At 38.7% G+C, this 71,331-nt stretch overlaps 3 protein-coding genes and 1 long non-coding RNA gene across 13 annotated transcripts; 2 read left to right on the forward strand and 2 right to left on the reverse strand.

Moving 5' to 3' along the window:
- Positions 1-1,233: 1,233 nt before the first annotated feature.
- Positions 1,234-11,879, reverse strand: CUNH17orf75 (chromosome unknown C17orf75 homolog). 3 transcript variants are annotated; one of them, XM_045889412.3, is made up of 10 exons: positions 11,683-11,878; positions 10,893-10,973; positions 9,704-9,829; positions 8,634-8,777; positions 8,330-8,387; positions 5,568-5,687; positions 4,614-4,678; positions 4,342-4,496; positions 2,969-3,072; positions 1,234-2,418 (listed from the first exon to the last, which is right to left on the reverse strand). In XM_045889412.3, exons 1-10 carry the CDS (start codon positions 11,820-11,822, stop codon positions 2,203-2,205), a joined length of 1,209 nt encoding a protein of 402 aa, XP_045745368.1. In that variant the 5' UTR covers positions 11,823-11,878; the 3' UTR covers positions 1,234-2,202. The 3 variants fall into 3 exon arrangements, with proteins under 3 accessions (XP_045745368.1, XP_045745369.1, XP_045745370.1); XM_045889413.3 differs by having other exon boundaries at positions 4,342-4,478; positions 11,683-11,876; XM_045889414.3 differs by having other exon boundaries at positions 2,236-2,418; positions 3,016-3,072; positions 11,683-11,879.
- Positions 11,872-14,132, forward strand: LOC135362916 (uncharacterized). The gene is made up of 3 exons (XR_010408367.1): positions 11,872-11,996; positions 12,882-13,094; positions 13,922-14,132. It is a non-coding gene; the product is annotated as an uncharacterized LOC135362916 (long non-coding RNA).
- Positions 14,133-15,862: 1,730 nt separating this feature from the next.
- ZNF207 (zinc finger protein 207) lies at positions 15,863-42,536 on the forward strand. 8 transcript variants are annotated; one of them, XR_010408364.1, is made up of 15 exons: positions 15,863-16,071; positions 17,542-17,669; positions 21,927-22,065; positions 23,928-24,098; positions 24,217-24,292; positions 24,803-24,850; positions 25,932-26,002; positions 29,604-29,761; positions 30,843-30,935; positions 31,945-32,187; positions 32,781-32,940; positions 33,092-33,575; positions 36,288-36,342; positions 40,213-40,278; positions 41,470-42,536. XR_010408364.1 is itself a non-coding variant. In XM_064582158.1 (12 exons), the coding sequence occupies exons 1-12, from the start codon at positions 15,879-15,881 to the stop codon at positions 33,250-33,252; spliced, it is 1,641 nt and encodes a 546-aa protein (XP_064438228.1). In that variant the 5' UTR covers positions 15,863-15,878; the 3' UTR covers positions 33,253-35,487. The 8 variants fall into 8 exon arrangements, 6 of the variants coding, with proteins under 6 accessions (XP_064438228.1, XP_064438229.1, XP_064438230.1 ...); XR_010408365.1 differs by having other exon boundaries at positions 40,216-40,278; XM_064582158.1 differs by lacking the exons at positions 36,288-36,342; positions 40,213-40,278; positions 41,470-42,536 and having other exon boundaries at positions 33,092-35,487.
- Positions 26,932-27,603, reverse strand: LOC123854275 (transcription factor BTF3 homolog 4-like). Its single transcript, XM_045889411.2, has one exon. The coding sequence runs from the start codon at positions 27,536-27,538 to the stop codon at positions 26,951-26,953; it is 588 nt and encodes a 195-aa protein (XP_045745367.1). The 5' UTR covers positions 27,539-27,603; the 3' UTR covers positions 26,932-26,950.
- Positions 42,537-71,331: the final 28,795 nt, after the last annotated feature.

Genomic DNA, 71,331 nt, shown 5'->3' on the forward strand with positions numbered 1-71,331 from the left:
GAGAGTGAAGGGAAGGGACTTGGGTTATTGAGTTCTATGGGTGTAACTTCCCTGGACAATGAATAAAACATTGTGATGGAAATTGCCCTCACACCCTGCCTGATGCCTCCTGCAAGGTGCAGAAAGGTGTATTCCAGCAGGTGATGTGACTCTCTTCAACAAATTCCTTAGTGCAAGTATAATCTCCCCCTAAACTTGTTGCGCCTTAATAAAAATGTCAGACTTGAGAATGGAGCTAGTTAAATAAAAATGACTCTGCTGATGAGAAGCTAAGTTGGGTTATTATTATTACAAATATAATTACAATTAAACAGGCCATTTTTGATACATGACAAACATATATTTCCTCTGTAGAGCACACAAGCAATACATAAATGTATTCCACACGTGAACAAATCCTTTTTAAAACTTTAAAAACGAATACATTAGCTTATTAAAATTTGAGTACAGTACATGTTTCTGGTCATGAGCTCTTTGGGTTTCTTCTCATGGCCAACAAGATACTTGATTCCATGTCACCATTTTCCTTGCCTAGAATAGTGATAGTTTGTCATAGGCTTGTAATAAGACAGTATGGCACACAACTATGTACTGTAGTGACCCTGCATCACACAATATATATGTAGAAGTACACATAAGGAATAGCTAACTATACCTTGACTATATCCATAAATGGCTTGAAGCAGGTAATACATTTACTTTAAAATGCCATTTACATCATGGACTGTTGAACGATACGTGAATCTGAAAACGAAAAATATGTTTTTTAGACTCCAAGTGTTGGTGTCCTAATGTTGTCTATTAAAAAAATTGATTTCTAAATGAGTAACCAAGTACATTAGAAAAAGCCAGGTTCAAGGGCAGGTTCAATAAGCCTTTGAATTGCTTATTTCCCATGGTCATCCTGAATTTAATGCTATAAAAAATGCTATTTGGATTTTGTTTTCTACATTGCCTACAATCCAAGTTATTAAAATTTAAAACCATATGAGAGCCTTTATGAAGATCTTGAGAGTACAGCTGAATTGTATTTCTCATTAAAGGAAAAGAAATGGCTTGGTGAGTCATGTCCCCAGACTTCTGTAGAAGAGAAAGCATCAGGCCATTGTCAGTCATTTTCAAAGTTAAAACTCAGAACTTATGTATGAGTTTAGGAGAGGATTTTTATGGGCTTGTGTTCCTCTGAGCATCCTGAAGGCAGTGAGAATAAGACTCTGATCTTCTAACCAAAAATCATTATTAAATGGATTTATTAAAGAGCGTTGCAGAACAAACTGCCGTCATGTGTGTAGCTACAATTGGCTTCCATGGGAATTATAAATGGCTCCATTTTCAACTGATTCGGAGTAAAACAATATGAGGCTTATAACAAATATACAAAAAACTAAAATCAATAAGTAACTCTGATATGAAGAATCTGTTTGCATTCTTTATGTTACAGTTTGCTTGTAGAATTTGTGTACTTTGCTTCTTTTTTAACACTGTTGGAAAACTCCAGCATTTTCAACAGAAAAACAGAAAAGAAAATACAGGCTCTTGGCAGGTACCTGTGAACAAATGAATGAAGAAAGGGGCTGGCGGCCACTTCTGCAGTAGCTTTCTGTCAGAGATGATGTTTTGTCTTGAAGCTAGTGTATCTATTTTTAAAGCTCATTTAATTTCTTAAACAGTCATGATTTGTGTACTGACTTAACTTTGTCATCCATGCCATAATCAGACAAAAAAAAATCTATCCAAGCACCCACAGGATGCACAGATCTGTCTCTGAAATGGTGTCGCAGCGCTAATCTGTCCTGAGACTAGGAGGACTTTTTTTTTTTTAAAGAAGCTATAGTATATTGAGAAAGGAGTATCACAATTTTTCTGGGAGGAAAAATTGCTAAATACTGCAGCCAACTCCTCAGAGAAGCCACAAAATGACCTTTCAAGATTTTTGAGCATCAACCCCCCGAGGCCTAGAATTTATGGGGCCAGCAGCGTCCTAAAATTCCACGACTCTAACACACATCTAAGACTCAGTGAAAATGGTCCTCGGATTTTTAGGTCTAAGTAAGTTAAATTTTAAAAGTACGAAATGAAGAAATCTAGAATGTGTCTGAAATAATCTTCAGTAGCAATCCTATGACAATTACAACAACCGCAGTTTCAAACACCAAGGCTGATATGTACAACTTCACAACACAATGATCTCAAAACATGTGATCAAAAACTTTGGACAAGAGCTTCTTTCATAAATTCTTCAAGGACAGCCACCACGTTTTTGGCTTCAGGCATTTCTTCGTGTTCCACTTTAACAATCTTCAAAAGGATATCTCCACTACCACAGTTCTTCAGGAACATGTAACATTTAAACAAAGCGTAATGATTCATTTCTGCCTGTCGGATAAATCTCTTCAAATTATTTGTGTCTTGTATGGCCTAGAAAAAGATTACCCAGTTAAGTATGTGTTTAGTGAGATAATAACGAAGCCTGAGAAATATCTCCTATCCAGCTGAGAGCTTGACATACGTTGCCGAGATGTTTGCTTTTTATTTTAAACATTTCCATCGTTCTTATTGCTAATATGCTTTGCCCTTGGGAGAACACAATTTCTTACATAAAGTAAAAATATTTTTAAAATCTGCAAAATAAAGTAACAATGCTCCTCCCCATCAGAATTTTGAAACCTTAGGCACCGAACCATTGTTTTTGGTGCTTTCCAACTAAAATACATCACAAATTAGAAGACTAATGTCCCTGAGATACAAGCAAGCACTCAACCCAATTAATTGGAACTGCAATGATATATATGCAGAAGCTCCTGGAAAATATAAATAAAGTAAATGCCTTCTGGGGATTCTAGTTTTGAGAACGTCCTATTTAATAGACATCACAGCTGTAAAGCAGATTTGTTACTCTGTCACTGGTACTAACTAAAATTCAGACAAAAATGATATGATGATATTTGGCACATAGCCAATTAATTACCTTTAATTTAAAGTTCTCCAGTACTTGTCGAAAAAGAAAAGGGTTACCTCCTTCAGTGCCGTTCAAAAAAGCCTGCATCCAGTCCTCACAAAACCGGTTGCTTCCTATGAAGTATTTTAGAAAAAAATAAAATAAAACCGAAATCCTACAAAGCATAAGACATTCTTTCTAATCCTACAAAGCATAAGATTTATTCTTTCTATTCATTATTTATTTATTTTTAACTGAAGTGTAATTGACACTTCATAGTTTGTTAGTTTCAGGTATACATCACCTGTATCCATTGTGATTTTCCTTCTTGGTCAAAACACTTATAGTGAATTATTTTCAAGATTTATTTATTTAGGGGCGCCTGGGTGGCTCAGTCGTTAAGCGTCTGCCTTCAGTTCAGGTCATGATCCCAGCCAGGGTCCTGGGATTGAGCCCTGCATCGGGCTCCCTGCTCGGTGGGAAGCCTGCTTCTCCCTCTCCTACTCCCCCTGCTTGTGTTCCCTCTCTCGCTGTCTCTCTCTCTCTGTCAAATAAATAATAAATAATAAGAAAAAAAAAAGATTTACTTGAGAGAGAGACAGAGAAAGAGCAAGCATGCACAAGTGGGGGGAGGGGCAGAGCGAGAGGAAGAGAATCTCAAGCGGACTCCCCACTGAGCGAGGAGCCAGACACGGGGCTTGATCTCACGACCCTGAGATCATGCCCTGAGCCAAAATCAAGCGTCGGATGCTCAGCCGACTGAGCCACCCAAGCGCCCCACGTGTAGTGAATTATTTAAGACTTTCTATAATGGTCTAAAAAAATAGTCGGCTCACCACCTGGCTAAGAAATACCAAATGGCTGAAGCCCTGAGTATGTCTTCCCCATCACATCCCCCTCCTTTCCCATCAGAAAGGATTATTGTTCCCACGTATTTCTTTCAACTTTTGTCACATACTTTTCTTTTTTAATCTCTAAGGCCTATATAGTATTACTTTACATATGTTAAAACTTTTTCTTTAATGGCTCTTCCACTAAATAGTATGGTTCTGAGCTAGTTCGTGCATTTTCACTGCTATGTAGGGCTCCACTGTATGAATATAGCAGTTTTTCAGTTTTCCTGATAGACATTTGCTTCCATTCTTTGCTATTTCAAACAATGCCTTTATGAATATTTCTGTACTTGTCTCCTTATGTACACATACAAGAATTTCTCTATATACATAGGAGTGGAATTGCTAGGCATGATGGGATTTCCATGGTTCTAGAATTTATACTATTTTTGGTGAGTGTGAGATAAACAGAGACAAGTGTACAAGGCTGGAAGGCTAACTTTGTCTCATGTGTTCTTGGTGCAAAAATAGAGACTCCCACCAGGAAGGCTGCCTCGGGCTGTGGCTCACCTGCATTGTAGAACTGAGGCTGGGAGCCGCTGCAATCGATGACCACGGATTTATGTGGCTCCTCAGTCATGGCCATGCACAAGGACGTCATGGTGCCTTCGTGAATAAGGCCTTGAAGACTGGCCACACTCAGAAACCTGCCACACACACAGGTTCTTTTCCACAAACAGTATTGCAGGGTAGGAGGGAGAAAGCAAATTCATTCTGCACTGGGTGGGGGGTTTGAAAACGTAGTATCAGGCTTGCTGTGAAAAAGAAAAACTCTTCTTTACCTGTTAATGTCTCTCTTTGTTTTTTCATCTGATTCTTTAACTTCAACAGGAGTATAACTCAGAGCCTATGAGAGAAAAATAAAGCCTAATTGATACAGGGATTCTAGTTTTCCTTATTGAGCAGATACTCAACAGTAAACGTCAGCTTCCCCAATAAACACCACACTGGACCATTCTAGATGGGCACTACCCAGAGCCTTGTTCATCAGGTGCCCACTGACAGCCTAAAACCTGGCTTTACCACCCTGGTCTCATGGGACCATCCAGTTACAGCTGAATTTACCCACCACATATTTAAATAAAAGCCTGGCCATATACTCTAGGTTTCCCCCATTGTCTGGGTATTTTCGTGAATTTTTCATTTTTTATCTGGACTTTTTTTTTAAAGTAGTCTCTACCCACAATGTGGGGCTTGAATTTACGACCCCAAGATCAAGAGTTGCATGCTTTACAGACTGGGCCAGCCAGGCGCCCCTATCTGGACTTTTTATATAGTGAAAATCACTTTGGGATTTTTGTTTTCCTTCTCAAATTGTTTTGGAAATTGTGCCTCTCCCAGATCACTTCAAAAATATTATTTTAAAATGTTTTATCCTGGGGTGCCTGGCTGGCTCAGTCAGTTAAGGGTCAGACTCTTGATCTTAGCTCAGGTCTTGATCTCAGGGTTATGAGTTTAAGCCCCACTCAAGCTGGGCATAGAGGCTACTTAAAAAAAATAATAATGTTTTATCCTATTAGGAAGATTTAGTATTTGCAATTCTACCTGAGTAGTGGAACTTTCTAGATCTCAGTAAACAGAGTGTGGTCTACTCTGATTGCAAGCATAGTTTGAATGAATATTCAGCAGGGGAGGGGGGAGTAGTGTTCAGAGAAAGTGAGTATGTCTTCAAATAATCCAAACTCTGCCAAAGTGACTCTCAATTAAAGAAATGCTTTTGTTTGGGCAATACTTACAGCATGTAGCAGAAAGGTAAGCTTCTCCTGAAAGAGAAGAACCACCCTTTGGATTGGGCATACAACATCCTCAAACCAGCTGCTCAGGTAGGATTTTATGTGGTTCTCCAGGCCCCTTTCCTAGATCAAGAAAGAATGTCACCTGCTTTAATGTAAGCCTTCTCTTTAGTGGACTTAACATTTTCTTCATGATATTCTTGACAGTGCAAAGAACTCAAGATGGGGTGCCGGGGTGGCTCAGTTGGTTGAGGGTCTGCCTTCGGCTCAGGTCATGATCCCAGGGTCCTGGGATCTCGCCCCTCGTTGGGCTCCCTGCTCAGTGGGGAGTTTGCTTCTCCCTCTGCCTCTGCCTCTGCTCATGCTCTCTCTCTCTCTCAAATAAATAAATACTTTTTTTTTTAAGATTTTATTTATTTATTTGACAGAGAGAGACACAGCGAGAGAGGGAACACAAGCAGGGGGAGTGGGAGAGGGAGAAGCAGGCTCCCCGCAGAGCAGGGAGCCCGATGCGGGACTCGATCCCAGGACCCCGGGACCATGACCTGAGCCGAAGGCAGTCGCTCAGCCAACTGAGCCACCCAGGCGCCCAATAAATAAAATCTTAAAAAAAAAACCAAAAAACTGAGGATAGATACCTCCTTTTTTTAAGCTAACACCACCAACTCAGATAAGGAATTGTGATACAACTTTCCTGAGCACAGTGGGGAATAATTCTGTACTGAATTTCTTTTTTTTTTTTTTTTAAGATTTTATTTATTTATTTGACAGAGAGAGACAGCAAGAGAGGCAACACAAGCAGGGGGAGTGGGAGAGGGAGAAGCAGACTTCCCGCTGAGCAGGGAGCCTAACGCGGGGCTTGATTCCAGGACCCTGGGATCATGACCTGAGCCGAAGGCAGACGCTTAACTGTCTGAGCCACCCAGGTGCCCCTGTATGGAATTTCTTAAAAAAACACTTAGAAATGTATTACATAAAATAAAGAGACCGAATTAGTAGGGTTCCATGCTATTTCTTTGCTGGGAGAAGTTGGGCATTTACATGTCCATCTTCTCCTACCATACTGTGTATACTCAGAGATTTTTTCTTTAAGTTTTTTTTTTTTTTTTTTAAGATTTTATTTGACAGAGACAGTGAGAGAGGGAACACAAGCAGGGGGAGGGGGAGTGGGAGAGGGAGAAGCAGGCTTCCTGCCGAGCAGGGAGCCCAATGCGGGGCTCGATCCCAGGACCCTGAGATCATGACCCGAGCCGAAGGCAGACGCTTAACGACTGAGCCACCCAGGCACCGCAAGATTTTCTTTTTAAGTGATCTTTACCCTTAAAGTGGGGATCAAACTCACAACCCCGAGATCAAGAGTTGTGTGCTCTACCAACTGAGCCAGCCAGGTGCCCCAGGAGATAGTCTCTTAATAATCCTTGTCACCCCAGCACTTGGCAGTGCCTGAAACATCCATGCATGAGCTTATAGAGCGCCTGCTGAATGGCTGAAGAGTGAGACAGCTCACTCACATTCAGATAGGATCAGAGAAGGACACACACTAATTCATCAAAGCCCTCAAGCCCACTCCAGCTGTCAGACTGCTGCCATGAGCGCTGGCCATGAGCACATCTGGCTTTTTAGACTGTGCTGCTCACTGGGGACTACTGCAAGAGCTCCGCTCTGGGAGAGCAGCTCCCCCTAGACCCATTTCCTTGGCTTACTCCTATGCTAGCCTTTCCTCTCCTGCAGGATCTTGTAAGCACATGACAAGTAAAAGGAATTGGTACCACATGTAATGGGTAGTAAAGTTAGAAGAGTTATAACTTTTAACAACTACTATACAGTGAAGTGTAGTTTTTTAAAGATATAGATAATTTAATCAATATGGATAAATCTAGTTCGTAAAAGATCGACTAATAAAAAATGGAATTTTTCGGGGCGCCTGGGTGGCTCAGTCATTAAGTGTCTGCCTTCAGTTCAGGTCATGATCCCAGGGTCCTGGGATCGAGCCCCATGTCAGGTTCCCTGCTCAGCGGGGAGTCTGCTTCTCCCTCTCCCACTCCCCCTGCTTGTGTTCCCTCTCTGGCTGTGTCCCTCTGTCAAATAAATAAGTAAAATCTTTAAAAAATAAAAAAAAGGGGGGCGCCTGGGTGGCTCAGTTGTTGAGCATCTGCCTTTGGCTCAGGTCATGATCTCAGGGTCCTGGGATCGAGCCCTGCATCGGGCTCCCTGCTTGGCGGGAGGCCTGCTTCTCCCTTTCCCACTCCCCCTGCTTGTGTTCCTTCTCTCTCTGTGTCTCTCTCTGTCAAATAAATAAATAAAATTTTTAAAAAATAAATAAAAAATTAAAAAAGACTAAAAAAATAAAAAATGTGAATTTTTCTACAAATCTTTGATGTTGAGTTCAAGGACAGTCATACCATTGTATAGCATGTCTTTGGTGCCAGAGGCTTCACGGACATTAGTTCTGACCAGCACATAAGTCTTATGTGCCTAGAAATCTGGAAAAGAGTATCTTCTTCTTCACTTGGCATATTACCATGTACCCTGAATTCAGTGGATTCAATTTTTCATGGATACAAAACATCAGAAGCAGTCTTGTGAAACTTAGAGCACTTATAGGACTATGTTCCCTGCTTCCCTGAACAGGCACCTTCCTATTAGCCCACAAAGCAGTATTTTTAGCATTTGGGTGTCTTTGTGTCTACCTGTGTGATTTCATAAGCATAGCAATTACAGTGTGTTTATCATCTCAGTCTTACCAATTAAATCGATCATCTTACCTCACAGCTCATGTTATTTTTCAGCCCTTGAATATACTTGTCCAATTCAAGCCTGAAAGTACGTTCTTAAGGAAGCAATAAAGGATGCATCAAGACAGTGTTTTATCTCTCAATAGGAAACATAAAATCTCTCAGATGCAAACTTTAAATTAAGACATGCCAGGACAAACTGGTTGTATGAAGGTATGAAATGAAGTAAATATAGAAGGGGTAGAAAAGCTCTTTGGAGGTCGGTAGTAATACTCCTCCACTTAGCATCCCATGGTTTCCTTCCTGATATCCTCGAAGATCAAAGAAAGGATATAGCTCAAGTCCTTTTTCAGACCCTCCTAAAAAACAGACCACATACTCCGAAGCGTTATGTTCAGAGTCCACTGTTGCTGCTTCAGGAAGCAGTTTTTCTTGTTGGAAAAGACAGTAATAACAACCGACCCGGGATTCTGGAATCCTAGAAAAGACAAGACAGTAAAATGTATTATTTTGCTAAGTCATGTGTCTAGTTTTATGGACTGCTGCAAACCTTGGTCATCTTCATCTGACAATACTGTTAAGATTGCAAACTAGGTCAGAACTTCCTAGACTTCTCCTTGGTTTACTTGTAATAGCAGAGGAAAATTACCATGTACCGTTATGGGCTTTTGCAAAAGCAGCACCTAGAATTTCAAACGTGGCATTTCTTTGAGTTCTCTTCTCTTAGTGAAAAACTCATGCAAATTTTATTCTTGTTCATAGTATATCCACGTTTACATAAATATAAACATGTTCTCTTTCTCCCCCCCAAACTTCACGAATCACTGAAGCTCCAGGCAGATGTGACATGTTAATCCTGGGGCTTTATCTTTGGGCTGTGGCTTCATACTCCTGAGGGGACTTGATGGCAAAATCATAGTCTAAAGTGAACTACAATCAAGGGGTGTAATGGAAAGATGGCTGGAAGTCAACAGAGGACACCTATGATTAAGCCTGCACTCCATCAATATGACCAGCTGTGTGACCTCAATGTCTTTGAGTTTATTTGCTCATCTGAAAATGGAAGTAAGAGTATCTGCTCTATTGCCTCTTTGTAGCGAGCAGTTTGGGAAAGCACTTTACAAACTGTATACACTTTTAGTTTTGGTAATTAACTCTTTTCTTCCAAGTACAAGACCAAATAAGTACTCTTAGGTGGTAGCGTCTGCCATTCACTTAATTCCATCCCACGTGTGTGTGTGTGTGTGTGTGTGTGTGTGTGTGTGTGTGACCCAGGGCTCAGGCTGCCAGAGAACAAAGACCAACTTTGCAAGTCCGGTAGGAGCTGATCTTTTGCAATTTCTCCACACTTCTCATATTCAGCTCAGAAATAAAAACCCAGGACACAGCACATTTTACACTTACCTCAGCTCCACAGATGCAACATTACCCAGCCCTTCAAATACTGCTCCCTTAGCAAGACGCTTAGCAATGAAACCACGCAGGTCTGGCTCCACTTCCGATGGCAGATTAGTACCCACCAAGGAGAGGCTGGACAAATAAAAGACACACATCTCTTACCAGTGGACTACGACATTCACACCTCATAAATCAGAATATTACTAAAAGCCAGAATCTCTTTAAGGATTTGACAAAGCTTTTTTTTTTTTTTTTTTTTTAAGATTTTATTTATTCATTTGAGACACAGAGATACAGAGAGAGAGAGCATGAGCAGGGAGAGAGGCAGAGGGAGAAGGAGAAGCAGGCTCCCTGCTGAGCCAGGAGCCCGATGTGGGCCTCGATCCCAGGACCCTGGAATCATGACCTGAGCCGAAGGCAGATGCTTAACCATCTGAGCCACCCAGGCGCCCGACAACGCTTTTTATAGGACTCCTGCTGGGGAGGCTTCTAGGTGTGTATGTCACCAAGTATGATCTACCTCATCAAATGGTTTAAAATAGTCCTATCTTTCCAGCTCATTCTCTCTAGTATACTCCACCGGGACCCCTAATCCACTGACCTTACCTCCTTTTCACAATACCATAATGCTATTACAACACCTAAAAAATTCCTTAAATCATCTATCATCCTGTCAGTGAACATATTGTTGTATTATCCCCTACTTCGCATCAAGTGCTAAGATTCAGTCATTCATTCATTTACGAAATATGTCTTAAATGTTTACCCTGGTACCACTCAGGGTGCCAGGTAGGGAGACATCAATGAACCAAAGAGACAACAATCCATTCTGTCCTAGAGTTTACATTCCAGTGTGTAGCAATGGAGCTCTGAAAGCGTATTGAAGGTGGGGAAAAGGAGCATTTTAGATTTCTTTATACTCATATGACCTTGAATATTTAGTGCAGTTCCAATCAAGGAACTAAGATGGATTGCCTCTGGCTTAATCACCAGGGGCACTCCAGTATTTGGATCTGCCCAGCCTTGAATGAATGGACTAATGAGGAAATCCAGATGAGGTTCCTAGGGGATAGGTGGGCTTGGTGGTTTGACTCGGGGAAAGCTGAAGTGAAACAGGGTACCCACTGATATCTACAGGACAGAGATGCAGAGAAGATGAAAGCACACCCGTGGGTTAGGGTCGAGCTGCTTTTACCTGAAATCATCACCAGAGGGCGTTTCTGCATTTGTGCCGCTTGGGCTTCCATCATCACTGTCCCCTCGCTGTTGTGCCAATCTGCACACCACAAAAGCAATACAGCTATCAGTTATGGGCTCTAACTCAAACGCAGTATGGCCCCCTCCCCGCCGGCAAGCAGGGTGGGGGTGAACAGTCAACTGAAAATGCTGCAAGTTAGGAGTGCGTGGATCCTCCACTGCCTACGTAGCCTCATGACAGGGAAAACCCATGAAACGGTGCGGACAAGAGCCCCTTCTCCAGGCCGTCTAAGAGGTGGAGGAAAAGCTAAATTAAACATCCACAAGAGTCGAGGAAATTTCGTCTAAAAACCAGACTTTCCAGGGCCAAGAGAGCCCCAGGAATGTCTGCCCCGACCGAGGAAAAGGAGGCAGCGAGAACAGAGGATAATCGGAGGGTGGGGTGGAGGTGTGAATGCGTGGGGCTAATGGGAGAAAGTGGGGCGGTAATTACAGGAAGGACGGGGTGGAAATTGACATTAATGAGTGTACGAGGCGCTGCGCCAAAGGGCAGGGGCGACAGGAAGGGGCTGAAAAGTCGAGAGGGACAGTTGGAGCGCAGAGGATTAGGAGGGGCGCCAAAGTCCAGGACGGTGGCCCGGAAGAACGGCGTGAGGCGAGGAGGGTCCTTAGGACCAGAGACTATATAGCTGGGAGAGGGGAAGAAGGGCTTTGCGAGAGGCCAGGGGTGGGATGCGGGGCCGGGACGCGGGGCCGGGGCGGGGCCACAGGGACGGTGGGCGCTGCACCTGCTTCCGCGGTAGCTGTAGAGACAGTAGTGGCTGCTGGGCGGCGGCTCGAGTCTCCGCTCCTCCGCGGAGCCTCCCTCCTCGCTGCTCTCTAGCTCCTTTTCATCCCCATCCAGAGATTCCTGCAAGGAGGGGAGCATCGCGGCGCCGGCCTCCGAGCGGCCCTGTGTTCCCGCCAAACCGCTCCCCCGCTGCCGTACAGTCCTCCGAGGCCGGGCTCGTGCGGCTCCCAAGCCTCGCGCACCTGCGTTCCGCCTGTTTCCCGGAGTCGCAGGCCAGGAAGCCGCTGTCGGGGGCGGGGGTCTTTACTCCCGGTAGGTGCTGGTGGGTGCGCCGAATTACCTCCTGCAGAATCTTTTACCATTTCTCTCTTGACTCCCTTTTCTCCTCTGGCTATCGTCTAAGACGTCTAGGAGACGTAATAAACATGGTACTATTAGCTAGCCACCTGGAAAAGGATGAATGGGCCCTCCTACCACCCTTCAAGAGCGTGGACACGCACTCACGTGCACCAGTTTGATAAAAGATATAAAAATTTATTTATTTGAAAGAGAGAGAGCACGCACAGGCGGGGGAGGAACAGAAGGAGAGGGAGACAAGCAGACTCCCTGCCCAGTGGGGAGCCTGACCCCAGGCTTGACTCCAGGACCCCGAGATCATGACTTGAGCCAAAATCAAGAGTAGGAGGCCCAACTGACTGAGCCACCTAGGAACCCCAAAATATATAAGAATTTAAAATGCTCCCTCCCAGGTGAAAACATGGAAGAATTTTGAAGATTCTTGAAGAAGGCCTTTCTAAATATTTAAAACACTTAGAAACCACATGGGAAAAGATTAATAAATCTGACCAGGTAAAGACTAAACTTCTGTGTTGCCCAAAGTCAAAACACAAATGACCAACTAGGAAAAATATTTGCAACATATATAATAGATGAAGGGCTGTCATTCATCAATAAAAAAGAAAGACAATAGGCAGTTCGCAGAAGAAATAAAAATGAAGAATATGTAAGTAAATAAACTGTTCAATTTCAAATGAAATTGGTAGTATATAGTACTGCTTTTCACCTGGCAGATTAGCAAACATTTGAAAGTTTGGTAATACCTTGCGTTGGGGTGTGTAAAGAAGCAGTCACTCTCCTAAACAGTTGATAGGAATAAAATTAATGCACGTGGTTAATTTTATTTTATTTGTTTTTCAGATTTTATTTTTTAAAGTAATCTCTACATCCAATGTGGGGATTGAACTCATAACCCTGAGATCAGGAGTTGCATGCTCTACCAATTGAGCCAGCTGGGTGCCCTCAATGCACATGGTTTCGAAAGGAATTTGAAAACGTCTATCAATATTTTAAATTCACATACCCTTTGACTATCAATGCAACACCAGGACATCATCAAATGGATACATTTATGTAAGTGTGAAAATACAAGTCCAAAAATATTCCTTGCAACATGGTTTATAATGATAAAAAACTAGATACAATCTGAATGTTGGTCAATAGAGTACTGATTATGTAAGTTTTTGGTACATGCAGTGGCCGGCAGAATAATCACCCCCCACACTCCCCAACGAAGATGTCCACGTCCTAATCTCTGGAACCTGAGAATACTTTACCTCACATAGCAAAAGGGACTCTGCAGTTGTGATTATATTAAGGAACTTGAAATGGGACGATTATCTTGGATTATCCAAGTAGGCCCAGTGTAACCCTAAGAGTCTCTGTAAGAAGGAGACGGGAAATCAGAGAGAAGGCAATTGTGATATATAGAGATGGAAGTGATTTGGGACCACAAATTGCACATTCTCTAGAGGCTAGAAAAGGCAATACGTGATTCTCCCCTAGAGACTGCAGAAGGAATGCAGGCCTGCCATTTCAGACTTCTGATCTCCAGGACTGTAATATAATAAATTTGTGTTGTTTTAAGCCACTAGATTTGTGGTTAATTTTGTTACAGCAGCAATAGGAAACTAATACACATGTGTACCTGAAGACTATGCAGCTATGAAAAAGAATGAACTAGAATATGTGCACATATAGAAAAACAATCCAGTATTTAAGTTTTTATCCTGGCAACACAATTGAAGGAGACAAGGTATACACATGGGGAAGGGCAGAAGGTAATTACTGCCAAGAAAGTAATGCAGACAGGGTGATCTTATGGAATCTCATTACTGGCTTTTTTTTTCTCCCATATTTTTTTGTTTGTGTTTTAAAGATTTTATTTATTTACTTGACAGAGAGAGAGCGCGCACACGAGCACACAAGCAGGATGAGTGGCAGAGGGAGAGGGAGAAGCACACTCCCTGCTGAGCATAAAGCCCAACTCCGGCTCCATCCAGGACCCTGGGATCATGACCTGAGGCAAAGGCAGATACTTAACCTACTGAGCCACCCAGGCACCCTGATCAATCTATAATCTTAACTGTTATTTTATATTGTATTCTCCTGCTTGGGTCTTAGAATTCTTTTTTTTTTTTTAATAAAGGTTTTATTTATTTATTTGAGAGAGAGAATGAGATAGAGAGAGCATGAGAGGGGGGAGGGTCAGAGGGAGAAGCAGACTCCCTGCCGAGCAGGGAGCCCGATGCGGGACTCGATCCCGGGACTCCAGGATCATGACCTGAGCCGAAGGCAGTTGCTTAACCAACTGAGCCACCCAGGTGCCCTGGTCTTAGAATTCTAAGAAAAAGTCTCTGTGTGATGCACAGAGGCCTTCTTAATTTAGCCTCTACCACCCCCTCTGACTTCATTTCCTATCATTCTCTCCCTTGCTCAGTCTGTTCTGGTCACATTTCCTGGTGTTTTTCAAACCCTTCAATTTTTTTTTCCCCCAATCTTTTTTTTTTTTTTTTTAAGATTTTATTTATTTATTTGAGAGAGAGAGAATGAGAGAGAGCACATGAGAGGGGGGAGGGTCAGAGGGAGAAGCAGGCTCCCTGCTGAGCAGGGAGCCCGACGTGGGACTCGATCCCGGGACTCCAGGATCATGACCTGAGCCGAAGGCAGTCGCTTAACCAACTGAGCCACCCAGGCGCCCCTTTTCCCCCAATCTAACAGTCTTTTAACTTGTGCTTCTGTCTGGAATGCCCCTAAATATCTGCATGGCCTTTTTCTTTCATATCATTCAATTTTCTGCACAAATGTCACCTCCTCAGATATTCAGAAAATGCCCTATACAAAACACATCCCACACAAACCTCTGCTGTCATCCCAGCAAGTCTCTATCCTGTCCTCTTATATTGTTTAGTTATTTTTCAGTGCACTTATCACTCCTGACATTATACATTTGTTTATTGTCTGTTTCCTCTACTAGAGTGTCAGCTTGCTCACCGCTAAAAGTCTCATTCTGAGGTACTGGGGGTTAGGGCTTAATTTTTCTTTGTGGGTGATTGCGTGGTGTGGGGGACACACACACAATGACACAGTCCAACCCATAAGATTATGCTATCTGTGAACACGGTTTTACTTCTCCCTCTCCAGCTTGCATTCCCTCCCCCCGCTTTTTTTTCCTCCCTAAGATTATCTCTTGCCACCAGCCCCATCACTGTAAGCTCCAGCCCTAACACCATTAGTGTTTTTCAGGTGCTCAGCCTCAAAGACTTGCATTTTTTGCTCCTTCAATGAGATTCTCTCTCTTCCACTTCCCTTGCTCCCACGGACCCTTCAGAAAACCTTTCTTGACACCCCAATGACCGCCAAGACCCTTGTTGGTGCTCCCCTCCAGAGGTCTGCAGCGCCTTGTATTTCCCCCATCACCGCGCTGACCACACTGCCTTGATTACTCATCTGCCACCAATCTGTGTCTTACAAGGCAGAGACTGCCACCTCTTTAACTTAACATGTAATAAGCAAATGCCCAGCACTTACTACAGAAAGGATTAATCCGGGCAACGAAAAATTAAAAGTTGGGCGCTGTCTCATTATTATTTGTAGTCTGTCCTTAATTACAATGATACTCTTTCCAGGTTTTTTTTTTTCCTTCAATTAGCGAGCGTCTCGGGGTACCTCGGTAGCCAGCTTCCTTAAAAAGGGAAACCGGAGGGATCAGCAAGCACGACCAACGAGGGCCGCGACAGCTTAAGAGGACAAGATGGCGGCCACACCTCAGCGGCCACGAGTCTCCCCCCACTCAGGGAGGAGGCCTGCGTCATGTGACCCTTCCCTGCCTGGCACCGCCTCCGGCCGCAGTGCCTGATGGTAGCAGAGCGGGGAACGAGGGCGTCAGCCATTTTGTGTCTGTTTCCTGTGAGACGCGGTGGTGGCCGTTGGGTCGGAAGAGTGAGCGATTTTTGCCTCGTTTTTTCTGTTTGGTTCCCCCCCCTTTTACTTTGTCGGTACAGCGCAGTTATGGGTCGCAAGAAGAAGAAGCAGCTGAAGCCGTGGTGCTGATATCCTTTATCGGTTTGAAGTCGAGGCCGAGCGGGGGCGCCGGTTGGTGGTGACTGGGACTGGGAGGCCTTGCTCTGGCCTGTGGCAGAGAGCGTCTGGGATCTAGGCCTCGAGGTGGGCGGCTTGGTGGCCGGAGCCTGACTTGGGAATGCTTTGCAGAGAATGAAGTCCCCAGGGCGGGAGGCTCTGGCAGTTGGGGGTCGTGGGACTCCGTGACTCAGGAGGTTCTTGCTTTGGTGTGAGCGTTGACTCAGCCGCTGGGAGGCGGCTTGGACCCCTCCACCAAGGACAGTGTCCCCTAAGGATATTCTGCCACACTCCGTTCTTTTGGTGACGATTCAACAAAGGGACTTTCTTCGAGTATAATACGCTGATTGAGTCTTTGGAGGATTAGGGGAGAGCTTCCGGAGTCTGTCACCCACTTTTTTCAGTTTTATTGTAGATTCGGTGGTTTAGTAAAGGCTTGTGTTAGTCGACCCTGGTTTCGGACCCCCCCCCCCCGCCTTTTTTTTTGGCCGGGGTGGAGGAGAACTAGCTTCCGCGTCTCACCCGCTGGCGCCTTAATCTTCAAGAAGCGTTCTCTTAGAGGGTGGAGTTTCTTGTGTCTATTACCTGGCTTTGTAAGACTAAAAATGCTTCTTGTTGCTTACTAAAACGTGGCGTCTTTTTAACACTTTTTCCGGAAGCGCTAATACACTTTACGTTAAAATTGGTTTTACTTAATTGTCTTGTACTCAAAAACGGTTTGTTACAGAATTACATTTATTTACATGCTAAGTTGAAAAAGTCACTAATTTTTTTTAATGTGCTTTTAGAAAAATCTGACGAGATAAAAATTCTCAGTTTTATTAATGTAACTTATCTGTGAGTTTCGATACATTCCATGGCAACATACATTTGTAAGGAGTTGCAGACAACTATGGATTGTTCATATGGATATGTTCTTATTCATTATGAGCTTATTTTTGGATCTAAATAATATATTTTAAAATTGAAGATATTAGGTAGATTTTTAACATTTCGATTTTTTTTTGTTTTCTATTTAATGAATTCTATTTTGAAATTCAGTCTTGACATAAACTTGGGGATTTTTTTAACATTGAACTGTCCAGTCCACAGTATGCATTTTAAATGTTTTAAATGTTGAAATATTGAATAAAAAAGTTAGTTTCACTTAAATCTTTGTTTAATGCAGGGATTTGACAAAACTATATTGCTGATTACTGAGATGTGTTCATTTAGAGGTCGTGGAGAGAGATTATGGGTTTTCCAGGAAACAGTAGAATTACATGGCAAGATAATTCCAAATTGTATAGTAAATAGCAGAAGCAAAGTTTGTATAAGTTACATTTTTGGTTTAAACTGTTTTTATATTTTAATATTCTTCTTCCTGTTCTCTTATATGACCATTTTTTTTTATAAGCAGTGTCATTATTATGCTGGTTTTGTACCTTAACAACATTGATCAGGTATTGTAATAGAGATTTTGATGATGAGAAGATTCTTATACAACACCAAAAAGCAAAACATTTTAAATGCCATATATGTCATAAGAAGTTGTACACAGGACCTGGCTTAGCTATTCATTGCATGCAGGTAAGGATTTTTTTTTTCTGTATTTAATTATTACCCCTTTGTTTGGAAACCATATGGAAAAAATTTTTGAATTTCTCTTTGACAGCTGTAGGGTTTTGTTTATTGCAGAAGATTAGATGTCAGTCAGCTTTAAAAAAAAAAACCTGTTTTTAGCCATTAAGATAAATAATTGATTTTTTTAATGTTCAGAGAAAATTTATGTTTATTTTTGAATTATTGATAATCTTTTTTATCCTAGGTTAGATCGGTGACAACTAAGTTGAGGTCCTGAAGTATCTCCTCTGTACTTGGGTTAGAGAACAAGTATCAGTGATGTAAATTTTGTAGTCAGGCTGACCAGTTCTAATCCTATGAGAATTAATACATAATTAGCTACCATTACTCATGCCATTGAAGGATTTGTTATAATCTGTTGCCTGGGGATAGGCTTACTTCTGTTATTCCATGGACCTCTTTTGGAATGGTAACATCGCGTTTCATTTGATAATTTTTGGGTTTCTGGAGTTTTTTCTCCTTCCTAGGTAGGAAGAGCTTTGCAATTTATATTTTTAATGATCTAGTAAGTGCCTTTATGTCTTATTCAACATTATTTCTTCTACTTTTGCCAATCCTAGAGCTGCCTGAATTTTTGCCTAATTGGACCCTAGAGGGATGAGAGATGAGCAAATCCCTATTCATTGGAAACTACTGTTGGTAGGAGGCAGGGAGGTAAATTAAAATAAGATGTTGTTTCCCTGAGTTTAAAAATAAGTTTATAAAAGAAAATAAGTTTATATAGATCCTTTTTACTCCAATTATATAACTATAACAATAATATCCATTCAAAAATATTTTAGATCCTGCTACATGCTAGACCCACAGTTTTCCACTGTGGCAATCACTAGTTACATGTGGCTACTTAAAAGAAGCTTAGGGGTGCCTGGGTGGCTCAGTTGGTTAAGTGCCTACCTTCTCTCAGGTCATGATCCCAGGGTCCTGGGATTCAAGCCCCACATCACGCTCCCTACTCAGTGGAGCCTGCTCCTTTTCCCGCTGCCCCCCCCCCCCCCCCCGCCGTGCTTTCTCACACTCTCTGAAATCTTAAAAAAAAAAAACAAAAAAAACCCCTTAATTTAAAAATTAAAAATTTAACGTCAGTCACGTTATAGCCACATTTCCAGTGCTCAGACACATGTGGCTGGTGGATAACTATTGGGTAGTTTAGATACAGAATATTACTATTTATCACAAAAAGTTCCTATGAGAGGGTATTGTGCTAGACGGTGTTTTAGGCACTAAGTATACAGCTGTGAAGAAGTCACCATTGTGGAGTTTAGATTCATATGGTAGAAGAAAATAAACTATTTAGGTTTTTGGTGATAAGTGATAGGGAAAACAAACTAGGTAGGGGGCATAGGGAGGGCCACAAGATAGGAAAGGCCTGAATGAGAAACTGACATCTGAACAGAGATGTGAAAGGAAGTGAGAGAGAGCTTCTAGGGAATAGCAGATGAAAGACCCTCGTGTTACAGGAGCATTCTCCTATATTGAAAGAAAAAGGAAAGGGTAGCAATGTGCTTTATATAGGAGGGCTTACTTACTGTAGGCCATTCTCTTTAATTCTGAATGAAATGGGAAGTTTGAGTAGAGGTAGAGCATGCTCTGATGCACTTTTTTTTTTTTTAAAGACTTGTCCTGGCTTGAGATAGACAGGCTGCAGAGTGCAGTGAGAACACTTAAGATGACTAGAGTATTCCAGGCGAGGTGATGGTGACAGAGACCAGAATTTGCTGGTGGATTAGATGTGGAGTAAAATGAGGTGAGGAGTTGCAGATGATCTGAAGGTTTTTGGTCTGAGGAGTGTGACATTAGTTAACCATACATAGAGATGTAGAAAGCTGCAGAAAGAATTGGTTTAGAGATGAGGATATCAAGGTTGTGTTATGTTAATTTTGAGTATGGGTATTTAATTTTGAAAAGGTCTACTGAATATCCAGATGGAGATGTCCTATAAACAGTTGTGTCTATAAGCCTGGAGTTCAGAGAAGTGGGAGCTGGAGATAGAAATTTGGAAGGATACCGTGTAAGGACAGCTGTTTTAACTCATTATACTAGATGTTCTCTCTTCTTAGGGAGTAGAATATAGATAAAAAAGAAGTGCAGGGACTCTACCTTAGGCCACTCCCAGCATTTAAAAGTTGGAAGATTAAAATAAACCATTCAAGGACATTGAAAAGGTAGGAAATCCAAGAGAATTGTGCCCTGGAAACCAAATGAAATGTTTCAAGGAGTGAGTTATTCAGCTGAGTCAAATGCTGGTGGTAGGTCAAGGAAGAAGAGGACTGAGATTGGATTAATCAAAGTGGAGGTCATTGGTCGCTTGCCAAGAGTGATTTCCTAGAATGATGAGGATGAAAGCCTGTTTGGAGTGCTTTCAAGAGAAAATAAGGAAGTAGAGGCACTCCTTGAAGAAGTTGTGCTATAGAGAAGGGCAGAGAAATGGAATGGAACTAGAAGATTAGTTGAGAAATTATTTCAGTAACATCTTTAATTGATTAAGTGCTTCTATTTCTATAGTCCTAGTGTAGTTTCACAGCAACCTGTGAGATAGGCATGGCAGTTAAATCAGATACATCCTCCAATTGTATAGATGGTAAGCCTAGGACATTAATAATTTAGGTGGTTCACATCAGTGCCTGCTCCTGTCTTTTCAGCCAAGACCCTACCAACTTCTAGGCAAGATTGTAAGAAATCTAATTCTGGCTGGGATATTGTAAGGTAGTTAGGTAAATCATGTTATTTTTCCTTCCTTTTGAACAGCTTTTGATATGTTTATTCTTGGCCTTATCATTTAGAAATATAACAAAGACTAATGTGTATGTGAATATAATTTTATTTCTTTGGAAAACATGAATTACTTAATCTGCATTTGTCAAGAATAGTAACATTCCAAAAAACTTAGAAAACAGGGTGATTAAGCTTGTTGAGTAGCTTTATTCATGGATCTTTGAATCACAATAAGGAACAGTGGTTAAAGATTAATCAAAAACTGGTAATTTTTTAATTTGATTTGCATGTTGCTGTTTAAAATCTTTGAGATACATACCTAAGAAGAAAATACTTAGCTTCCTTTAATTACCTTTCTATTCTTACATGAAAGTGTCTTGGGAGGAAAGAAAAATTGAGTATTGGACAAATATGTCCAAGTCATTACTAACCTGAATCAGTGGTTCTCAAGCTTGAGCATGCCTCAGAATCACCTGGAGGGCTTGTTAAGTCACAGATTGCTAGCCTTACCCAAGGGTTTCTGATGGGGTGGGGGTATCCTGAGAATTTGCATTTCTAATAAGCTTTCAGGTGATGCTGATAGCCTAGGCAAAATACTTTGACATTTTTTAGCCTAAGTTTAATGCAAGTTGCTGAAGAAACCAAGATGAGCAGGAATTTTACCTTATTGGCAAAAGAGACCCATGTTTGAGGGTTAGAAACATTTGTTCTAGCAAAAACAATACAGTGAAAAAAATTGTAGATTTCATAGAACTTTCTCCTCTTTGTGATCTACCAAATATAGGGTAATGACAGGATCACTGCTGTGCAGTGTTAAGTGCCTCAGGTAACTCATTAGTTATGGGTAACGCTAATTGTAAAAGTTACTTTTATAGTTTGTAACTATAGGCTTGTCTCAAGATCCGTTCTTGGGGGCGCCTGGGTGGCTCAGTTGGTTAAGCAACTGCCTTCGGCTCAGGTCATGATCCCGGAGTCCTGGGATCGAGTCCCACGTCCGGCTCCCGGCTCAGCGGGGAGCCTGCTTCTCCCTCTGACCCTCTCCCCTCTCATGCTGTTTCTCTGTCTCTCTCTTTCTCTCAAATAAATAAATAAATAAAATCTTAAAAAAAAAATCCATTCTTGGAAATTTTATTTTAATTCTTAATATAATAAGACTTTCATAAGTTTTATAGTAAACTTGAATTAATGTTTATTGAGCCCTTACTATGTGTTAGACATACTACCAAGTGCTTATTATATTACTTATATTTTATTTAATCCTTAGAATGATCCTAGTTGTTAGGTATTATGGGTGGAGTAATCTTAAATGATTTGCCTAATATACATACCTAGTTCGTAAGCAGCAAAACTGAGGAAGGATTGAATCCTGACTCACTAGAACCAAATATTCTTAACCATTATACTAAGTGTTCCCTAAGTAATTTCAAATTACTCTTAAAGGACTTTATGAGGCACTTTAGTCTATCTAATGGAAGTTTATTTTAATGTTAGGTGCATAAAGAGACAATAGATGCTGTACCAAATGCGATACCTGGGAGAACAGACATAGAATTGGAAATATATGGTATGGAAGGGATTCCAGAAAAAGACATGGATGAAAGAAGACGACTTCTTGAACAGAAAACACAAGGTAAGTATTAAGATCTATGCTTTTTCTTAATACAGCTTCACTGATGAGAGTATTATAATACTTTTGACATATAAATTAAATAGTGGATGTTAGATTTATTCAAAATTCCAATTTTGAGTGTTGTTTTTATGTCTTTTAATGTTTGAAGTTGTATATTTAATTTGTGTATATGTAATACCACGTGGATCATTCCAAATACTTTATTATGTTTTGTTCCTAACTGAATTCTAAGTGGAATTAGCAAGTGTTGAGGTTTTTGAAAATGAAGGTTGCTTGTTTTGATTTAATTGTATAACCACTAACAGTAAAAATTTTTTTTAGTGCTGTTATTTGACTTGGAATTTGCGATCACTATCCAGATGGTAGAAGTTATTAATCACCTATCAAATTTTTTTCTTTTTAAGATTTTATTTACTGTGAGAGCACGTTCAAGCGATGGGGGGGGGGGGTAGGGGGGAAAATAGAGAATCTCAAGCAGACTCTGCGCTGAGCCCAGGCTCAATCTCACAACCCTGAGACATGACCTGAGCTGAAACCAAGAGTTGGATGCTTAACCGACTGAGCCACCCAAGGCACTCCTTTATTTTATTTTATGTTCTTAGGGTTTATTTTTTTATTTTTTGAGAGGGAGGGAGTGAACAAGCGAGCTTGGTGGGGAAGGGCAGAGGGAGAGAGACTCTCAAGCGGACTCCGCAGTGAGTGGGGAGCCTAGACCTAGGGCTCAATCCCAGGACCCTGGGATCATGACCTAAGCTGAAATCAGGAGTCAGACACTCAACTGACTGAGCCACCACACAGGCGCCCCATGAGATTTTTCTTAAAAGATTTTATTTATTTACTTGACAGAGCACAAGTAGGCATAGCAGGAGGGAGAGGGAGAAGCAAGGAGCCTTGCGTGGGGCTCGATCCCAAGACCCTGGGATCATGACCCAAACAAAGGCAGCCACTTAACCGACTGAGCCACTCAGGTGCCCCCCAATTTTTTTTTTTTTTAAGTAAGCTCTACACCCAATGTGGAGCGTGAACTCAAGACCCCAAGATCTAGAGTCACATGCTCTACCGACTGAGCCAGCCAGGTGCCCTGAAAATTCTGCTTTGAAAAGCATTGCAGAGAGGTCAGATCTCTTTGTCATAGTTTAGCTTTTGGGATGGAATAGAAAGCTATTTTTTAAAATAAAACTGACTTAGGAAAATTACTCTTATCTGTCATAAAATAGGGAAAGTATGTTAATCTTGGCTTAATATAGATTGAAAACCCATTTGAAGAGTAAAAAGAACAGTATTTTTTTTTTTTTTTTAAGATTTTATTTATTTATTTGACAGAGAGAGAGACAGCAAGAGCAGGAATACAAGCAGGGGGAGTGGGAGAGGGAGAAGCAGGTTTCCTGGCGAGCAGGGAGCCCGATGCGGGGCTCGATCCCAGGACCCTGGGACCATGACCTGAGCTGAAGGCAGACGCTTAACGACTGAGCCACTCAGGCGCCCTGCTTTTTTTTTTTAATTTTTTAAAAGATTTTATTTATTTAAAAAGAACAGTATTGACTGATTTTTTTTTGTAAGAAAAATCTCCTGAGCTAATTGCACTGAAATAATCATTATTTTTTAAAGATTTTATTTATTTATTTGAGAGAGAGTAAGCAGGAGGGGCAGAGGGAGAGGGAGAAGCAGACTCCCTGCTGAACAGGGAGCCCAATGCGAGGCTCGATCTCAGGACCCTGTGATCATGACCTGAGATGAAGGCAGATGCTTAACGACTGAGCCACCCAGGTGCCCTGAAATCGTTTTTTTTAAATGTTGAATGTCCAACTTGCTGAGTTTTTTTTTTTTTACTTTATGGGAAAAACTAATTAAAACTTTTTTAGCAGAGAGTCAAAAAAAGAAGCAACAAGATGATTCTGATGAATATGATGATGATGACTCTGCAGCTTCAACTTCATTTCAGCCACAGCCTGTTCAACCTCAACAAGGTTATATCCCCCCAATGGCACAGCCAGGACTGCCACCAGTTCCGGGAGCACCAGGAATGCCTCCAGGTATTACATAAGGTTTCTTAGAATTTAACATTTTAAGGACTTTATTGATACGGTGTAAAAGTATTAAAATTTTCTCTTACTCTAATATATTTTGTGGTTGTTGTTGAAATTCTTACAGGCATACCTCCATTAATGCCAGGTGTTCCTCCTCTGATGCCAGGAATGCCACCAGTTATGCCAGGCATGCCACCTGGGTAAGAGAACTTTTAATTGACTTGTGGGCTTGTGCCTAGTAATGATCTTTTTCAACTTGGGTGTTATATGAATTTTAAAATGTTACTTTGCCTTTTTTTTTTTTTTCTTCTAAAAGGTATGGGCTCCATAAATATTAAACTTGTCTAATAAAGGGGTCTGCCAACAAATTAAATGAATATAAATTTGCCTCTGAAGAGAATAGATTTTTGGGCTTTAGGATGTCTGTAGGCAGCCATCTGCTTCAATTGCATCTGATGTAATTAAAGTAGTTGGTTATAGATTGGTGTTTCTGAGATTCAGAACTGTCCATGACACTTTGTAGTTCTGACAAGAAGCAAACTCTGTAAATGATTTTATTTGTCAAATCCTCAAGAACTAAAATGGATATGAGGTGCTCGTGCCTATCACTTTTACTTAAATATTGTTGGATGTGAGAGGTATACAATACACTTTCCCACTGTATTTTGAAAATCACAGTTAGATTTTGATTTTGTCATACATTTTCACAGATTGCATCATCAGAGAAAATACACCCAGTCATTTTGCGGTGAAAACATGTAAGCATCTCATTCATAATGTAATTCAGGAGGTATAATCATAATGTCATTTTTTTGTGTGTTTAATGGTATCTATTCAGTTGACTTCAGAAATTTTCTAACCTTCCTCACTAAAACTTCTAAAATGTGCAAGCTGGTTGACACAGATCTCTTAATGGAGGGAAATAAAACATCTGTGAGGAAATTATAATAGACCCATATAAATAAAGCATTTTCTAAATGCAGCTGTTTTTCCCCAACTGCTAAAGTAATGGAATTTAGTAAAAAGGTTATTTAAGAAAGAATAGATATTCTTTTGCCAAATTACATGCTTTATTATTTATAGAAGGTAATTCGGTTTTCTTGTAATGAAAACTATATATATACATATATATGTAGAAGTTTATCTTTTGATAAAGTCCTCAGTTAAGAATTCACAAACTTTTAACTGTTTTAAGTGAATTGGACACTGATATTTGAAGGTGAGCTCTTTTAGGGGAAGGAAAATAAATACGGGTTATGTTTTTAAGTCATGGTTTAGTGTAAGGTAGCTATTACAAATAGAAATTAGGCAATTGTGTGAGTTTACTTTTGACTGTCTTTAATTTTGGTGGTAGTGGTTTTTTTTTTTTTTTGTAATCCTCAAAAAAAATCTTTACTCCACAGTGTGTATTCAGTACTTTCCTTTTGAAAAATCTGATGATTCTGAAATAGTTTTTCTTTTTTATTTACATTTTGTGTGGATATTTTCAAGTGAGACAGAAGGTGATTTTGATTTCCAATTACACATATTTTAGATGAGGCCTCTTATATTAAGGAGGGTATAATTGTGTTTAGTGACTTTAAATTTATGAAAATGTTTTGTCAACAAAGACTGATTTTTTTTTATTTTACTAGTAAACCCAAGAGTTTGCTGATATTTAGAGAGCTTATTTTGATAGAATTGTTTTAGTGTTGTGTGTTCTTTCAGGTTGATTGATTTCAATATTAGGGGTCAAATTCAAGTCTTTTATCTGTTGTTTCAGGCTTTAGCCAAAATATTTTCTAATGGTTTATACTGTTCATTAACTTGGTTTGTTTCTTGAAATTTGCTTTCCAATAGAATGATGCCAATGGGTGGAATGATGCCACCTGGACCAGGAATACCACCTCTGATGCCTGGTATGCCACCAGGTATGAAACATTAGATAATTTCCTTTTTAATGTGACTGGCATGCTTTATTCTTACTATTTTGGACAATAGGTTTGTGGATTTTAGTGCAATTGTATAATTTCCGTAGGTTGCTGAATTCTTTTTTAAATTACTTGAAGTGTTGGAATGGACTGTGGGATTTTTTTTTTGAGTTCTGAAATAGGTAATAAACAGGTTTCAAAGCAGTCAAAATGAGTTACAGAACCTACGCACCAAAGCTCATGTACCTAAGAGGCATTGTATTTGTGGGTTTGTTGTTTTAAAGATTTTATTTATTCATTTGAGAGAGAGAGCGCATAAGCACGGGGAGCAGCACAGGGAGAGGGAGAAGCAGATTCCCTGCCAAGCTAGGAGCCCAACGCTGGGCTCGATTCCAGGACCCTGGGATCATGACCTGAGCTGAAGGCAGATGTTTAACCAACTGAGCCACCCAGGCACCCTGAGGGGTTGTATTTGTTAGGAATATTTTAGGTGAGTAATGGAAACTCTTCTGGCAAGTAATGGAGAAACCCATCAAACCATATTTAAAAATGTAGGCGTTTATTGTCTTACTCAACAGAAAGAAAAGTGGTAGCCTCAGTGGCTGGTAATGTCAAGAACCCATGTGTTTTTTTTTTGTTTTTTTTTTTTAATGTAAAGATTTGTTTTATTTTCTACTGGGAAAAGAAGGAGGATAAATAGAACTGTTTCCCAATTTGCTCTCCACTGTATACACACATACCCACATACATACATAAACATACACACACCAAAAATACCCCAACAAAAAAACAAAACAGAAAACTGAGAATCAAACACCAAAACACCCTCAAACTGCACCAATACTTCGTATTTTGACCGAAAGAATAGATCCTGGATAGGAAGTGCAAAATGCAAAATCAAATGACCGAAAAATGCTGAACAAACAGCATTATTAATATACAAAATATTTATATTACTGAACTAGTAACAGTTGATGTTCTCCATGTCTGTAAAACTTTGGAACCACATAGCTGATTTGTTAAATCTAGTCCATGCCAGCTTCCAAACTCCAGAAAAACTTTGTTAGCTTCATTCTTTGATGCCTCATCAAAATTTTCTCCGAGATCTGGAACATCATCATCCTCTTCATCAATGTCTTCTGGTTTTGGTGCTTTGCTATCCAACACTTGCCAAGGGAACTGTTCAGCTAACTTCCTAAGACTTGTTAAGCTGTCAGCACCAAGCTGACTTAATATTCCAGGAAGCATTTCTGTGATTGGTTTGGCTTCTGCATGACCAGTAATTGCAAAGGTGTTAGCAGAAAGGGAAGCTTGGACTTTGGGATTGTTGAAATGAATAACTGTCCCATCATCTTTAATCATGTTCACCTCTTCAATACCAGCTATATTATTCACGGCCAGTTTTTTTAGAGAACTCTGAAGTTGTTTGTCATCAGCCGTAGCTGTTCTGTGTACCACCTTCTTCTTTCTGCGAGCTGTACCCTTGCCCCCTATCCGGACCTGAGCCTGAAGTTTGGCTAAGTTTTCTTGATTCATGCTGTTGGTAAATCTGAAGCAGGGAGGGTCCTCCAACAACAGCACGTGGCAAGAGCAAGATGGCTGCCTCACAAGAACCCATGTGTTTTTAAATGTTCTTCTTTGCTAGCCTTAGCTTTTCTCCCTCAGACACATCACTCAGTTGTTAGAAGATAATGCAGGCAACAAAGAGTGTCAACAGCAAAGTGTTCTTTTTTTTTTCCATTAGGGAGCAAAGTAACTCTCCCAAAAGCTTCCTAGCCTCCTGTTGTTGGCTAGAAACAGTTCTAATGGACCCTCTAGCTGCAAGGGAGTCGTAAAAAAACAAAACAAAACCCTGTCTTGACTTTGTAGCCTATAACGTGGGGTTTTCCACATTAAAGTAAGGCAGCAGTAAAATTTGCATCATTGCTGGTGCAACCATTTATTTATAGGCAGTAGCTCCACATATGTTATGTTCTGAGATAATTTTAGGCAAAGTAATGTTGAGGAAGTTTGAAGAATGCATTAGTGATGGATTTTAGGAAAATTTATTTCAAGTGCTTAAAGGAGGGGCGCCTGGCTGGCTCAGCCTGTAGAGCATGCAACCTTTGATCTCAGGTTTTAAGTTTGAGCCCCATGTTGGGTGTAGAGTTTACTTAAGAAAAATACAATCTTTAGGGGCGCCTGGGTGGCTCAGTCATTAAGCATCTGCCTTTGGCTCAGGTCATGATCCCAGGGTCCTGGGATTGAGCCCCACACCAGGCTCCTTGATGCTTCTCCCTCTCCCACTTACCCTGCTTTTGTTCCCTCTCTTGCTCTGTCTCTGTCAAATAAATAAGTAAAATCTTAAAAAAAAAAAAATACAATCTTTAAAGTGTTTACAGGAATAACTTAGTTTTCTGGAAAAAAAATTTTTAAGATTTTATTTATTTATTAGAGAGTGAGAGAGAATGATCGGGGAGGAGAGGGAGAAGCAGACTCCCACCGAGCAGGGAGCCCGATGTGGGACTTGATCCCAGGACCCTGGGATCATGACCTGAGCCGAAGGCAGATGCTTAACCAACTGAGCCACCCAGGCGCCCCTGGAAAAATTTTTATGGGTATATGACGTATCAGAGTTTTTACAGTAATTTGAGTTAGAGTTCAGAGAACGTCCAGCTGTTGGAAGATTGCTCTAATTCACTACGTGTTTCAAAAAGTTTGCCAGTCACTAAAATTGGTAAGCTTAATTGCTATCTTCCCCATATATAGACTCTCTAGTGGTATCTTTCACTTCCCAAAATTCTGAAAATACACAAAGGAATAGAAAGGTTGAGGCAAGATTGTTCCAATGGGCAAATGCCTAAGTTATTTGGACTTCATTGAATTGAACAGTTCATCAGTAACTTTGTAGCATAGAAGCATTATTTATTTATTTATTTTTGTTTTTCAAGATTTTATTGATTTATTTGAGAGAGAGCATGCGTGCAAGCAGGGAGGAAGGGAGGGAGAAGCAGACACCCTGGTGAACAGGGAGCCTGACTCGGGTCTCAATCCCAAGGACCCTGAGATCAGGACCTGAGCTGAAGGCAGGCGCTTAACTGACTGAGCCGCCCAGGCGCCTCTTTATATTTTTTATTTTTATTTTTTTAAAGATTTTATTTATTTGACAGAGACACAGTGAGAGAGGGAACACAAACGGGGAGTGGGAGAGGGAGAAGCAGGCTTCCTGCCAAGCAGGGAGCCCGATGCGGGGCTCGATCCCAGGACCCTGGGATCATGACCTGAGCCGAAGGCAGATGCTTAATGACTGAGCCACCCAAGCGCCCCTTATTTTTTATTTTTATTTTTTTTTTTAAAGAGAGCATGTGAGTGGGGGGATGCAGAGAGAGAGGGAGAGAGAATCTTAAGCAGTCTCCATACCCAGCATGGAGCCTGATGTGGGGCTTGATCCCATGATCTGAATAGAAATCAAGAGTCAGAGGCCCAACCAACTGAGCCACCTAAGGAGCCCCTAGAAGCATTTTTAATACGGTATATTTTAACAGTTTTGGGAAAAATTTTTTCTGAGCTAAATGTTTCAACACCCCCCCCCCCCAATCCTCCCAACATTTCTTCTCTATAGGTATGCCCCCTCCTGTTCCCCGTCCTGGAATTCCTCCAATGACTCAAGCGCAGGCTGTTTCAGCACCAGGCATTCTTAATAGACCACCTGCACCAACGGCAACAGTTCCTGCTCCACAGCCTCCAGTTACTAAGCCTCTTTTCCCCAGTGCTGGACAGGTAAGGTGAAATTCCTGAAAAGGAGTGCACTTATATTTAAAGGTAAAGTGTAGTTGTTTATAGAAATCCTTGAAATTGTCATAGGTCAATTTTTTGTTTATAATCTTTTTAATATAATTTATTAAATACAAACAAGTGTCCTATTCTCTTGCATGTTTGCACACATTGACTAGAGCCAGATAGTATGTTATTTTTTTCATAGCTGTGAACTCTGGTTAGAAATGAAAGTTTAATTTCTGGGGACTTAAATACATGATAATGTTTAGAGATCCTCTTTTACCGCTTGAACTGTGAGTGGAATGAAACGGACTCTTTAATCTAGAACAGTGACAAATGACAATGCTACACTTTTGCAGGAAGGACATCATTTGACCTAGACTTAATCTTTCCTACTGAACTTGTCTTTTTTCAGAACTCAGAAGCTAAAGATGCTTTTGTTATATATATCGTATGTGTATAATGGTTGTTTACTTTTGCTATTTTTTCCCAGTTATATTCAAAATTAAACAGATGTATGTAATTCATTCAGAATTAAGATCAGGATGTGTGTTCTTTTTTTCACTTTAACATTATCCCATAGAAGTTTTGTTTTCTCAATTTTTTTCTGTTTAGGGTTGCTAAATTAAAAGTATTACTTTTTAAGTCCTCTGTAAGCACATATCTTATGTTTTTGAGGTGGGTGGGGATTTTGTTTATTGAGAGATGTCAAACTTTTGGCAAAAACCTTGTGGAGTCATTGATAGAGAATTGGATTGAAGTGTCAGTAGTAATGCATCTTTATTCTCAATTAACGTATCATTTTTGGAAAATCACAGTGCAAAAGCACATCCAGTTTTAGAAAAGAAACTGGTTAACTAGGTTTATTGGTGTAGAATTAAAGATTTTTTTTGAGGCTCATACTGTCACTTTGTTTATTGTAAATGCATCAACTGCCTGCCTCTTTAAATAAATCAGATTTGATTGCATTATATTTTGCGTTTATAAAAATGCAATCTATACTAAAAAAAAAAGTCTACCACATGGCTTATTTTCACCCATTTGTTTGGAGACTTTTCATTGTTTCCTTTCTTTTATGCTACAGATGGGGACACCTGTAACAAGCTCAAGTACAGCTTCATCCAATTCAGAAAGTCTGTCTGCATCTTCTAAAGCTCTGTTTCCTAGCACAGCACAAGTACGCAGGAAGTTGCAGTTTAAAGTTGTTAAAATGGCTTTATAAACTTAACCCTTTGGACCCTACTTTAAAACTAAATCTTTTCCCAAAAAAATCACTATGTTAAATTTTTTTAAAGTTAATGGTATAAAAATCAACGGTATTTGAAAATTTGAACTCATACTAATAGAAAAAAATGTACCCCAAACTCCTATGGTTCTAAAGGGTTAAAAGCATGTAAGCAGTAAATGCATTATAGTGGCCAATGGTTAGCCTGATGCATGATTAAGCTTTTTTGATTTATGCTGTTTAATGCATCACATATAATGTAAGGAAATTTAGTACTTTGCATTTGGTTCTAAAGTTTGGCCTAGTTTTCATGTTTCAGATGTTTGATATTATGAAAAGTAATACATATATTACTATTACTGGTAACTTTACGTTTAAAAGATCCTACTAAGCCCTTTTGTCCATGATAATCATCTAGCCATTGTTAATTGGGAGGACATTGTATTATCTATATAAAGATATCTCTGAAGGGACACCTTTAAAGTGCCACCACTGATACTGTTCATGCTATGCTTAGTAACTAAAATTTATCCAACATTTGTATTTTGTAATTTCTAACTTTTTTTTTTGAGGTGCTTGGTAGATTGATTAAACAACTAATTTAGAATAGTAAACATAGAACATGCTATTCTGATACAGTGTAATTCATCAGTCTGAAATAACTACAAAGCTTTGTAAGGCAAGTAAGTTTTGGTGAGAAGGTAGATAACATCTTAGAAGTTACATATGCAGTCTTTGTTTCCACTGCTGAGTTTTGGATGTGACTTTGACCCAGCATCTTTTGATATTCTTGTGTATCATCTTGATTTTTTGTGGAGTTTTAGTTATGTTAACTTTGTTTTAATTTCATTGAAAGTTTGGTCCTTTATTGAATGTTGGTATCTCACTTTTAAGTTAATTATAATAGATATATTCAGTTTTGGCTTTTGAAGTTTCCTTAATGAAAGATTGTGTTTTCCAGGCTCAGGCAGCTGTCCAAGGACCTGTTGGTACAGATTTCAAGCCCTTAAATAGTACCCCTGCAACAACTACAGAACCCCCAAAGCCTACATTCCCTGCTTATACACAGTCTACAGCTTCAACTACTAGTACAACAAATAGCACTGCAGCTAAACCAGCGGCTTCAATAACAAGTAAGCCTGCTACACTTACGACAACCAGTGCAACCAGTAAGTTGATCCACCCAGATGAGGATATATCACTGGTAAGTTCTTTACAGGTTTTTATTAGTGTAGTTTGAATACCGTTTTAGTAACTTTTCCTCTTAAAGTATTAATTTGTACACCAGTGGTCTTATAATCTGATCTAATGCTTACTGTGTGCTTTTTATTCTGATTATTAAGAACCACAAAATAAAGGGAATATTGCGTGTTTTGATCTTAGACACACTCTTTCCCCTACTCCCAGATTGTGTTTAAAAGAAGACAGTAAGTTGGGTTCTTAACTCTCAAAAATCATTTTGGTTACACATAAATTTGTAAATGATGAAACAGTTAAGTGGTGAGGTAGAATATACAGATCCTTTGAAGTGACTTTCTTCACTAGACACTTTCTTGCTGAGGCAGTGTATAATTCCTGGGAAGTTATTAGCCATTTTTCAAATATAAAAATAGGTGAGGTTTTCTTGAGGCATTGAGATTTTAAGCAGTTGGACTGGTTCGTGGAGCAAAAATTGTGGTTGGGAAGTAAGGGTACATTTTTAAAAAGTTACTCTAAGATTTTGGATGTTTGTCTTTTATGCTTAATGACTGCTCTCTGCATTCAAGTGTTTAACATTGTGTTCATTTTTATTTGTAGGAAGAGAGAAGGGCACAGTTACCTAAATATCAACGTAATCTTCCTCGACCAGGACAGGCTCCCATTGGTAATCCACCAGTTGGACCTATTGGAGGTATGATGCCACCACAGCCAGGCATCCCACAGCAACAAGGAATGAGACCCCCAATGCCGCCTCATGGTATTACTTTTTATGTTTACTGTATTTGTTTATTGTATTTAGTGGATTTTCTGAGTATACACATAAATTTATCTGCAAAATACATTGCATTTAAAAGTATAACGCACAGACCAACTCAATTTATTTTTTGTGTTTTAAATGTGTTTTTTAGGTCAGTATGGTGGTCATCATCAAGGCATGCCAGGTTACCTTCCTGGTGCTATGCCACCTTATGGGCAGGGACCGCCGATGGTGCCCCCTTATCAAGGTGGGCCTCCTCGACCTCCGATGGGAATGAGACCTCCTGTAATGTCGCAAGGTGGCCGTTACTGATCTTACTTCATCCAATCTAATAGGTTTGGAGATTAAACCTTTTCTCAACTTGTGCTGTTTATATAGCCAAGCTTCCGTCAATAAGGCTTCATTGTGACTTTAACAAACATTATCTTCCCACATACCAGGAACTATTGGACATTTATTTTACATGGGAAAAATTATTTGGAATAATAAAGCAGGAACTTTTCCTGAAGTTGCAATTTATACTGTATGGCTTCTTTTTCATGTTTCATCTAGGTTTTTAGAAGTGAAGTATAGTAAATTTGGTTCGTTATATTGTGAAGGCGCTGGAATTACATGAACATACCACCTTAATAAAGGCAAGTTCTGTAAGCTTACATTGCTATTTGTAAAGTTATGCCTTCACAGCATTTCAGATGCTGTTGGACTTCATGTCCCCAACCTAGCTTGGTGAGGGCTGTAACTGTTTCTGAGACCTGTACATTGGAAGTCTGAATGTATAACAATATTTAATGTATTTAGAGTTCCTCATGTTGCAGGGTTTAAGAAATCTGACCCACCAAGGTCATGTGACTTTTCTGTACTGTTAAACTTCATTGTAATAAAATGAGAGAAAAACTTACGCCTTTTTATTCATAACCCAGCTGTGGACCACTGCCTGAAAGGTTTGTACAGATGCATGCCACAGTAGATGTCCACATAATAAAATTCGTAGTTACCAATACAGTTTTGATATATCATTGGATTCTGTCTTTGAATTGTAGGTTGTTTCTTAGCTGCATGTTTTAAACTGGACAATATATATATAGAATTGTATGTTAGTGCTTAAGTTGACAGAAAAACTTAGATACATACGAGTCATTACATAGTGGGTATGAAATCTTTATATTGTGTCACCTTTCCACGCCCTTGGTGTCACTACATGTTAGATGTCGTAGATATTTAAAATGTAAACCTTAGTATGCCCTCTCCTACTGATGAAGTTTAGAGCCTAGTGCCAGACCCACTCATTTCCTTCTGATTATTTTTGAGACTGCAGTACTGCGTGGACCTCAGAAGCTTTTCAGGTGCAGACTTCTAGAAGCTTAGGTGCATGCAGTAATAGCTTTTTGCTGTTAATGGATTGGAATCTTTTCTAAGTGTAATTACACCAAAATAATCTAAATGTGCCTCTTAGGACAGTTAACAGATGGATTAAAAATTTATTATGTTCCTGGAAAATTACATTATTTCTTTGATTAAGATGGCTATCTTTTGTTATTATAAAGCCTAAATGGCTTTCCTGTTAACCTTTTCATTCTTGGAAATTTGAATGTTACTGTGTCCTGTGAAGTAGTTTTCTGTAGAGGTGACACTGCTATTAGTATCTTGTGTTGCAAGTCTCCTACAATAATAGCTCTTGTTGACCTTTTTTGGTACCCATTTTTTCGATCTTTATTTTTGCAAGGTACTTTTATGATTATTTAAGTATCAAATGATTTGTACAAAGCATAATATAATGAACTCAAGTTGAGTTTTTCTCAACATAAAGACTTGTAAGAAAATGGTGATAATTTTTTATAATCTATATGTGAAGGTGTAGATATGACATGAAATCTGAGTTTTTGTCTTTGAAAACTTCTAATCATCATAAAAGAGTCTGTATTTAGGTGACAAGTAAAAGTCATTCATTTAAACAAAACATACAAATATTTACAAAGCTGAGTGCGGTTTTAAATCGGATATTTTGCTCCAGTGAAATGTTTTATAGCTCTTTTCTTGTACCATCGAGGTTCAAAAAACTCCATAGTTTGAAAAGGCAACATCTGTGTATCACCAAGAACGCATTTCCTTCTGCCAGTGGCTAAGCCCCGTACTGCTACCCTTTCCCTCACCAAACACCTGCCTACTAAGTAGTTTTGGAATTAACATATATTTAGATTTGGCAGCACATTTATCAGACTGCCAAAGAAGAGCCTGTGTTGAAAATCTGTAAGGTAAAAATGGCATGATTAAATTTAGAACGATTAAATAGGAAATGTTTTCCCAAACCAAATGCCCTTCTAGCATTTCATGTACAGGCTTATCAACAAAATACAAATGGGTTAGTAATGTTTCAGAACTTATGCAAAGCTTATTTACATTTACTGCAAAGATAACATATTTTATATTAAGGTTTGTTGTTTTCTGAAGTCTGAAGGGAGAAAATACTACTTTTAAATAAGTTGTAGAATTTTAATTTTAATTAAAGTTAATCCAAAGTGTTATGCATGACTCTTAAGCACACACCGTCTCCTGTTGTGTTAGGTATATGGCTCAGGTGGTGCCCATTTGGTATATTTAAAGTTGTTTGTGCATGCATCAGCATAATTAAGCTTCTAGAAAATACCTTTTACCTAACTGCTTCTGGGGTCCATAGTGTGGTTAAATCATGAGAGGAACAAACCATGTTGAAATAATTAACTCTTACTTTGACTTATGCTTCCTTAAAATAATAAATGGAGTTGAGTTGAAGTAAACTTCTGTTTGCCCTCACAGAAGACATCCTTTAGGACTTGCTATATTCAGGCAGGCATTGTGATTGCCATAATTTAGGAAGTTGTAAGATTAATGGGACTGCCAACTTTGGCTCTCCCTTAGTCCACTCCTATGTTATCTTTTTTAAAAAAACAAAAAAGTGACAACGTTTTGTCTGGCACTAGTTTCTATCACATACAGATTTTACCTGCTGTATGACAAGACCAGCAGGTGAGGATCAACTTTTGAGTGGCTGCTGGAATTATCATTTAATTTGAATACTTATATTTTAGTAATAATCGCACACATTTACCATTAGGAATGGGGAAAATACTCCTAGTGTATTCCACTGATCAAGTTCAGCTTAAACTAATTGAACTTAGTTATTTGGGGGGAGATCCCCAACAAAAATAAGTATGGGTTCAGAGTGGAATTACAGCAGACAATAGTTTTTTTTAAAAAGCTGCTCTTTTTTCCTTTGCTTGCTTGATCATTGGGATTTTTTTTTTTAATGCATGTCTTTTAAATTAATTGGGTAATGTTTTTCTAAAATCAAAATTTTCTTCTTCCTATAGCCCTGCCATAGGACAGGCTGAGGCTGAGTCTCAGTGTTGCCCTGTTCAGTCTGAGGCAAGTGGGATTTATTTTATTCCTTATAGGGGCTTTCACAGCTTTATGGCTGTTGGATATTTATGTCCCCAAACTTGCAGCAAGTTTGGTGAAGGCCCCTAAATTTAATTAAACTTAGGATTTTTATATTCTTTTGGGCAGAGAAGGCTCTATATTAATATTCACGTTTGACTGTGGTGTTAATAAGCGTAAAAAGTATTTGATCTATGTAATTTTATGTAATTTACTTTGTGTTAACAGCCTCAGTAAAGCTGGTATTGCTATATTGATCTTTATTAGTAAATTGACAAAATTTGATGTTCTTGATTTGGAGGCATGAAATGTTTTGTCAAATTTTCCACTTTCACTTTTAGGAAAAAGTTACTGGTCATTTTTTCCTCAAACTATTAAATTTAACTTCATGGATAAGTTTGATCATTGGAAATGCCACAGGATACTGAAATCTGCATTCTTAATCCCAAAGTTATGCATTGAACATTAAGGTTGAAGGGTCATGTGAAAATGCTTGTGATTTTTTTAATATTTACAAACTTCACCACATTAGAGCAAATGTTAATGTAGAGCCCTTGTGAAGAGTGGGAAGGTGGTGTGTGTGTGGTATGTATGCGAATACACTACACATTTGATAAAAGGATAATAAAAGAGTTTGGGTATCACAGACCTGTCAGTATGGATAGATTACTAATTTTCAGGTAGCCAAACTGAAATTGAATCGTGGTAAACTTAGTACATTGAATTGTTGTGGTTTTGGAACATTTTTGAGGTTCTTCTTCAGCTGTACTGAACATTGTTTTATGCAATATGCACACATGAAAAGTATCCACGTTTGATTCCAACTAAAATTTGCTTTTACTTGGTGAGAAACATGTTTATGTGTGTATGTTGTGAGGAGTAAAGAAAGAAATGGAAGAGAGGCCAAAACATAAACCTGTATTACTTTTGTTCCTTCCTGTGTTTAAGCGACACATCTGTTCTATCCAGATTGCATTTTCTTTTGAACAGTAACAACATATAATACAGTGTTTAGCTAACCCAGGATAATGTTTTCTATATGGTTTTAATTCTTGGAAGCATAAAGAAAAAATATACATTAAATGAATTCCAAATTTTCACCTGTGCAATTAAAACATACGATTTTCTCTGTAACTGAATCATGGAAAAAAAGATTTTAGCGTTTGAAAAAAAATTTTGTCACAACAAAAGAATACATTTATAACCTGTTCAGTAATGACACCTCTTTAAGTCTCCTTAATTGGAGCTATTTTCTGTTGCATCCACCATCCCCCAGTTTAGGGAAATATTCAAGAGTGAGGCTGCTTGTCTTAATTCTAATAGTGATAGTTGAAGTAATTGAAATAGGCTCTTAACATACTTGACTACTGGGTGTTGGAGGGATTTTCTAAAGGTGGCATAATTTGTTGAAGTTAATTTTCTTGATATCTCTGAAGTAGTATGGTTTTGAGAGTTACATAACTTTCAGGTATCTATTCCTTCCACTGGTAATACTTGGTAAATGAAATGTTGAACTAGTTACTTTACAGAGATAAAATTTGTTTTGAGTAAACTGATAACTTGTATTGGCTAGCGATAAGTAGTATTTAAAATATAAAAATTTTGTGTTAATTAGGTATGTCTTTTTAAAGAGACAGTATTTATCTCTCTAATATTAAGTAACCTTTGTATGTTATTCCAAAACAAAGTCGGTTTTCTTGTACTGTAACTTTCATGGAAAACTCTTCTAAAAGGAGGGATTCATTTATAAGACTATTGACTCTAAGGCAGTTTTGTAAGTAAACATTCCCCCTAGTTACACTTCTGCTTACTGTCTCAGAACTTGAATATTAGTGAAGGTTACTTTTTTTTTTAACCCTTTCTCAATATTTTGTTTTCTGTCATCTGAATCATTTTAATAAATGACTTTTTGTTTTTCTAGCATAGAAATCCTCTAACTTCTGTGTGATATTTCTTGGCAAAATGAGAAGCAGTTACTTTAATGATGTTGTACATAGTGTTATGCACATAGTGATTATTCATAATTTTGTGATTAATGTTAAATTTTTAGAACAATACTTTTTAATATCTTGCTGTTAGGCATTCCCTATTATGGGATCTAAATCAAACTAGTAGGAAATGCGGGACTTGAGTTTGAGCTCCCTAATACTTGAAATATCTCCAGCTTTTCCCCAGTGTCTTCATGCATGTCCTTACTTGGTATTTTTGTTGGGAAATAGTAAGTTTGAAAGTAGCATTTTAAAAAAATATGAATAAAGCTCAGAAGAGAATTGCTTTTTATAAGAATTGTTGTTTCTGCGCTGAGCTCTATACATTCTTGTATAATAATTTGGCCATAAAGGGCAGAGCTTTTCATTTTCTTCCTAACTCTGGAAAAATAATAGCTTGAAACTATATTAATTTGAATTTTTAAACCTTGTCTCTTTAAATCTGTTCAGTTCAGCTCATGTATCCTCAGGGGAAATATCTTTATTTTACTAATAAGCGGGATGTAGAAGTATCCTATTAAGGCAGGAATTGAAGACCTAAAGGAGCTCTTCACTGAAGCTAATTTGAACTATTACTATTTGAAGCAAATTGAATCCTGTATTATAAGTCAAGACTGTTCATGGTTAGGTTTTTTAGGAGGCATATAATCAGCTATATTAGAATATGTTTGTATATATGTTTTAATCTTGATCAAATTAACTACAGAGAAGATACATGTGAGTAAATTATTTTAATGATTGATAACTTGGACCTAACTTGGACCCCATCCATTCTAAATGCTGTGTAAGGTTGTGTTACGGCACAGCTTCAGTAATGTGTGCTGTGTGTTTGGTCAGGGGTTTGTGTAATGCTGTAGAGAGAGGGGGAAGGCCTTTTTTGGAATTCTCCTGGCCCTTTGGCATTCTTACCGTGTCTGGGTTTTTATGGGTTTTTTTTGTTGTTGTTGATTTTTTTTTAAACCATCATTATAGATAAAGAATCTGTATGCCTTCACCTTTGGTTAAATTTGAGGAGCTGGCAGTGAAATTATTGATGCCCAACTTGGATAAAAATGAAGAATGACGTTTCCCCAGTTTACTACACACAGACCAATATTATTTGAGAGAGAGGTCATTATATAATGTTGTTAGGCTTAGGAACTTTAAATGTAGTGAAAGGTAACAACATTCCTGCTTCTGGTTTGCATTTGTGATTAAGGTTTCACCAAATCATTTATTATAATGTAACTTACTCTTAACATTTTGTTCATAAATATTTGAGCAATCAGATGAAAATAAAATTTGCAGCATCATTTCCTTTCTCTACTGATAAAGCTGCTTAACCACCCAAGTGAGCCAAGGGAAGTTCTTGAAGTTTCTGTAGGTTTGAGTTAGAATAGTATGGGGCATATATTTATTGAGCAAAGCCTCTGTTTTTGTTACTAGTTTATTAGTGTATTTCCAGGAGAAACATTTACTTTTCAGTCCATGTTTTAACTCTCTGATAAAATCGAGTGTTTTGAAAATTGAATTTTAAACTATTAAAAGTTGCTTTCCTCTGTGGAGTATGTCTGCACACACTTAAATTTAGAAATTACCTTTTCCCCCCGATACAGGCACCCCCCCCCTTTTTTTTTTAGAGGAACCAAAATTTCCACATAATATACATGTTGGAATACATAGTTTATTAAAAGTAGGTGTGTCCAAGAGATAGTGTTTTTAAGTCTCATAAGGTCACTTTAAGAGCCAATGCAAGGTAACTTTTGTAAGACTTAGGGAAAAAGTTTAAAATGTATTAATGTCAGGTTCTGAGGAAATTTAATGCACATTGACTTTTTAAACTATGGATTGAACTCCTCAGTTTAATACAATTTGTGTTTTTGTTAACTAGCAGCAGAATTTCAGCATTTGCTACTTACTGGTAGAGAAGAAAAATCCCACAGCCCTGCCAGTACAGGTTAGTTTAATCTGTAAGTACCTGATGTTCCTATTTTTTTCAAACATATCCATATAACCCACACAAGGAAGAAAGCTGTGCAGTTACTTAAATGTGAGTATAACTAATAATAGATCCATTGGACACTTTTTAAACACTCAGTACTTGGGCCAAAGTAGCTAGGTTTGCTAACCTCCGTTGTGAGAAAGGTGTAATACTGCTCCTTTATTATCTGGTTGTGATTGACCCTAAGTAGATCTGTTGTACATAAAAGGAAAACACAGTGAAAGTTTCGATTGGCTATATGCACATGTTGGTATCTGAAAAACAGAGTGCAGGGCTTTGGGTCCAGGCTCTTTTACTTAAGCCTCTCCCATGGTGGTACTCATATTTTACCTTTTAACTTTTTACAGTATGAATCAACCCAAGAAAGTCAAGTTTCCTCACCTCTAGCAGTGATAAATGGTGTGCAGTCATAAGCTAGAAAATGTTTTCATACTGCTTTTTTGTTAAATGTTTTTAGTAACTCTTGCTGTAAATAGTACTAATTTTATTAATCTTTTTTGTAAACTATAGCCTATTTTGTTGGTGCACCACCATTGTGGGCTCGTTTTACCTTGAATTAAGAATAACAAAACTGACTTTTTAATACTCAAATGAAAACTGTGACCACCCACCATGAAACCTAGACAGATTCCTTGTGTATTCCTTTTGAGGGGCAGTGAGGGTATAATGGCTTGTAAAAGATCTGTTAAGAGTTTTATTACTGTCATTGGTTCTACCAGAATTCATTGTTTTCTTCAACCATCTTTGAGACCTTTCCTTTAACCTTTAAATATTATGCTTTTATGTTGATAAGCATTTTAAATACCAAGGAAAAAAGAATAAAGCTTACAATTTGGTTTGTACAAGCCTGAACCATCCTTCCATTCTGTAGCATTGATGAGGATGCATGGCTACCTCCTCTACGCCCTAAGTGTAATGATGTCTAATTTGAGACAGTCCATAAAACTAGCTGATCTTGTATTCTATTAAATGGGGATGGTGATTAGCCACTGAAAACAGACCATCTTAATTTTATTTTATATGAAAGTCGTGCACTTAATTAAAAATCTCGATATATCAGCTGATAATAAAATATATTTTATAAGATATCCACTTGTTTTTTAATATAAAATTGCCTAAGGGCTTAAGTTTCATTGCCTTTCACAGTTTAATCTGTATAAGAAATGGCGTAGATAACAGTGGAAATGGTTTTCCTTAAAACCATCTCTATAAAGCTGCCTTTCTGGTGAGTATTATTTTATACTTCTATGTCACAATTTTTCCTTTTAAGTTTAACTGAAATGGGATACTGATGAAAGAAGTGAGCAACCTGAATTTTGACGCTCTTAGGTAATACCTGAATTGGGAATGTATTTTAAAAGTTGATTATTTTCACTTCCTGACATTTCCCTAACAATCCAGATCATTTTTCTGACTTCCACTTAGTAACTGAAAAACCTTTTAACATGCATTTTTTTTTCTTTTGGTAAGATAGAAAAAATGTTTTTACTCAAAACTAGCGCTTTTAAAAAATGATTTTAAGCTTAAGATTTTCCTTTTAGCTGACAACCAAAAGTTTTGTCTCAATGCTTTTGGTTCCCGCACTGCACAGGTGTAAAATTTAAACATCAGAATTTATGTCTTCTCTGTGAATCTGTTGTTGCAGTGATTCGTGAGTAATTAAAGCTGAGGGTAGGCTTGAAGAAGGACTTAACCCGAAATGCTCCTGCAGACTATTGCTTATAGGATTCTCTGTGAATGAGGCTTGAAAATTTCAAGTGTATCTTTAAATCTTTCTAACCTTGCATGGAAAACTTAGGTTAGAAATACGGTTTCTGGGACTGTGTATACCAGTGGAAATTAACCTCTGGGTGTATTTCTAATCACTTTATGCCCTGTTTAGTACTTTCCTTCAGAGTGACATGGATTTTTTTCTCTCTAGTCTTTAGCCACATCCTAGCTGATGTCAACATAAGCTAAGGATGTTTTCACATTGTAGTTCTTGCTGTAATGTTGTAAAGCAACAATGAACAGGAAGCTCCTCCTAATGCATTTTAGTGTGGAAAATGATAGTCTTCTAAAATAAATCTGAAAATTGATATTTTGAGTATGTGATAATGGTGATGTATTCTTCTAGATAAGCACTAAACAAAGTATGGACCCTCAATTTATGTCTTTAAGATTTAAAGTGAAGTAAATTTCTAAGGAACTCTGTCCTTTCCTAGCAAGGATAAGCAGACATTGAAAATGTGGTAAGTATGTAACTCTAAATGCATGTAATAGTGGTGAGAGTAAGTAGCCAGATTTCCATAGTTTAAAAATTTAGACATGAACAAGAATTCTTGAATTTCCTTTGCGACTTCATGTATGTGTGTCTAGCATTTTTACAAATTTGTGTGCACAATGATTAAATTGAAATGTATCTTAACTCCTTTGTCTGGTTTGTTTTCTTTTTATTTGGTATGGTGCTTTAAACACTAATTGTATTTCAAGATTTTTTCAGTAGAAGTAAGTGGCTGATAAAATACCTTCAAGAAGAATTATTTAAGTGTTTCTATTTTAAAACCCAGTGATGACTTCTCAGTTTATTTGAAGCCTTCTGTTTTTCAGCTCCAGTTAAAACTGACAATAGACAGCTGATAAGAAATGGGGGTGGTGGTGGTGGAACCAACCTTGTCCTCTTTCTGGAATATTGTAGGAATCATTGTCTAATAGTAAAATGTTATGAAGCTGGTATTTGATTTTCATGGAGGCAGTGCTTTTTAAATTAAAAGAAAAGATGATGAAATTTGGAATCTCCCCTGTTCTCCCTGGGATGTTGTATTTAATAATAAGATAGTAAATGGAACTTTAAGTGAAAACATTTAATTGTTACACCAGGGAAGGTCATTTATTTCTGAGTAATAATGTCCATTTCCTTCCTAACTAGGATAGCATTATTTTGTGAAGCTGTTCAAGATCCCAAAGGGTTGTAGGAAAGAGGGGGACCTTCTCAGTTCAGTCTACAGGCTTCACTCTAGCATTGTACTGGCAAGAGGGGAATGGAAAAGCAAGTTATACACAGAATATATGATGGTAAGGAGGACCTGAACAAGCAAGAGAGAATAAAGGACTAGTCCCTTTGTATGGTTAAATGATCTAGCTAAACAAAAAAATTTGACTGGTAGCATAAATTTTCTTACGGGGCACCTAGGTGGCTCAGTTGGTAAAGTGTCTGACTCTTGATTTTGGCTCAGGTCATGATCTCAGGGTTGTGAGAATAAGCCCCAAGTCAGGCTCCACACTAGGCATGGAGCCTGCTTAAGATTTACCCTCCCCCACCATTAAATAAAATTTTTTTGCACAAATATTAGTAGTGTATTTTCTCACTATCATGTATCACCTGAAAGCTAATGCAAGAGAAAAACGAAGTGGATGACCACAATTATGGTGTTTACCAGTGTTGGATTTTAATCTGTTCTTAGGGTTTTGGAGGAAGAGATGTTCTTTAATGTATAGCCATACACTAAGACAAACTCCAAAAGGCACTGAAGATTTGTTTCTCTTTGAGGTAGTGGGGGGGCGGGGGCAGTGTTTGCTAGGCTTTAAGAAAGCTAAAACTACCATTTGAGAGATGGTGTTTTATTTTCATAGCTGAAGCAGTTTTCAGTTTGTGTTCTCATCTAAAAGTTGAAGGATTTTTGCTTCTGCATTATTAAAAGTAAGCCTCTTTGTCCTCTGATTATGGTTAACCATTAATATTTGAGCACCTGTTATTTATAAAGATGAATAAAATCTTTCATTTATTATTTATGATACTTACCTGAGCCCATTTTATTAAGTGTATCCAGAACAGTTTGTATTGAGCTGTCCTGAGCAGTTTTTGGTGTGGAAAAGAAAGACAGTTATTTTTATTAAAAATGGAAATGTCTCTTGGGAGAAAGAAGTAAATGAGGTTGTTTAGGCTGTGGATATATGGGGTATGTGATCAAGTGTTGAGGTTGAACAAGTGGAATGAACCAGATGTAGCATAGTGGTTTAGATTAAGCATAAGCTGAGATCCTGCAGTCAAATTCTTGTCCATTTATTTACTAGTTTTATGACCTAAGTTTTTTTTTTTTTAAAGTTTTTATTTATTTATTCATGATAGAGAGAGAGAAACAGAGGGAGAAGTAGGCTCCCAAGGAGCAGGGAGCCTGATGCGGGACTCGATCCCAGGACCCTGGGATCATGACCTGAGCCGAAGGCAGACGCTTAACCATCTGAGCCACCCAGGCGCCCGCTTAAGTTATTTCTCTAAAATGATGTAATTACAAACTTCCTAGGCTTGTGAGAAGTAGTTACTATATGTAAAGGAACTTAGCCTTGTCACACCAGTGGAGATTACAGGGGTGGAGTGGGGGCAGGTGGTTACTAAAAATTTTTATTTAGGAAATGCATCTGAAAAGGGACCTTGGCACTGAGGATTTAAGAAGCCAACCCTTGCAAAAAGTCTTGCTGGGTAACCATATGCCAGACTGAAGGGATAGTTAGGTGCATAGCCGGAGAGCATAGCCTTTTTTTGGAAGAACAGAAAAATGAAGTAAGAGTGGATGGGAGGGGTTATGTGTATAATATGAGGAGATTGGACAGGTTAGATGGAGCAGATCACACTGGACTGTGATTTGAATCTTATTCCAGTGGAAGTCATTCAAAGACTGAGCTGGTAAGTAATACATAGTTTGATTTTTAAAAGTTAACTGTTGGGTGGGGGTGGGCAGTGTAGGGACTAGTTAGCAAGAAGAACCCTTTGGTCAAAACAGAACTCAAGAGGAACTGGTGTTATGAATTACTGTTACTGGATGATCATTTGAGAAGTTAGGTGATGCCAATCCTCTTAAGCACTTTGCAAAGAGCAAAAAGATTAGGAATTTAAACTTTTTTTACTCATGGTTTGATCCACACCGCATCTGCAAGATTTTCCTTTAGGAAATGTTTATTGAGGATCTAGTAAGACATTGAGAGGTAAAAACCAAACCAAAACTTGGTCTTAGAGTCTAAGAAGGATCGATGCTAACGTAAGAAACCGAAAATGCCCCCAGTGGAAGTTAAGTTTGGAGAAAGGTAATTCCATCTGCATTGTGTCAGGGAAAAGGTGGACATTTGAACTAGGTCTTCAAGGATTGTTAGGATTTGGACAAATTGAAAAGTGTTTGGAGAAAGACTGGAAAATCTAACAGTACAGGGAGTTATGTGAATGAAAGTTGGAGAGAAGGGGATACAGTAATTTGAGGCTAACATGTAAAGGTTCTTGAATACCACATTCAGAATATACATTTATTTTTAAGATATTATTTATTTGACAGCACAAGTAGGGTGAGCGGCAGGGAGAGGGAGAAGCAGGCTCCCTGCCAAGCAGGGAGCCTGATGTGGGGTTCGATCCCAGGACCCCGGGATCATAACCCAAGCCAAAGGCAGACGCTGAATGACTGAGCCACCCAGGTGCTCCCGGGATATACATTTCCTATATGAATTGGAATGATTTTGATTTTTAGTATTAAAAAACAATGGCCAGGGGCATTTGGCTGATACGGTACGGTCTTGATCTTGGGGTTGTGAGTTCAAGCCCCACCTTAGGTGTAAAGATTAAGTAACTAACACTGACTAGAGCTGTGGTTTTGGACTTTACATCTCTTCAGAAGTGCCCCAAGGCTCTATTCCTGCATTACCTGAGGCTGCCACCGTTTCCTCATTACTATTGTCCTGGTGATGTGGGGTAGTAGGATCTATAGGAACTATAATTGGTTCTGACTGCTACTGAGTTGGTCAAGTTAAGAATTTCTCCAGGCCCCTGGCTGGCTCAGACGGTTGAGCATGCAACTCTTGATTTCAGGGTCATGAGTTCAAGCCCCATGTTGGGCATGGAGCTTACTTTTAAAAAACACAAATTTCTTACTGTTCACCAAGGCTAGCTTAAAATGTTTATAGAAATCGTCTATACCTCACACCTTTGTTTTCCTTGGTCGTCTTCCTCTAAATATCTCAATTTTTACATTTTCCTCAGTGGTAAAACGTTGCTTCCCTCAATGACCTTTTTGTTATGCCCACGTAAGTCCTATTGCATGTAATTGAACTCCCCTCTCTCTGATTTCTGCATAGAAACTTCCTGAAACCTCCTCCTTCACAAAGGTGCAGTTTCTAATAGTTGTCTGAAGTGAGTGTGCTATTCATTCTTCCAGATTATTTGTACCTGGAGTTTGAGATAATCATTATCTAAAATGAAACAAGCCATTTATGAATATGTTTGTTCCATTTGTCCTCAAGACATCTTTGTCCCTCTGCCTTTAACCCACTGACATCTGAAGTTCCCCTTCACTGAGTTCCCTTTTTTTTTTTTTTTTTTAAGATTTTATTTATTTGACAGACAGCGAGAGAGGGAACACAAGCAGGGGGAGTGGGAGAGGAAGAAGCAGGCTTACCGCTGAGCAGGGAGCCCGATGCGGGGCTCGATCCCAGGACTCTGGGACCATGACCTGAGCCTAAGGAAGTCTTTAGATTATTACTTACGTAGTAGGTGCTCAATAAATTTTTTGAGTAAATGGTTAATATTCTCTTTGAATATTGGTTATATAGTGCTGCACTACTGAGGACAGTCACATAACCTTGCAATTTCATGTCTAAGTGTATCACACATTATAGGTGCTTAGTGTATGAGCACACATTTTGGTGTTTGCTGGGTTCATGATGCTGCAAAGCAATTCTGTGTAAGGATAATAGTCACCTTTCCCACATCTCTTCAAATCTTTGTGTGTTCCCAATATCACCCTGTACCACTTACACATGCACTTGTCTGATGACTTTGTTCCCTAATTCATGAAAATAGTAAAAGCCATGGTCTTTAACTTTTTAGATACCATATCTATGAAATAACCTGCAGAAACCTGCAACTACACTTTTTTTATTGCTTTGGACTAGGTATCCATTTTTTTATGGCTGACCCCTTTTACTATGTTCTGGAATACCACCTCCTGCTTTATTTTTTATTTTTTAGAGCAGTTTTAGGTTTACACCAAAATTGAAAGCAAGGCACAGGGATTTATCATGTCCTCTGCCCCCACACATGCATAGCCTCTCCCTTTGTCACCATCATTTACCAGAATAGTACAATTTTTACCAAGGATGAACCTAAACTGATACATCACAATCATGCAAAGTCCATAGTTTACCTTTGGGTTTGCTCTTCGTGTACTGCATTCTGTGGGTTTGGATAAAAGTAAGATGGCATATATCTGTCATTATACAGCGTGCTTTCATCATCCTAAAAATCCTCTATGATTTGCGTATCCTCCATTCCCATGCCTGGCAACCACGGATCGTATGTTTTTTCTTTTTGCTGTCTTTTTTTCCCCCTCATTACATTTATTAGTTTCAGGTGTACAGCATAGTGACTTGACAATTACAAATATGAAATGCTTACCAAGGTAAGTGTGTTTATCTGTCACCATACAGTTACTACAATGTTGCTATATTATTTGTGCTGTACTTTTCATCCCCATGGCTTGCTTATTCTATAACTGGAAGTTTACATCTTAATTAAATCCCTTCACCTATTTTGTCCATCACCCCTCCACTTCTCTGGCAACCACCAGCTTATACTCTTAAAGTCTATTTCTGGTTTTTTTTTTTTTTTTTTTTTTTTAAGATTTTATTTAATTTATTTGCCAAAGAGAGAGAGTGCAGCAGGTAGAGGGAGAAGCAGGCTCCCCGATGAGCAAGGAGCCTGATATGGAACTTGATCCCAGGACCCTGGGATCATGACCTGAGCTGAAGGCAGATGCTTAACTGACTGAGCCACCCAGGCATCCCTGTTTTTGTTTTTTAGATTCCACATGTAAGTGAAATCATGGTATTTGTCTTTCTCTGTCTGACTTATTTCACTTAGTATAATACCCTCCAAGTTCATCCACCATGTGAATGGCAAGATTTCATTCTTTTTTTTTTTTTATTGTATAAACACCATCCATTCACCTATTTTTGGACACTTGGGCTGCTTCCATAACTTGGCTACTGTAAATAATGCAGTAAACATAGGGGTGCATATAGCTTTTCACATTAGTGTTTTTATTTTCTCTGGGTAAGTACCCAGAAGTGGAATTACTGTAACTGTATGGTATTTCTGTTTTTAGTTTTTTGAGGAACCTTCATACTGTTTTCCATAGTGGCTGCACCAACTTAAATTTCCACCAACAGTGCACAAGGGTTCCCTTTTCTCAACCTCACCAGCATTTATTTTGATCCTTTTATTGTCTACATAGTTGTGCTTTTCCAGAATGTCATATAGTTGGAATTATACAGTATAAAGCCTTTGCAGATTGGCATAAGCATTTAAATTTCCTCCATATCTTTTCCTGGCTTGATAGCTCATTTCTTTTTAGTGCTGAATAGCATTCTATTGGATGGATGTACCACAGTTTTATCCATCACCTGCTGAAGGACATCTTAGTTGCTTCCAGGTTTTGACAATGAGTAAAGCTCCTATAAACATCCATGTGCAGGTCTTTGTGTGGACACAAATTTTCAACTTCTTTGGGTAAATGCCAGGGAGCACAATCTAATTGCTGAATTGTATGGTAAAGATATGTTCAGTTTTGTAAGAAACTGCCAAACCATCTTCCACATTGGTTATACCATTTTTTTCTTTTTCTTTTCCTTTTTTTTTAAAGATTTTATTTATATGACAGAGAGCACAAGTAGGCAGAGCAGCAGGCAAAGGGAGAGGGAGAAGCAGTCTCCTGCTTGCGACGTGGGGCTCGATCCCAGGACCCTGGGATCATGACCTGAGCCTAAAGCATACGCTTAACAACTGAGCCACCCAGGCGCCCCTGCGAGTCAGGTGCTTAACTGACTGAGCCATTCAGGTGCCCCATCTCTCTACCTACTTTTCTTACATCCTTTGGTTCTCACAGTTTCTCAAAGACAGTGTCAATCTATGGAATCTCTCTTTTTCCTTTCCTTTCCTTGTGCACTTTTTATAAGAAAAACCCATTATGTTGTGTTACAGAAATTTGTTTGCAAATTCCGGATGCTTTCTGAGAGGTGTCTCTGTATTCAGAACTGAGAATTATGTTCTCTGCCTCCTCTCAAGTGAGATACTGTAAAACCATGTTAACCTTCTTGTTTGGCAGTTGAGAATACTGGGATTAGCCCCCAACAGCAAGATTAAGTCAGGAAGAAGCAATTTACAATGCATATATATACAGAATATTTAAAGCTTTTAGTTGACAAAAATATCCACTGGGGGCGCCTGGGTGGCTCAGTTGGTTAAGCAACTGCCTTCAGCTCAGGTCATGATCCTGGAGTCCTGGGATTGAGCCCCGCATTGGGCTCCCTGCTCAGTGGGGGGTCTGCTTCTCCCTCTGACTCTCCCCCTCTCATGCTCTCTCTCTCTCAAATAAATAAATAAATCTTTAAAAAAAAATACCCACTGGAAAAATGAGCAAAAAGTATTGACTAGAGTGAAAGTCTAGAATGGCCAATAAATAGAAAAGTTGACTCCTAGTAGTCAGGAAAATGCAAGTTAAAACGACAGTGAAATACTATTTCAAAAACCTATCAGTTTAGCAAAAATTTCATGATAATGTTGGCAAAGATATGAAACAAAATATACTGGCTGTTGTAACAGAAACCCAACTATAATAAGGTTTAATTAAGTGGAAGTTTTTTTTTTTTTTAAAGATTTTATTTATTTATTTGAGAGAGAGAATGAGATAGAGCATGAGAGTGGGGAGGGTCAGAGGGAGAAGCTGACTCCCCGCTGAGCAGGGAGCCCGATGTGGGACTCGATCCCAGGACTCCAGGATCATGACCTGAGCCGAACTCAGTCACTTAACCGAGCCACCCAGGCGCCCAATAAAGTGGAAGTTTTTCTCTCCTGTAACAGTCCAAGCATGGGGCTGATACAGTGTTTGTGACAGATTCTTTTTAATTTGTTCATTTGTCAACTTCAATAGGCACCTTTATTCTCTGGTTTAGGATAGCTACTCCAGCGACTGCAGTTATCGTATCTGCCTACCAACCAATAAGAAGGGGAGGGTCCATTATCTTTTTAAGGTATAATCTAGAAATGGTCCAATTACTTGTTGTCATGTACCATTGGCCAAAACTTAGGTACATGGCCACAGATAAGAAACAATGAGAAATGGTATGTATTCTAGTTGGCTACACACCCATCTAAAATTGGGAGGACCTGTTATTAAAGGAAGAGGAGGAAAATTAATATTTTGGACATCTTAGGAGCTGGTGCCACATGCAGTAAACCAGTTCAATCACTTTGGAGAGCAATTTGGCAAAATTTAGTGAAGTTGGAGATGTATATATTCCTAGACCTTCTATACAAGGAGATGCACAAAACTTTATTATTTGCAATTGAAAGGATAAAATAACCAAAATGTTCATCAATAGAGAAATGGATAATTTAAGTATATATAGGAAATGCAGAAAAATACAGCAGTTAAAATGAACCAGGCATTATATGTATCGCTACGGATAAATATCAAATAACATTGTGCAATAAAGGGTTGAGTAAAGGTATGTACAATATTATGACATTTAAATGTTGGAAAACATGCAACATGATAGTATTTACGCATACATATATGTGTAACAGGTATGAAGACTTGCATGGGAATGATAAATACCAAATTTAGGGTAGAAGTTACCTCTTGTGGGGTAGAGTGGATAAACAAAGCGCTTCAACTGTATCGTCATGTATTCTTGAAGGTGTCTAGCAAATAACAGCATGATGCTAAAAATGGGTGGTGGGTATGTAGATACATTAAATATCTTTGCAGTATTTTATTATGAAGAAAATACCACATGTTCCCATGAGCATAGAGTCCAGTGGAAGAAACAGACACCTCAGTGGCACTTTGAGCGTTCAGTCTAAGCTAATTTTACAGAGATGCAGAGAGATGAGCTGCTGGAATAGGTGAATTAGAACCTGTAACCCAAATTAGCAGCAAAGGCTTAGTTCTTTAAACTGTAACATTTTAGGCTACTGTTTCTTTAATAACTAAGGTGCACCTGGCTGGCTCAGTTTGTAGAGCATGCCACTCTTGATCTTGGGGTCCTTAATTTAAGCCCTATGTTGGGCGCAGAGCTTACTTTAAAAACATATAATAATAGGACTTTTTTTTCCTGACTTGTAAACGTAGGTATATATGTTTTTCACTTTTTAAAAAAAGATTATTTATTTGAGAGAAGAAGTGAGAGAGAGAGCACACGAGAATGAGCAGAGGGAGAGATGGAGAAGCAGGCTCCTTGTTGAGCAGGATCATGACCTGAGCTTAAGGCAGATGCTTAACCGACTGAGCCACCCAGGCACCCCTGTTTCTCACTTTTTGGTCTTGTTTACTTGAAATTCTTTTTAGAAATGAAGATAGATGGGGTCCCATGGTAATATGACATTTTCCATCTCCTGGGAATTTGTCATGTAAATTTCTAAAATATTTAATCATCACAGAGACATAATAAATCCCCATTTTTATCTTAAAAGTTTTCCTTAAATTTTTGTGCATTAGAATTTTATCAAGAACTTCCTACCTTCCTGAAAATGAACTTACTTTGCCAATGTATTATACTTTACATCCCTGCAACTCTTTCACTAATAAGCTTTATGTGCAACCAAATGGCATCTAGTGATTTCCTTTCTTCTCTCCAACTCAATTAGTGCTGTACTTTCTACATGTTTTCTTGAAGTTAAGATCTGTAAAGAGAGGCACCTGGGTGGCTCAATCAGTTAAGCCTCTGCCTTAGCTCAGGTCATGAGCCCAGGGTCCTGGGATCAAGTCCCGCATTGGGCTCCCTGCTCAGCATGGAGTCTGCTTCTCCCTCTGCCTGCCGCTCTCCCTGCTTGTGTGCTCGCTCTCTCAAATAAATCTTTAAAAAATTACAGTTAAAAAAAAGATTTGTAAAGAGTACCAGGTACAATGTTTTAAATTTACATGAACCTAACCTAACCAGTCTATTGGTTAGTAACCAATAGATTGCCTTAATTTTATTGCTGACAGAGTGCATCTACATGTGAAAGAAAAAAGGTGATGCATCTAACTTAAGAAATTACTTTGTATTGAAAATTGTATTCCTATAAGTTTGTTTCAGTTTGCTCCTCTCCAGGATGTTTTTCTATCTTGGACTCTCCAGGGCCGAGGTAGGTGCTCTCTTTGTATTCTCGTGGAATTTGGGATAATAATGGAATTTACCTCATAAGATTATTGGGAAGATTAAATGAGGTACTTCCTGTGAAGTGTTTAAAACAGTTTTTTTTTTTTTTTAAGATTTTATTTATTTATTTGAGAGAGAGAGAATGAGAGAGAGCACATGAGAGGGGGGAGGGTCAGAGGGAGAAGCAGACTCCCTGCTGAGCAGGGAGCCCGATGCGGGACTTGATCCCGGGACTCCAGGATCATGACCTTAGCCGAAGGCAGTCGCTTAACCAACTGAGCCACCCAGGCGCCCTTTAAAACAGTTTCTAGCTTAATAAAAAATAGCTGTTTTTCTTAACAGTGCTTCAAATACGTATCACCTATCATCCATTGAGCAATATATATTAATTGAAGACCTACTATTCCAGATATAGGGAATACAATTGTGAGTAAAATATGGTTGGCTTTAAGTGAGAAGCCTAATGTAACTCTTAAAACTTTGTATCTTTAGAACTAACATATTATTTTAAAAAGAATTCATTGTTTCTAACCAAAATTCCTAATGGTACAATATTTATATTTGAAAAATAGATATGATCAACTCCAATGTGAGGTCCAATTTTTTATTTTTCTTTCCTTTTTTTAACACAGTATCTGACACAAAAGAATATATGAACGTGTTTATTGTACTTTTGCTTTCTTTAAGTTGAAATATAATTGCTTTTACTTTTAGAGTTTTATTTTATTATATATCCACTTATATCTAAACAGTGTATTGTATGGTTTTGTCTCTAAGCTTCATAAGATTGGAATCATGGGATGATAAGTCATACTAAGATTCATCCGTGTGTGATGTGCCAGAATTTATTTATTTATCCATTTTCCTTTTGATGGACATTTGGGATTCCAGTCTTCTGCCTTTACAGTGTTGCTGTAAGCATTATAACCTATGTCTCCTGGTGCACATATGAAAGAGTTTCTCTAGGAGTGAGTGGAATTGATGGGTAATAGGATACACAAATGATAAGAGAATGCCAAATTGTTTACCAAAGTAGTTGGATCAGTTTATACCCCACCAGCAATGCATAAGGGTTTCAGATGATCAGTATCCTCTTCAACATTTAGCATTCTCACATTTTTATTTTATTTTTATTTTTAATTTTTTCCCTCCCTTCCCACTCTCTGGGAAGGGAGGGAAAATTTAAAAATTTTTTTGCCAATTAAGTGTGCATAAAATTTCTGGTCTCATCTTTCACTTTTTCAACCAACTTTCTTTGCTCTTCTTTTCTCAAACGAAAATAGCTTTTTCTTTTCTGATTACAAAACTGACTTATGCATATTCATATTTCAATGAATATTATGTGCCAGGGTGTGCTTCAAGGTCCTAGGGGAGAAATACAGACAGCAGTGAAACAAAGGCAAGTCTTTTCCCTCATGGAGCTTCCATGCTAGTGTGGGAGATTAGCAAGATTTAAAAAAAATGATAATTTTGAATTTTGTTACTGATAAAGTGCTGTGAAGGCACTTCACAGGGTAATATGGTAATAAGACGGTAAAATAATAGTGGTTTGTGGGGATGACATTGCTCTAGACTGGATGATCAAGGAAGGTCTTTCTGAGGAAATGGACTCATTATATGTGAGCTGTATCTAAGTAGTGAGAAGGAGACAGCCAAGCAGAGGAGTTAGCCATTTGAAGATAGGCTAGAGTGTTACAGACAGTGGGAGCAGCAAGCCCTAAGGTCATGAGGTGAAGAACAAACTCTGTCAAAACTTAAAGAAAATGGAACTTACCATCAATCCAATCATCCGGACAGAGCGTGTTAACATTTTGATGCATGTTCTTCCAGACATTTCTCTATGTATTGTGGTATTTCTCTCCAGCTTCTGATATATTAAGTATATTCTGGTATATTAGGCTCTCTGCTATTATTAGTGGTTACTTTTTTGTATCTTGAAATAATGTTCATATATATATATCAATTCATCAAAAATGAAATTGATTCACTCTATTAAATGTGAAGAAATTATCATACTTTTATTTCTTCCCATTATCCTACCTAACCTCTTAGTTTTGTGTGTGTGTGTGTGTTTACATTTTAGTTAATATTGTGGGCTTATTCATGAATTGTGGCATATTTAAATCGAGCTTTGTAGCCATAATTACTACACTTATTTAGCTTTAAAAGTTTAAATATTAACTCTTAGTCCTTTAATTTTTTTTTTTTTTTAAGATTTTATTTATTTGCGAGAGAGAGAATGAGAGACAGAGAGCATGAGAGGGAGGAGGGTCAGAGGGAGAAGCAGACTCCCTGCCGAGCAGAGAGCCCGATGTGGGACTCGATCCTGGGACTCCGGGATCATGACCTGAGCCGAAGGCAGTCGCTTAACCAACTGAGCCACCCAGGCGCCCCTCTTAGTCCTTTAATATCCAGAAATTCCTTGGGACACCTGGCTGGCTCAGTCGGTAAACCACATGACTCTTAATCTCAGGGTTGTGAGTTCAAGCCCCATGTTGGGCATGGAGCCCACTTAAAAAAAAAAGTTACATAACTTACATTTCCTTTTGTAGGCCAACTCTTCACTCCATTCTCTGCCCTGCAAGCTAAGCCAGGGAGCCAGGACATCGTGCCCCAGACAGGAGGGTTGACTAAGCATTTGTTTGCTTCCTTTCAATTTGCCACTCAGCCTTTTATTCCCAGATCACATTTTCTAGGTCACTGAAAGTTTGACTTTTTCCTGTTTCTGATTCTAAAATTTATGTGGAAATGCAAAGAACTTATAAGAGCAAAAAAAAAAAAAAAACCTTTGGAAAAAAGAATAAAGTTGAAGGAATTACCAAAAAAAAAAAAATCACAAATTCCAAATAAAAAATGTGTTTTCTTTTTTCATTAGTTGGTTGGCTGGATGATATAATCAGGTACATTTTTGAGGAAGGTGTATATAGCTGGTATATTTTTTGACTTTGCATATTTGAGAACATTTTTTTGTTGGCCTTCAAACAATTAGGCTGGATAAAGATTTCCCATCAATACTCTGTAAGTTTTGTACTTACTGGTGTCTAATGTTGCCAAGAAGGAGACCAAAGCTTCCCACCCCCTTTATAGATAAACTAATTTTTGTCTGCGTTTTTATATAATTTTTTAGAATGAAGTAAAATTAGTATATAACATTGTATAAGTCTAGGGTATATGACTTTTTTAAGATTAAAAAAAAATTTTTTTTTTTTTTTTTAAGAATTTATTTATTTGACAGACACAGCGAGAGAGGGAACACAAGCAGGGGGAGCAGCAGAGGGAGAGGGAGAAGCAGGCTTCCCACTGAGCTGGGAGCCTGATGAGGGGCTCAATCCCAGGACCCCGGGATCATGACCTGAGCCCAGGGCAGGCACTCAACAATTGAGCCACCCAGGTGCCCCTAAGATTTTTTTTTTAAGATTGATTTATTTTAGAGCGTGCACAAGCGGGGGAAGGGGCAAAGAGAGAGGGAGAGAGAATCTCAAGCAGACTCTGCTCTGAGCACGGAGCCTGATGCAGGACTTGATCCCACAACCCTGAGATCATTCCCTGAGCGGAAACCAAGAGTTGGAGGCATAACTATTGAGCCACCCAGGTGCCCCCCCTTTTAAAGATTTTCTTTTTATTTTTTTATGCAGTCTCTACTCCCAGTGTGGGACTTGAACTCAAGACCCTTAGATTAAGAGTTGTGTGCTCTACTGACTGAGCTAGCCAGGAGCCCCATATATGACTTATTTTTAATCCTTGAAGTTCATACCTTAACCAGGAACTACATACCTGTTTGTCAGGTTTTGTTTTTTCTTTTTCTTAGTGTAAGTTGAACCTGTGACCTACTTAACACAAAATTGGTTAGAACTCTCAGAGTTCCTGTGCAACCCTTGGAGCATTTTTAAGCTATATTGAAGAGGTAGGTACTGGCCCTAAGGCTCAGAGTAGGGAGATGGCAAATCTCCGCAATTAGTATAGTCTACTGGCTTTTCCTGGAGGGCTATTTTGAGAAGTATTTTGAGGCAGACTAGGCTTATTGGGAAAGAGTACTGTGATTGATTAGTGATGTCTGCCTCAGATGAGGGAGAATATAGTGGCATCTAATATGTCAGGACACTGCTATCCCTAAGAGCTATCTTAGATTGTGCTCATGAGAAGATTAGGGACATGGTTGGAGACCAGTGAGGGCCCTTTAAATCCAGTGATGCCAACCAAAAGCAGCAAAGGCCCCAAGGCTGCTAAGACCACAGATCCAGAGAGCTGGTTCTGCTTTTTCTGTGTTACTAGTTCGGAAGCCGTAGAAAACCCCCTATGACCTACAGCATAATGTCCAAATGCCTCCTCAGCCTTTTGTGACCTTCATGCCATCTTTGATATATTCTATGGTATAGTTACCCCAAACTAATCACTATTCCCTATACATTTCTATAATCTTTTCTTAGCATTTGTCTACTTTGCCATGGTATCTGGAATGTGCTTAAAGAATTAAGATATCAAAGTTGGAAGAAATCTTAGGTATCCTTTCAGTGGCTCTTAATCCTGAGTATACACCAGAGTCACTGAGAAAACTTCTAAAAATACGTATTTTCAGGTCTCATCCCCAGAGGTTTTTACTTTAAGGGGTCTAGGATTTGGTATTTGCATTTTTATTTTGCAAATTTTATTTCTGAATATTATCCTTTACTCTTTATGTCCTCATATGTATATTTGTAATAGTGCACATAATTTTATAATTTGCAGTTTGTTACATTTTCCTGTGTTGTTGCAGTCTCTACAGTTACTCTCAGGAAAAGCTGAATAATAATTTGAGTTATTTACTTGTTTATTGATAACTTAAGTTTCTTAGATTTTACTTTTATAAATCATTATGCTATGAATATCTTTCTGCATATAACATACGATTTTTTAAATGAACCAAACTGGACATTTGATGTAAGAATAAGCTAAAGCCTAGAGAAGTAAGTGGTTTGCTTCTTGTTGCACAGCTAAGAAAGGGAGGAGTAAAGGTCAAACCTGATCATCTGACTCCCAATGCAGTGTGCCTTGTACAGACCTATTTCTTACAACTTGTCCTTCTGTCCTTTCTCTGTACAACCAGATCCTAGTCATCCCACAAAAGTTTGTATAAATATCACTTGCTTCACAAAGTCATTCCTCACTCATCTCCTTGGAAGAAATTAGTTGTCTTGAACGTCCTTCCTTATTTATCTACAGTCCTTTTTTCCTTTTTCACTTTTGACCTTCTATGGTAATAATGACACTTTGATGTCATAGCGCTGTTGCTAGAGACAGTATGCACAGTAGTTAGGATTTGGGGCCCTGGAACAGTTTGGAGTTCTAATTTCAGCACCACTTCCTAGCAATGTGAACTTGGGCAAGCTACTCACCCCTAAACCTAAGTTTCCTCACCCTGAAAATGGATTTAGTGAGATCAAGTGTAAAACAGCACAGTATCTGGCACACAGCATGCAATTTATTTTAAATTTTTTGTTAATGTTTTTATTAATATAACTGATGGCAAAATATATATATATATAAAATTTATATATATATAAAATTTTTATATATATATATATATATAAAATTCATGCAGGCTTCTTGAGAGCCAGATCTAACGCTTGATACAGTGTTTAGGTACATAGTATGGGCTCAGAGTATTTGATAAGTGAAGAATAAAATTAATACTTAAGGTATATAATCTCCTCAAACACTTAAAATAATGACTGGTTTGTAAGAGACCATGGGTATTCAGTATGACATTGCTGGTAAACTTCTAAGTAAAAATTGAAATTCACCTTGCTGGCAACCAGCCTAACTAACTAGTACCTTGTCCATAGTGCTTGACCACTCAAAACCTAGCACCTTGGGGTTATGTATATTCTGATTGGGCATTTCTGGTCCAGACACAACCTTTGTGAAGCCAACTCATAAAAGTTTTTATTTTTTGGAGTTAGTGAGAAGAAACATTTATTTAGAAGTTGAGATTGTTATACATGGATTTGTTTCTGTAATTTAGTGACCAATCCCTTAGTTTTACTTGACCAAGAAATTTGGATCTGAAGTAGATTTCTTTTGCTATTATTTTTTTTTTTAAAGTTAATGTTGGGCATGTTTAAAAGTTTTAATATTTTAAGTAAATTGTCAGGAGAAAAAGGACTGAACTTGTCTTTAAAACACCTTGAATTTATTTATTTATTTATTTATTTATTTATTTATTTATTTATTTATTTATTTAAGATTTTGTTTATTTATTTGACAGAGACACAGCGAGAGAGGGAACACAAGCAGGGGGAGTGGGAGAGGGAGAAGCAGGCTTCCCGCTGAGCAGGGAGCCCGATGTGGGGCTCGATCCCAGGACCCTGGGATCATGACCTGAGCCGAAGGCAGACGCTTAACAACTGAGCCACCCAGGTGCCCCAAAACACCTTGAATTTATACTCGTATCTCTTTGTATATGCAAATTGCTTCTTTCTTGAGAAGCTAGGCAGGTTTCTGTAGTTTGCTGTCTGTGAATTAATGTCCACTTCTAAAACTAAAAAATAGAACTAGAGCATAGTACTAAAATATCTAAAGTTTAATTCCATTGATCTTCATCCATGTTGGTGATAGGGTCTATCTAACGTTCTTAATGTATGGACTGACGGATATGGCTCCCTGTCTAACCTGGGTCCCAAATCTCCACTACTGGGGGACAGCCATTCTTTCTCAACCACAGACCCAGCTAAACCTCTGGCTCAGGACCAATGTCCTCCCTGCCTTCAGCTGTTGAACTCATTCTGACTTTGGTGTAGTTTTAGTATCTGAGCCCATGTCCTATTTCCACCTTCTCTGCCATTCTCCAGCTCTCAGAACTGACCCTCTTTTTTGGCCTACTTGATGAGAAGTTTGTTTGTTCTGCTTCATTCTCACCACTGCGGTCTCTGAGCCCTCAGCCAGTTGATGCTTCCCCATCTGCTATCATCTCTCTCTTATGATTTTTTTTTTAAAGGTTTTATTTATTTGACAGAAAGACAGCCAGAGAGGGAACACAAGCAGGGGGAGTGGGAGAGGGAGAAGCAGGCTTCCTGCGGAGCAGGGAGCTTGATGTGGGGCTCGATCCCAGCACCCTGGGATCATGACCTGAGCCGAAGGCGGACGCCCAACGACTGAGCCACCCAGGCGCCCCTCTCTCTTATGATTCTTAATGAACTGCTAAACTGGCTCAGTTTCCATGTATGACAATAGAGCAGACCAAAGAGCCATAGGCTGAAGCAAACTGAAGTTGGTATTTATGCCCCCATCCCACCCCCACTGCACTGCTGCCACTTAATCTGTGATAGGCCCTTTCTACCCAGCGCTGCATCACTGATCTTTTCTTACAAGCTAATTAGATGGGCCTGGATACTTGTTTCCCTTCTTCCCTTCTGGTTCCTGTGAATCCACAGAACATTTTAGGATGCTGGCAAACAAGTGATTGAAATGAGAAGCCTTTCCCAGCTTCCTCTATCAGAATTCAGCTCTTCCTCCTCTTTGCATCCATAACTCCATCATATATTTGCCTCTGTTATGGTACATATATAGTGGAGAATAAATGTAAAAAGTAATTTAAACCTGATTTTTTTTTCTGGTTACAAGATTTCTCTTTTTTTTTTTTTTTTAAGATTTTATTTATTTATTTGAGAGAGAGACAATGAGAGACAGAGAGCATGAGAGGGAGGAGGGTCAGAGGGAGAAGCAGACTCCCTGCTGAGCAGGGAGCCCGATGCGGAACTCGAACCTGGGACTCCAGGATCTTGACCTGAGCCGAAGGCAGTCGCTTAACCAACTGAGCCACCCAGGCGCCCTCATTTTTTTTTTTTTTAAAGATTTTATTTATTTATTTGAGAGAGAATGAGAGAGAGAGAACACATGAGAGGGGATAGGGTCAGAGGACGAAGCAGACTCCCCGCCGAGCAGGGAGCCCGATGCGGGACTCGATCCAGGGACTCCAGGATCATGACCTGAGCCGAAGGCAGTCGCTCAACCAACTGAACCACCCAGGCGCCCAAGATTTCTCATTTTTAAAAATGCCAAAATAAAGTACAACTTGTGATTGAGATTTTAAAGTGAGTTCATGCTTCAACACAGTTCCTCTGCCTCAAACACCCAGCAATAAGAGAAAATGGTTAAAGAAAAAAAAAAAAACAGATAAACTTATGTGACAAAAAATGTAAGAGAAAGCCCTAGTGGTGAGCGGAGATTGCTGTGGGACTCAGGCTCTGGGTCTAACACCAGGGTGGCTCAGAGTATTAGCCCTGTTGGTAAAACAGACTTCGTTGAGAGCTCTGTGACTGAGGCGGATGAACTGGAAGTGTGATGTGAAGCCAGGACCTGGGATGTCAGCTTGTGAAAGCAGACTGGTAAAATGGTTGACTTTATGCCTGGGACTGTTGCTTTGTAAAAAACTGGGTCCAGTGACAGCGAGAGAAAAACATGGTGTTTTGTTTTGTTTGTTTTAATTTGTTAAGAACACTTAAGTAGCCCATTGGCTCAGTAACTGGACCTGTGATATGAGGGCATCAGAACACTAGGCTCAAAACACTAAGACTTAGTTCTTTTTTTTTTTTTTTTAAGATTTTATTTATTTATTTGAGAGAGAGAGAGAACACATGAGAGGGGATAGGGTCAGAGGACGAAGCAGACTCCTTGCCGAGCAGGGAGCCCGATGCGGGACTCGATCCTGGGACTCCAGGATCATGACCTGAGCCGAAGGCAGTCGCCCAACCAACTGAGCCACCCAGGCGCCCCAAGACTTAGTTCTTGATTGAAGGCCCAGGAGGAACAATTAGAGACAACTGCAAGCTTTCCTGGTAGAGTGGGGTAAAACAAAGGAAAGGAAGAGATGTAAAAAACCAGCAGACTAAACCTTAAACTCAAGTAAAACCTATCATTTGAAGATATTGAGAAACTTGATGCTAAGGACAACCAAAGGAAAACAATCCAGAACATGAATTATATCAGTTGAAAATAATTTATAGGACAATGATATATGCTCAAAGAGATAAATAAAAGAATAACTCCACTTAAAAAGAACAAAAGTTATGAAACAAAGCAGAGAGTGATACAATAAATGCTTATAAAAAAAAGATCCTGACAGGAGTTTTGGACATGGAAAATGTGATTATTGAAATAAAACATAGAAACTCTAACATGGACATGTTGAAAAGAGAATCAATGAATTGGGAGATTATTAAACAATTTTCCTTGATTGGAGCAAAGTGGTTAAAAAGGATTAATTGAAAGATTCCAACATGTATCTAGTGGGAGTTCTAGAGCAGGATCTCTGAGCCTCACGCTGTTGACATTTTGGGCCAAATAATTCTTTGTTGTAGGGACCACCCTGTACATTGTAAGATGTTTAGCAGCATCCCTGGCTGCTTCCCCCTAGATGCTGGTAGGACACCCCTCCCCCCAGTTGTGACCACGGAAAGTGTCTCCAGACACTGCCAAATCATCCTTGATTGAGAACCACTGTTCTAGAGGAATAGAGTGGAGAGGACAGCAGACAAGTAATATTTGAGAAGACAACCACAGAAACGTTTTATAGAATTCGGAAAAGTGCATGAGTTTTTAGATTAGGTGTGCATCCTTCAACCCAGGCTGGGTAAAAGATAAATCACATATCATTGTGAAAACTGATCTCTGGTTAAAGATAACAAGAGAAAAGACATTATCTATGAAGGGCCGCCTGTCCGCTGACTTTTCTGTAACAAAGGCCAGAAAACAAGGAAATAATGTCTCTCAAATGCTGAGGGAAAATATGTCAACCTAGAACTCCATCAACAATGAAACTGACATTCAAGAGGAATGCAAATTTTAACCATTTTTAGAAAAGATTTATTTTGAGAAAGAGCCAGCATGAGCAGGGGGAGGGGCAGAGGGAGAGAAACTTTCAAGCAGATTTCCCTGCTGAGCGCAGAGCTTGGGGCGGGGGGGGGGGGTGGGGGGACAATCCCACAGCCCATGAGATCATAACCTGAGCTGAAACCAGGAGTCCCGCATTGGGCTCCTTGCTCAGCGGGGAGCCTGCTTCTCCCTCTGCCTGCATCTGTCTGTCTCTCTGACAAAATCTTTAAAAAAAATAAATGTTACACAGCTGTCTTTGTCCTCCTCCTAGACACCAAGGGAAGGTGGGCTCTGACAAAAGGCAGTGCAGAGAGCTGGCTAATTTGTTTCATTTGTCTACAGATAACTTTGATACCTTTAAGCAAGTCTTCTCTTGTACAAATTGAGTATGGGGTATCAATGGTGGTGTCTGGTTGAAGTCTGTTTTGGTCTATTTTCTTTCCCATTGTTTATTCAATGGGATGGAGGTGCATGATTTTTCTTGAGCTACAGATTATGAAATTATGTTGGGAGGATTTGTATTACATTACATACATGATATGGAAACTATGAAAATGTTCCACTGCATTGTTAATCATAACATATTTTGAATTTTATTTTGTTTATTTTATTTTATTGTTACAGATTGTGTGGAGATTATCTTTGCAAAAATACAGTGACTCAGTGGTTAGGAAATAATTTGGCAAATACCATTTTGCTTGTAATTATTGATTTTTATTTATTTTGACTTCATGCTTGAAATAGTAGTATTTTAAACTGGGACATCTCATTGTTTGGGAAAGGGGTTGTTTAGAAATGCCAAGTGAAGGATGATTATTGTGCCGTTAATTTGGCCACATGTGATATGGGCCTTAGTGATACTCTGATTTCTCTGTGCTAGTAACATTTCTTACAGAGGTGTCAGACATTAGGAAGATGCTGTTTCCTTGGTAGCATCCTGGTAATCAAGTCTTGTATGGCACTTTGTATTTTCTAAAGTATATTTAATTTTTTAAAATTCTTTGTTTTAAGTAGGCTCCATGCCCAACACAGGGCTTGCACTCATGACCCTGAGATTAAGAGTCGCATGCTCTACCGACTGAGCCAGCCAGGCACCCCTGATTTTAAAAAAATAATGATGAAAATAAAACATGTTCATCGAGGTAAAAGGCATATGACATAGAATTTACCATCTTAGCCATTTTTAACTGTACAGTATTAAATATATTCATAATGTACAACCATCACCGCCATCCATTCACAGAACATTTTTTCATCTTGTAAAACTGAAACCGTATACTCATTAATGAACACCCCCCATTTCTACACCCCTCCTGCAGCCCCTGGCAACTACAATTTACTTTGTCTCTGATTTTGACCAAGTACCTCATATAAGTAGAATCATGCAGTATGTGGTATCTTTTTTTTTTTTTTTTTTTTTTTTGAGAGAGAGAAAGAGAGCACATGAAAGGGGGGAGGGTCAGAGGGAGAAGCAGACCCCCCGCCGAGCAAGGAGCCCGATGCGGGACTCGATCCCAGGACTCCAGGATCATGACCTGAGCCGAAGGCAATCGCCTAACCAACTGAGCCACCCAGGCGCCCAGTATGTGGTATCTTTTTGTGGCTGGTTTATTTTACTTAGCATAATATCCTCAAGATTCATCCATGTTATATCATATGTTAGAATTTCCTTCATTTAGGGCGCCTGGGTGGCTCAGTTGGTTAAGCGACTGCCTTCGGCTCAGGTCATGATCCTGGAGTCCCAGGATCGAGTCCCGCATCGGGCTCCCTGCTCGGCAGGGAGTCTGCTTCTCTCTCTGACCCTCCCCCCTCTCATGTGCTCTCTCTGTCTCATTCTCTCTCTCTCAAATAAATAAATAAAATCTTAAAAAAAAAAAAAGAATTTCCTTCATTTATAATGCTGAATAATATTCCATTGCGTGTATATACTGTGATTTGCTTATCTAAATGTCCGTCGATGGACACTTGGGTTGCTTCTATGTTTTGGCTATTGTGAATAATGGGTATACAAATATCTGTTTGACACACTGCTTTCAGTTCTTTGGGGTATATACTTAGAAGTGGAATTGTTGGCTTAAATGACAATTCTATTAATTTTTTGATGGACCACCATACTATATGACACAGTGGCTGTACTATTTTACATTCCCACCAACAGTGCGCCAGGGTTCTAATTTCTCCCCATGCTTGCCAACTACTGTTATTTCTGTTTTTGTGATAGTGGACATCCTCATGGGCGTGAAGTGGTATCTCATTGTTTTGATGTGCATGTCTGTAATGATTAGTGATGCTTAACATCTTTTCACGTACATTGTTGACAATGTGTATATCTTCTCTGGAGAAATGCCCTGTGCCCATTTTTGAATCAAGTTGTGTTGTTGTTACTGAGTTTTAGGAGTTCTCCATACATTCTAGATAATTAATCTCATCAGATATTTGATTTGCAAATATTTTCTCCCATTCTGTGGGTTGCTTTTTTTACTCTGATAATTGTATCTTTTGTTTTGGATTTTTTTTTTTTCCCTTGAAGTTTTTATTTAAATTCCAGCTATTGGGGTGGCTGGGTGGCTCAATCGGTTAAGCATCTGACTCTTGGTTTGAGATCAAATCCTGGGTCAGGCTCCGTACTCAGCATGGAGCCTGTTTGGGATTCTCTCTCTCCCTCTCCCCCTCCCATGCTCTCAATCTCTCTCTCTCTCTCAATTAATTAATTAATTATAAATTCCAGGTAGTTACAATACAGTGCAATATTAGTTTCAGGTGTAGAATATAGTGATTCATCACTTAGATAGAACACCTGGTGCTCATAACCAGTGTCCTCCTTAATTCCCATCACCTGTTTAAACCACCCTCCCCCACCTCCCCTCCAGTAACCATCAATTTGAAAGTAGTATCTTTTGGCGCACAAAATTTTTAGATTTTCCTGAAGTCCAATTTGTCTATTTTTCTTTTGTTGCCTGTGCGTGCCTTTTGTGTCATATTAAAAAAATCATTGACAAATCCAGTGTTGTATCCAAAGCACTTTTGCATACATTGTTTCATTTGTGCCTCAAAAATGTGTAAAGGAGGTTTGTTTCAATTCAGTCACCATTTGTAGAGCAGGAGTTTTTTGTTTGTTGTTGTTGTTTTAATAGAGCAGGTTTTGTGCCAGGTTTTGTATTAGATCTCGGGGAACCAAAGATAAGACAAGGACGCTGACCTCAAGTAACATTGACAGATAACCACCAAAAGTGTAAATATGAAAACAGTGATTAAGGGAGAGTCCCAGATTCTTGGGATATGGTAATGATACATAGTGATGGCACTCATAGTCTTTGTTATAGTTCTCCCCAGCATTCCTGAGATAGAATTTGCATATAACATTGTGTAAGTTTAAGGTGTACAATGTATTGATTTGATGTGTACCATTTGTATTACAAGAAAGAATTGGTGTTTTTACACCATTTTGAAATTATATTTCACAATTGATATAGCTGATTTGATATGTTTTTTAAAATTACATTTTACACAGAATTTTTTTTGTCTGAACAATCTGAGTGATATGTTAAAGCATTCAGCCTAGGTTGCCCTCCTTGATACTGTGTTTGTGGAAGGAGTAATTAATCTATGTGCATAATTTGGCCCCTTGCAGCTAAAATGCAATTTTGCTTATTAAAAGTATTTTAGATAATTAATGTTTTATAGGTTTGTGTTATTTTTAGATCTGAAAAAGATGAGAAATAAAACGACAATCTAGCAGTTGAAGTACATGAAACAAATCAAACATCAACAAAAACAAAAGCTCTTGAGGCGCCTGGGTGGCTCAGTTGGTTACGCATCTGCCTTCGGCTTGGGTCATGATCCCAGGGTCCTGGGATGGAGTCCCACATCAGGCTCCCTGCTCAGCAGGGAGTCTGCTTCTCCTTCTCCTTCTGTCCCTCCCCCTGCTTGGGCTCTCTCTCTCTCTCTCAAATAAATAAATAAAATCTCTCTTTTTTAAAGATTTTATTTATTCATTTGAGACAGATACAGAGAGAGAGCGAGCATGAGCAGGGGAGAGGCAGAGGGAGAGGGAGAAGCAGGCTCCCCGCTGAGCAGGGAGCCCGATGTGGGGCTCGATCCCAGGACCCTGGGATCATGACCCAAGCCGAAGGCAGACGCTTAACCATCTGAGCCACCCAGGTGCCCCAATAAAATCTTTAAAAAAAAGAATTTCACTGTCTTTTAGAATGGAATCCCTTTATTCTGATAATTTCTAACAGAAGACCTCTACCCAATGCAATAATGGAATTATTTTGAGCAATGCTATTATATCAGGGAAAACTGGCCTTTAGGGTGACCCTGAGGCTCTGTTGTCTCCTTACCAAGGCCAAATCAAGTTTTTCCACCAGGACTGGCCTTTGGATGACAGATTTGTAATACCAGGTAGGAGGCACGTGTTAGGGTTGCCTAATAATCTTCTCTGGTTGCTTTTCTGGAATTCAGATGCAGATTTTATCAGTGACTAACCATGATCCCACATGTGGAGATACTGTGAGATAATTGATAATTTTTGGAAAATCTCATGTTGGTTTGATAATTTGACCTCCTTTTTTTTGTGCAGGATTGGGAGATGAAAGTGGCATTGTATAGTTGAAAGAAGTTTCATCATCAGAGTGATTTGGGTTCAAATCCTGACTCTGACTAACGGTGTAACTCTGGGCAAATAACTTCTTTGAATCTCAATTTCTTCACTTGTAAAAAAGGCACTAGTATTACCTTATAAGACCTTATAGGGTCTTATGAAATTAAATGAAATCTTAGCACAGTGCCTAGCATATAATAAGTACAGTTATTCTGTTATCAATAATACAAACATCTGGGGCAATATTTGGCATATTTTGTTTGCACCTCAAAGGTATGTAAATTCAATAAAGATGAGATTCCTTCTAATGTTAATTTCCCATTGTTAATTCAGAGAAATCTTAGTGAAAATGTTACCATTTTACTGTTATTAAACAAGTTATTAAACTTGTGTGTTAACATTTAATCATCCAAGGAAATGTAAACATTGCAGCCTGTTTTTTAGTTTTGTTGTTAGATTTCTTTATTCAATTGATATTAAATTTCTTTATTCAGTTGATATAAATAAACGGTTGCTTGTATTGCTCTTAGCTTTTAGACTAGAAATTGTTATTGAAGAGGAATAAAGACCAGGCCATATTTATAAAGGTTGTGAAAGAAATCTTGTAAAGTATAAGTGAGGTTAGACAATATTAAGTAGATACAAATGAATCAGAATGCAGGGGATGAGTATAATGAAAAGTTCTAATGAGCCTTATGCCCCCAAGCTAATTGTCTATTTGTAAACAAGGATAACCTGAGGTGTCCTGAAGAAAAATTATAATGGAAATTTGGTTTGAGGTAGGGCTTAGGGAGCATTTGCAGATGAAGTGCAGAGAATTCTGAAGAGGAGCAGGGCTCAAGAAGAGACCAAAAGTGACAGTATAAAATTGGGAAACACAAAAGCAGTAAAAATGAATATTTCTGTAAAAAATCAGTCGAACTCACACACAAAAGGATATAAAATATAATAATATATACCTAAAACATGGGGAAAGAGGAGAAATGAATGGGTTCAAACTTAAACGACCATCAGGTTAATTTGGACTGCTATATGCAGAAGAGGTTATATACAAACCTAATGGTAACCATATAATATCATAACCCACTAACAAACATGCAAAGAATAAAAAGACAGAAATTCAAATATATCACTAAAGAAAATCAGCAAAACATGAAAGAGACAAAGTCCGAAAAGGATCAGAAAATCTCCAGGAACAACCACAAAACAAGTAATAAAATGGCAATAAGTACATATCTATCAATAATTACTTTGAGGGGGGCCTGGGTGGCTCAGTCATTAAGTGTCGGCCTTTGGCTCAGGTCATGATCCCAGGGTCCTGGGATCGAGCTCCACATCGGGCTCCCTGCTCCCCAGGAAGCCTGCTTCTCCCTCTCCCACTCCCCCTGCTTGTGTTCCCTCTCTCACTGTGTCTCTGTCAAATAAATAAAACCTTAAAAAAAAAATAATTACTTTGAATGTAAAGGGACTAAACTCCAATCAAAAGACATAGGATGTTAGAATGGATAAAAAGACAAGACCTATCTATATGTTGCCTACAAGAGATTTACTTTAAACTTAAAGACACCTGCAGATTGAAAGTGAGGGGATGGAGAAACATCTATCATGCAAATGGATGTCCAAAGAAAGCCAGAGAGCACCTGGGTGGCTCAGTCAATTAAGCGTCTGCCTTTGGCTCAGGCTGTGATCCTAGCGTCCTGGGATCATGCCCCATGTTGGGCTCCCTGCTCAGTGGGGAGTCTGCTTCTCTCTCCCTCTGCTCCTCCCCCTGCTTGTGCTCTCTCTCACTCTTAAATAAATAAATAAAATCTTGAAGGAAGAAAGAAAGAAAGCCAGAGTAGCAATACTTATATTGGACAAACTAGACTTTTTCATTTTTTTGAACAAACCAGACTTTAACTCAAAGATTGTAACAAGACAAAGAATGGCACTAAATAATAAAGGGGACAATCCAACAAGAAGATCTAACAATTATAAGTATTTATGCACCCAACATGGAAGCACCCAAATACATTAAATGATTAATAAACATAAAGGAACTAATCAATAATAATACAATAATAGGGGAATTTAACATCACACTTATATCAATGGATAGATCATCTAAACACAGAATAAACAAGGAAACAATGGCTTTGAATGACAGACTGGACCAGATGGACTTTAACAGATATACTCAGAACATTCCATCCTAAAACAGCAGAATACACATTCTTTTCAAGTTCACATGGAACATTCTCCAGAATAGATCACATATTAGGCCACAAAACAGGCCTCAACAAATTCAAGAAGATTGAAGTCATACCATGCACCTTTTCTGACCACAATGCTATGAAACTAGAAGTTAACCACCAGAAAATATTGGGAAAGACCACAAATACATGGAGGTTGAAAAACATGCTACTAAGCAATGAATGGGTCAACCAAGAAATTAAAGAAGAAACTAAAAAATACATGGAGACAAATGAAAATGAAAACACATCGGTTCAAAACCTTTGGGATGCACCAAAATTGGTCGTAAGAGGGAAGTATATAGCAATACAGGCTTACCTTAAGAAGCAAGAGAAATCTCAAACAACCTAACCTTACACCTAAAGGAGCTAGGAAAAGAACAGAGGAAGCCTAAAACCAGAAGAAGGAAGGAAATAAAGATTAGAGCAGAAATAAATGATACAGAAACTAAAAAAATCAATAGAACAGATCAATGAAACCAGGTGCTGGTTCTTTGAAAAAATTAATAAAATAGGTAAACCTCTAGCCAGACTTATCAAAAAGAAAAGAGAAAGGACCCAAATAAATAAAATCACAAATGAGAGAGGAAAAATAACCAATACCACAGAAATGCAAACAATTGTGAGAGAATATTATGAAAAACTATATGCCAACAAATTGGACAACCTGAAAGAAATGGATAAATTCCTAGAAACACATAAACTACCAACACTGACACAAGAAGAAATAGAAAACTTGAACTTGATAATTAGCTAAGAAATTGTATCCTAATCAAAAAGCTTCCAACAAACGAAAGGCCAGGGCCATATGGCTTCACAGGTGAATTTTACCAACCATTTAAAGAGGAGTTAGTACCTAGTCTCAAGCTATTCCAAGAAATAGAAAAGAAAGGAAAACTTCCAAACTCATTCTATGAGGCCAGCATTAACCTGATATCAAAACCAGATAAAGACTCCACTAAAAAAGAGAACTGCAGACCAATATCCCTGATGAACATGGATGCAAAAATTCTCAAAATACCAGCAAACTGAATCCAGCAATGCATTTAAAAAGTCATTCACTGTGATCAAGTGGGATTTATTCCTGGGTTGCAGGGGTGGTTCAGTATACACAAATCAACATGATACACCACATAAATAAAAGGGTAAGAATCATATCATTTCAATAGATGCAGAAAAAACATTTGACAAAGTACAACATCCATTTATGATAAAAACCTCAACAAAGTAGGTTTAAAGGGAACATACCTCAACATATTAAAGATCATATATGAAAGACCCACAGCTAGTATCATCCTCAAATGGGGAAAAAGTAAGAGCTTTTTCTCATGCTCAGGAACAAGAAAGGGATGTCCACTCTCACCACTGTTATTTAACACAGTACTGGAAGTCCTAGCCACAGCAATCAGACAAGAAAAAGAAATAAAAGTATCCAAATAGATAAGAAGTAAAAGTGTCACTATTTGCAGATGACATGATACTCTATAAAAAACATGAAAGACTCCATCCAAAAACTGCTGGAACTGATAAATTCAGTAAAGTCGCAGGATACAAAATCAATATACAGAAATCTGTTGCATTTCTATACACCAATAATGAAGCAGCAGAAAGAGAAATTCCCATTTACAATTGCACCCAAAATAATAAAGATATCTAGAATGAACCTAACCAAAGAGGTGAAAGACCTGTACTCTGAAAACTATAAAACACTGATGAAAGAAATTGAAGATGATACAAAGAAAAGACATTCCATGCTCATGGATTGGAATAACAAATATTGTTAAAATGTCTATACTATCCAAAGCAATCTATACATTTAATGCAAAATACCACCAGCATTTTTTCACAGAACTAGAACAAACAATCCTAAAATTTGTGTGGAACCATGAGAGACCCTGAATAGCCAAAGCCATCTTGAAAAAGAAAAAATGGGAGGCATCATAATTCCAGATTTCAAGTGATATTACAAAGAGGTAGTAATCAAAGCAGTATGTTCCTGCACAAAAATAGAAACATAGATCAATAGAACAGAATAGAAAACCCAGAAATAAACCCACAATTATATGGTCAATTAATCTTCGACAAAGCAGGAAGAATATCCAGTGGGAAAAAGAGTCTCTTCAACAAATGGTGTTGTGAAAACTGGACAGCAACATGCAAAAGAAT

This window comes from Mirounga angustirostris, unplaced genomic scaffold, assembly GCF_029215605.1.
Source record: "Mirounga angustirostris isolate CCGP_5_RB_7025 unplaced genomic scaffold, mMirAng1.0.hap1 SCAF_17, whole genome shotgun sequence".
Taxonomy (NCBI): domain Eukaryota; kingdom Metazoa; phylum Chordata; class Mammalia; order Carnivora; family Phocidae; genus Mirounga; species Mirounga angustirostris.

Excerpts from the sequence above, each read along its gene's own strand:
- ZNF207 (XM_064582158.1), top strand. The coding sequence starts at position 15,879 with ATGGTAGCAGAGCGGGGAACGAGGGCGTCAGCCATTTTGTGTCTGTTT. Across the intron at positions 24,851-25,931 it reads TCATTTTGCGGTGAAAACAT|AATGATGCCAATGGGTGGAA; the intron begins GTAAGCATCTCA and ends GCTTTCCAATAG. Across the intron at positions 26,003-29,603 it reads GATGCCTGGTATGCCACCAG|GTATGCCCCCTCCTGTTCCC; the intron begins GTATGAAACATT and ends TCTTCTCTATAG.
- LOC123854275 (XM_045889411.2), bottom strand. The coding sequence starts at position 27,538 with ATGAATCAAGAAAACTTAGCCAAACTTCAGGCTCAGGTCCGGATAGGG.
- CUNH17orf75 (XM_045889412.3), bottom strand. The coding sequence starts at position 11,822 with ATGCTCCCCTCCTTGCAGGAATCTCTGGATGGGGATGAAAAGGAGCTA. Across the intron at positions 8,778-9,703 it reads GTTGCATCTGTGGAGCTGAG|GATTCCAGAATCCCGGGTCG; the intron begins GTAAGTGTAAAA and ends TGTCTTTTCTAG. Across the intron at positions 5,688-8,329 it reads AAAATAACATGAGCTGTGAG|GAAAGGGGCCTGGAGAACCA; the intron begins GTAAGATGATCG and ends TTCTTGATCTAG.